Below are 69,908 nucleotides of genomic sequence, written 5' to 3' on the forward strand. Positions count from 1 at the left end.
GGACATCGTGCACGGGCAGCTCTATCCTGGGAAAGGAAGCTTCTCCTTGCCTGAGAGTCCAGACCTGCCCCACCAGCCATCTGGTCACCCCATGATCTCCCCCACACAGTGCCCAGGACATGAGACCCTTAGGGTGGGGGTGGGAGGCACTCTTGTGCCAGCACCTGGGGGCACCCCAAGCTAGTCACCAAGGGAAGTAAACACGTCTATGTCTCTCCAAGATGTTAAAAAAAGACCAAAATAAATATAGTTTACAATAGGTGGTAGGATTAAAAGTAATGTTAATTTTCTATATGTTGGTCTATATTTTCACAATTTTCTTTCTTTTTTTTAGGACAAGCAGCTATATATTTTCACAATTTTCTATATCAAGTATATATCCTATAATTGGAACAAATAATAAAGACTACTTTAAAAATAATATACATGCTTTCATCTCTTACCAAGAAAAATGTCTTCTGAGTTATTCCAAGTCGACTTTTCTGCTGGCAGCCCACAAGGCCTGAGGGTCCCAGCTTCCCGAGGCCTGTCCCCAAGGTCCCAGGCTGAGGCAGGCTCTGCATTCTGACAGCCTGACATCTCCAGAGAGAGGGCTGCCAGCTGGAGAGAGGCCAGGGTGTCCACGCTTGTTTTGTGACCTCCCCTGGGTGGGGACCAGATACCGACCACCACCCAGAGCTGGTCATTTCACGCCCCGGCACCTGGGCACCAAGCTCTCTCCTTACTGCACCCCTTTTGCCTAACCCTGTCCTGGGGGCCACAGAACAGACTGCTACCCTGCCCTACATGGATGGATTCATAGATTTGCAGCGTCTAAGCCCTCACTTCTCAGACAATCCATCCTGACTCACTTCAGCCATACCTGCTATATACGCTGTCATCTCAGCATACCGCAGGGTGTCAGTGTCTCTGAAACTGTGCCGCTGGGGGGCTCTGAAGTGGGCGACACCTCCACTCTGGACACTAAACAGTTATTGAACATTTCCCAGAGGCTCATCACACACTCCCTCCCATTGAGCTTTGTCCCCCTGCAGGGGGATGGGCACTGCCACAGGCTGCTGAGGGAGGACAGACCAGACCTGGCACCAGTTGACCCTGGAAACCGACTGAGGGGCAAGGTCTCCCAGGGCCAGCAGCTGGTGGCTGAGGCTGGACCTTCCCAGTGCTAGGGTGGGCTGTGTGTCTCCAGGGTTCTTGCAGATCTAAACATATCAAGTTCTGGGATTGGGAGCACCCCTGACCTTGAGATTCAGAGGGTGGAGAATTCTAAGTGGCTCAAATCTGAAGGTGCTGAGACATCTGTTCTCAGGAGCCGCGTCCCCTGGCTGTCCTCCTGGGAAAGTACACAGTCCCGTCAAGCTCCTCCCGTTGACATGGGGTGGCCACCCCCACCGCCCAGTGCAGAGCCAAGCAACACTGTCACCAGGGAACCAGGGCTGAGCTCTCCAAAGGGCCAGAGCTGGTTAGTCACCCCACACTAGACATGGGAACTCAGTAACCTCAGCACGTTTTGTCCGGGCCCTGCCCTCCCAGAACAGGACTGCCAGGACATTTGCTGCTCCCGGGCCCGGTCGCCAGGAAGGCTGCAAGCTGGAGACACTTCTGTGGGTCTTGGAGTTTTCTCTAAAGAACTTGGCTGGTCACATGGTGAGGACAGTTGGGAGGGTCACCAGGCGTGTCCTCAAGTCTCTGAAGCTGAGTTGGCTGCAAGCACAGCAGCCTCTGCAGGAGCTCGGGCTCCCAGGACGGGAAGGACCTTGGGAGGAGACCAAGCTGAACTTGCCCTGCGAGGCCTCCCTGGGAGGCTGTGGCCACCTAGAGGACAAGCACGCAGCCTGACTACAGCTCCTTGCCCTGCCTGCCCTCTTGGGCTCATCGGCCCGCCCGGCCGACGTGCAGCACGGCCCTTGGGCTCTCAGGTCACAGCTGTGTCCAGGTGCCAGGTGCCAGGTGCAGGTGACGTGCAGCATGGCCACATATCCCACAGGCCTGTCCCCGTCCCCACCCCTGCCTGGTACAGGGGCATGGAGGGGTGGGGAGCCAATGGCGGTGTTGCCTTAGCCAAGGGCAAGAATGGGCGTGAACTCCCTAAGCTCAGCATTCACGGCCCCGAGCCTAACTCCACTGCCTCCTCCAATCTGCTCTCCCACTGGCCTGAGCCCTCAGTGCATCCCACCCCAGCCCAGGTGCTTCCACTTAACCTCCACAGTTCTGCTCAGCACCGAGCCGGGGCTCAGGCAGACCCTTCCCCACCAGCACAGATGCCAGCTGTGGGGCAGGGGCCCTGGAGGCTCAAAATCCCACTGCAGGCGGGAGGAATGTCCGGGGTACTGGACTGGGCCTGAGAGCTGGGGGACTGGGAGCGGGTGGGGGGTTGGCTGCTTTCCTCAGAGCAGGAGCCCAGCGTGGAGAGGCAGGGCACGCTCACACATACCCAGTCACCACCCTCCTTGGACTTTGCCACCAAAACGTGTGTGTGTGTGTGTGTGTGTGTACACTATATATACACTCCCTCTACATCAACCCTCCCCTGCTGGGAGGCGTGTCGTTCTTGTGCCCTAGCATCAGGGAGCCAGTGTCTGGCAACCATGGCTGCAGCAGGCTGGCTGTCCCCAGAGGGGAAGCATGGGCTCGCCTGAGCCTCAAGGTGGCCAGCCATGTGGCCACCACATGAGGGACTGACCTGCTGTCACCTAGAGTCTGCCCGCCAGATCGCTCACCTACCCGGTCCACAGCTCCCCCAAGGCCGAGGATGGGAGCCCTGCCCGCCGTAGGACACACACTCCGCACAGCTGGGAGGACAAGTGAGGGGGCGGGGGAGGGTGGAGACGGAGATAACTGAGGCTCCCAGCAGGCCAATGGATCCCAGCCGCCCTCAGGTCACTGCTGTGTCCAGGCGCCTGGAAGAGAGTTAGCACCCATCAATATCTCGCGAGTGCATGGATGTATGCATGAGGCTAATGCATCAGAAACCATCCAGTCTCGGCCGTTCTCAGCCTGCCCCCCAGGCACACAGGTGGGCCGCGAGGCAGATGCCCTGTGGCCTCCGGCTCTGGCTTCCCTGTCCGAGTGGCTTGGACCACAGGCTCTGTGTTGTGCACGTGCTGTGGCCTAATCCTCATTTCCCTGTGTCTTCCTCCCTTCCGCCTCAGCTGTGGGCTCCCCTCTCCCCAGCTCTCCAGTATCTTGGGAGAGAGCAGTGGTGTGTGAGTAGCAGCTCTGTTTGCTCTTTGCTGAGGCTGGAGCCACCTCCTAGTGAAGGATGTTGACAGCCTCTTAGGGCTCTCTGTAGAAGGACAATGGGCTCGGGACACGGTGGAGAGCCTGTGGGGTGCTGCCTCGCCCCTCACCCTGGAGTGGCCCCTCAGCCGCTTTCCTTGGTGTCCTCATATCTTAGTCGCTGCTCTCTTGGCCTCATCAGCTCACTGCCCCAAACTCCACCCCTTCCTCAGTGCCCAGCCTGGCCCACCTGCCAGGTCCTGTCATACTGGGAGTTGGACACGTGCACTGGGTCCCGCTAGGTAACCGTGCTGATTCGTATTTCCACAGATCCAGACCCAACTCGGGCTTGAGTGCAGGGAGAACGTATTAGCCGCCTCCTGAGTGCAGGCATTGGGCTAAACACCCCACCACGCTGACTTTGGCAATCCCTGCTGGAGCCCTGTGAATTGCAGTTTGCTCTTTCCACTTTGCATTGGTGGAAACTGAGGCTCAGAGAGATGAAGCTACTGGACCAGGGACAAAGAGCATACCCTGGACTCTGCACCAACTTGCTTAGCTGTAAAGATTCCTATTATCAGATAAGGGGGGGGGGGCAGGAAACTCCTCTCCCTGCTCACTCGAGGACAGGAGCCGTAGGAGGAACGCCAGCCTCAGGCTGGGACACAGGGCAGGCTGGTCCCGCTGGGCGGCAGGAGCAGCCAGCCAGGCTCTGATAGTTCACAGCTGCTCATATGACACAGGAGGCAGAATCAAAGCCTGCCCTGGCCACTGAAGGGGGACGCCTCCATCTGTGCCCATGTCCCTGTGGTGCCACCAGCCCCTTCCTCTGTGGGAGCTGCCAAGGAAAGAGAACCCTTCTGTCATCTTCCCGGGCAAGATGGGCAACAGCCGTCCCCTGACACTCACTCCCCGTGCACTCCAAGACCTGTCTCTTGCTTCACAGAAACAGCATAAACTCCTGCTTGAAGCTGCGCTTCCCCAGACGACAAAAAGCCTCAAACAGGAGCGCGGCCACCAGCCCCGGAGAGCTCCGAGACTTGGAAGCCTCCCATGGCACTAAGGCGGGGCGCTTGCTGTCCAAGCTGCATGTGGTGCATGTGCCGGGGACGCCCTCTGCCCTGGGAGCCCTGAGGGATCCGAGACTTTCTGAGCAGCAAACACAGCCACTAGCTGTTTGGGGGAGGCTGTAAGATCTGACAGCAGCGAGTGGGTCCTGGGGGGACATTCCAACATCACGTCCCATAGATGGCCCAAGGACGGCACAGCCCTGGCACGGAGGCCAGAAAGCTCACCCTGGAGGAATCTGCTCTCTGTCCGCTGCTCCCAGGCTGGTGTGGACGTTTTCTGGTGGACCCCCTCCTTGGTCGCCGGCTCTCCAGGGCCCTCTCTAGTGCACAGTCCCTGCTCCCAGCCACCCAGAGCCCCAGAGCCCCCGCCCTCTCTCAGGGTCCCTCGGCCTGGGCTTCATGGGTTCCACTGCCGCATCATCTATCCACCTCCCGTGGTGCGGCTGGCCCAGTCCTGCTTCTGCTTTCACCAGCTGAGACTGAGCCCCCTCTGACCGGCTCCATTCCTCACTCCCAGGGTCACAGCTGCTCGCTGCTGGCATCCACAGTGACTGCCTGACTGCTCTGTCCTCGCCCCAGCTCAGACTCCCCCGACAGCCGCAGGAGGGATCCCCTTCCCTTAAACACGGGAGAGCACGTCCCTCGCGCAAGGCCCTCCAGGCACTCCCGTTGGTATCAGTTTCCCAGGCGGCCATGACAAGTGACCACAAACTGGTGGCTTCAACTGCAGAAATGTACTCTCTCTCCATCCCAGGGGCCAGGTTGTCGCAGGGCCGCCCTCCCTCGGGCTCTCGGGAGGATCCTTCTTGGCCTCTCCGGCTGCTGGCTCCTGGCATTCCTTGGCTGGAGGCACCACTCTAATCTCTGCCTCTGTCTTCACGTGGTCCATCCTCCTGCCTCTCCTCTGGGTGTCTCTTTCAAGGGACGCCTGTCACTGGATTTAGAGTACACCTGGATAATCCAGGATAATCTCAAATTAAGATCCTTAATTTAATTACATCTATAAAGACCCTGTTTTCCAAATAAGGCCACGTTCACAGGTTCCAAGGGTTAGGATATGGACACAGCTTTTTGAGGGGCACCATCTGCCCCCTGACACCATCTCCCCAAGGAAAGTCCCAAGTCTTTATTCTGAGCTGTGAGGCCCTTGGTGACTGTGCCCAACCCTGACCTCCACTGTCCACCCCCACCCTGACCTCCCACCTCCGCTGTCCACCCTGTCCCCTCTCCTCCAGCCCCAGCCCCCTGCTGTCCCCTAGGACACCAGGCTGCTCCTGCCCCAGGGCCTTGGCAGGTGCTGGCCTTTCCCCCAAGGTCCACATGGCCTTCTCCATCACCGTCTTCAGGCTTAGTCAATCGTCTTGCACCAGCGAGGCCCTCACCGGCCATCTCGATTAAACTGCAATCCTCCCAAACGCTCCCTCTCCTGCTTCGTCTCTTCCCCACCGCTCTTACCATTGGGCACGCGTGCCTTCTCCTCATTTATCTTGGTCATCATCTCCCTCCCACTAGATGGCAGGGTGTTTTGTCAGTTTTGCTCACTGCTGTCTCTCCATGGCTAGGACAATGCCTGACACACATTGGCCTTGGTTGAATGAATAAATGAATGAATGAACAAATGTTTGCCCAGGCTGAGTTCTGAGCTGCCTGAAGTCTTCATTAGACACCTCCACACTGTGCTGGCTGCACCTCTGAGCTCTGGTGCACCTACACTCTCACGAAGACCCCATGGCCCTCCGTCCAAGCACGTGGGTCTAGACAGGGGCCTTGTTGGTGCAGCAGACACTCGCTGAGCCTGCATCACGAGGCAGCCCTGGGCCCTGTTACATCCAGCTATGTGTGCTCAGGAGCCCCTGTAGGAAGGTCAGGCTTTCCCCGCTGTTCCCCAAACTGCCATGGGGTGCAGGTGGGGCATGTGGGTTATGCACTCAAGCCTGGGGTGAGGCCTACAGGGCAGGCACGGAAGCAACACACAGGGCTGCCCCAGCACCTGCAGCGCTGACAGTGGGGGGACCCCCAAAACACCCCTGTCTGCAACCACCAGAGTCTCCATTTCAGAAGAGGGACACTGGCTTCTTGTCACATCTCTGCCGATGTCTGGCTGTGTGACTCGAACAGGTTCCCTTATCTCCAAACCTGGGCATTGGATCACATCAGGGTGGCTACAATGGGTTGCATCTCACATGCTGACTCAGTAGCTCTGTCTGTGGCGCTGAGTTGAGAAGGATTCTGAGGTTCAATCCAGGCTTAACAGGAAAGATGTGCAGTGACCCATTGGCAATGTCTGCCATGGGTGTAGGGACGGAGTGAGGGCCTAGCTGTGCTAAGCTGGGTCAGGTGCTTTGAGAGGAGACTTCAGGCTATGGGTCTACCTGAGTCTGTGGATGCCTGGTGAAGGAGAGTAGGTCTTGGAGGATGGGCCCAAGGTGAGTGGCTGGTGCATCAGAAATCCTTGCTGAGTTTGGTTTGGTGACGGAGGCAGCTGGGTGGCTGCCAGCTGGGAAGGCTTTGATGACCCACTGGAGAGACTGTTCCTTCCCTAGGCTGGGGCTGAGGTCATGGGACGCACTCTGTGTTTTGTCTCCCATGTGGCCGTGGTGCATGGTGGTGGAGGCTGGCCTCTGGCCCGGGGCTTGGATCAGGCTGGCCAAGTGCCCTGTAAGGTTGGCTGGAAGGGAGTCCCCCATCTTAGTCCTCTCTGGCTGCTAGAACAAAATGCCACAGGGGTGATAAACAACAGAAATGTATGTTTCAGAGTTCTGGAGGCTGGAAGTCTACATCGGGGTGCCAGCAGGTCCTGTTTGATGTGCCCTGCTCCCCGGTTCCTAGCGGGTGCCTGGTTGCCGCACCTTCACGTGACGGGAGGGGCAGGGGGTTTCTCTCGGGCCTCTTTTATAAGGGCACCGATCCAAATCATGGGTGCTCTGCCCTTGTGACCTACTCCCTTCGGAAAGACCCCACCTTCTAAAACCTTTGCCCTGGGGGTGAGGATTTCAACGTAAGCACGTTGGGGGGACACAAACCCTCAGACAGTAGCACCTACTCAGGACAGACACAGAGCCCAGCATACACGTCCCTGACCAGGGAGGCATGCTTGTGTGCTCTGAGCGGGGAGTCAGCGCCTGGCGGCCTTGGGAGGAGGCGCCCCAATGTGACTAGAGCCTCAGTTTCGCATCTGGGAGTGGACGGCATAGCAGCCGTCCGCTTTCCAGCTGGGCAGGGGTGGCTATGCCCTGCAGAAAGGCGATGCTCTGGGGCACAGCTGTGTCTATCTGGAGGAAGGGGCACCTTTTTTAAATTTGCACAAAGGTGCCCTGGGGGCTAGTGGCAGCCCTGGGGGTCCAGGTCATGCTAGAAAATTCTTCCCCAGGCACTTCCCAGGAGAGAACCACTGTCATCACCCTCACACTTGCTCCTGCTCTAACAGAGGCAGGAAAGCACAGAAACAGGGGGGCTTCCTGGAGGAGGGAGGCAGTGAGCAGGATCTTGCAGGGACGGCAGCACCAGTGACTCTGGCCACAGCCCCTGCCTGCCTGCCTGCTGTCCCCAGAAGGGGCTGCCACCCACCCGCTCAGGGCTGCGGCCCTTCCTCGGCATGACTGTTTTCTCTTCTTTCAACGTCCACATTCGGTTCCTGCTGGCTATTCTGTGACATAAACGCAAATGAGACAACAGACAACCAACTTCAAAGCCAAGGAAGCCCTGGCTGGAGTTGTCCCTACAATCTCCGGCTGGAAAGGGAAGTGGCCAGAGGTGATGGTCATGTCCACCCATCACGGCCCTCCCTCCCTCTCAGGGCTCAGCCAGGTGCGGAGGCTGCCCAGGGCCCCTGACGCCTCTAAGTGGCCACAGCCAGGAGGCAGAGCCTTTGACTAATCAACAAGAGCTTCCAGAATGGTTTTCCCAGGTTGTTCCTTACTCACTGGGACCTTAGTCCAAAAGTTTTCCTATGTGGAGCCCAGAATATCCAGCAGAATGACCCAGAGCTCACCTCCCTGCCCACCCCTCCGGGGCCGCAGAAAATGCCACCAAATACAAAGGCTTCTTGCGGCACAAGTAGCTTGAGAACCACTGACCCACAGGGCGTGACCCAAACTTCTAAACCTCTTCACAGCCTCCCTCCACTCCCCCGACAGCTCTCCAGCCTGCCTCTGGCCATACCAGACTCTTCCTGCGCCTGCCTCGACCCTCAGGTATTTTGAGACCAGCTGCTTTGTCATCCTGGAATGCCTCCCTCCCATTCTGGAAAACTCATCATCCTTCACGACCCCAGCTAGAATACCACCTCCTCCGAGCAGCGTGCTGCTATGATCTGAATGTTTGTGTTCCCCCCAAATTTATATGCTGAAACCTCATCTCCAACGTGATGGTATTAGGAGGTGGGGCCTTTCGGAGCAGATTGGTCCTGAGTAGGGTTCGTGCCCCTATAAAAGAGGCCTCGGGAGCTGCCTTGCCACTCCCACCATGTGAGGATAGAGCAAGAAGATGCCATCTACGAACCAGAACGCAGGCCCCCACCACACACTGAATCCACCGGAGACTTAACCTTGGACTTCCAGCCTCCCGAACTGTGAGAAATAAATTTCTATTGTTGATGAGCCACATCTTAGCAACCTGCAAGAACTGAAACACCACCTGACTGCTTCCTTCCCTCCCCCACACGTGGGCAAGTCCTCCCTTCTTCCACACTGTGCTCCGTCCTCCCTCCCCCAATCCAGCCTTCCTCCCACTGTGTTTGAAGTGCTCATTTCCCTGTTTGTCCCCCACCCGGATCTAGGCTCCTTCAGGGCCTGGTGTTTTCACCCCTGTGTTCTTGGTCCCCTGTAGGTGTCACATCAAAACTGCCCATTGCAGACTCCAGGCAGCCACTAGGGGCCCTGGGGCCCTGGACTCCGTGGGTGGGATCTGGGCCACTTGATGTGTTTAGACCCAGCCACGGCTCCCCGTCGAGGCCACACGATGGGGCTGGGCCAGAGTCATCTCTGATCCCCCTTGAAAGGCAGGACCAGGGAAGACACGGGCCACGAGACCAGCCACCCTAAGGTGCCTCACCCCCACCCCAGGGCCCGGGCTTCCCCCGTGTTTACGACTCGGCCTCAGAACACGGGGTTTTCCGGCCACAGCCCCGGCCAATACCCCCAGCCCAGCGGGAAACAGGCATGTGTCCCAGGACTCGGGAGCAACGGTCGCTTCCTGGGCCGGGGTAACCACAGCAACACCATTCCCTGGCAGCCTTGGACTAGCAGAGTGTCCTCAGAAGCTCTGATTTTGTCGAAATTTATCCTTTCAGGCTAACCGAGGTCTTGTGCTGGCTTTAGAGGCCTCCAGGCGACCTGGACATCCCTGGTTCTGTCACCGCCTTGCCGGGGGCTTCAGCAACCCTTCACCTCTGGCCTTGGTTTTCTCAGCTGTAAAAGCAGGAAGTTAATTTCGACAAGAGGTGACCAAACTGTGCTGTAGGAAGGTTAGAGATTCCACAGAACATCAGTATGCTTCTGCCAAGCAAAATCCCTCACCTGGAGAAACCCTCTTATTGATTTTATATGTCATACGTGTTAAGGCTCTAGGTAAGATTTTTTGCTTGAGAAAAGAAGGATGTTCACTGATTAAAAAGAAAAACCTAAAAACTGCTGGTATGATTTCTATCTATACAGCATGCACTGAAATCATGGAAGGTTCTCATAGATTAGGACTAGGAGAATTCGAGGGAAGAAGACCTGCTGCCTGTTTCCCAGCCCATAAACCCTGTTGTTGTTTTCCTGACTCTTACTATCTTTCCTAGGCTGTGGTCAGAGGGCCTGGGAGGGGAGCAGGCTGCCTCCTTAGCAGAGACTCATGCCCTAATGCCTGGGGCCAGGCTTGGCCCTAGGTGGGGAGAAATGGCCCCAGCTGGGTGGGTCAGGCAGCCAAAATTTGGGGGTGAGGCCCCCCATTTGGTGTGCCAGGAAAGCCTCTTTCCTCCCTGTGACTTGGCTTGAATATCAGGATTTTTTCCTGTGAGCTTTCTTTCTTTGGATATATCATTGTGCTCTTTATACTCTTCTCGTAAACCACCCTCTTTCTTCTCCAGAGGGTACTGAGAGGGTGGCCTGAGCCTCTCCTTGGCAGGGGGCCCCGGGTGCCTGGAAGGGAAGGAACAGACGCTAGGGAAGTCAGGTGGGGGCAGGGGGAGTGGCAGAAATGGGGCGAGGGGGTGGAAACCAGGGACAGGCACAGGAGCCTGTGGCCTTAGCAGGACCCTAGGGGCCTGCAGCCTGCTGGAGAGATTGCTAAACCCTGGTACAAAAGTTTCTATTTTTCTGTTCAGATTCCCGGCACCCCGTCCAGGCCAGCAGCAGGGGCTGTTGGGATCTGGAACAGGAACTGGGGCAAGAAGATGGAGGAGCTGTCCTGGCCCCAGGGCAGAGTGAGGACAGAGCCTCGCCAGCACCTCCCATTCTTGCTTCCCTCCCCTGCTGCCCGGGGCCAGGGCAGCACCTCCTGTGTGGGCCATCCTGCCAGCCCCGGGCAGCCGAGGGGACACCCACAGCCCCAGTGAGCTGCCTGGGCTCCTGCCCAGCTGGGGACATGGACCTGCATCACCCCAATTGTCCAGGCCACCCAAGCCAAGCAAATAGGCTTTAGGTACTTTAAAATCAGATTTGGATACACACCAAACCAGGGTTCTGTCCCTGGGGAGGGTGCCGGGGTTGTGGACAGAAGCCAAAGGGGCTTTGAGCCGTATCTGCAACGTTCTATTTTCTTTTAGAGAAAAATGTGTTTATGGACTTCTTGTGTAATTAAAAAAAAAACAAACTTTATTTTTTTTAAAAGATCAGATTTAAAGAACTTACTGTAAAAATGCCAATTGTTTTACAAGAGACTCCAAACATGTTCCTCTTCAGAGGTGGGAGGCAGGGAGGATTGCCTGGTTCAGACTGTGCTTCTGGATTTACTGAATGGTCTAAAATCAACTCTGGTTCCTCAGGCCTCAGTTTCCCCATCTGTACCACAGGAGACAGGCTTAATAATCTCCAAGGTCCTTCCAGTGCTGCCATCAGACAGCAGGAAGCTTCACTCTGGCAAGTGACAGCCTGTCTGCCTGGGACCCTGGCAGGCCTTCCTGACAGCGTGAGAGCTGATTTCAGACGTGGGGTCCTCTGAGACGCCAGCCCTCAGAGGCTCGGGAGCCGTTCCAGGGCCGTGGGCGAAACCAGAGCACCCTTGGGGGCTCCTCGGCCAGGCCAGCTGAGCTTCCTTCCCTGGGAGACTTACGTCAGGCCCCAGGAAACATCCGGGTGCCCCAGGCCCAGCGCATCGGACCGGACGCTGGCCTCGAAGGCCGTGACTGACTTCTCTCCCCAAGTCGGGGACTGAACAGCCGTGATCTACGGGTGTCATTAAGACAGAGACAGTCTGGTTAGGGACACTGGCCCAGTGACCCTGCCCCCAGCACCGATCGCTATGACAACGGCTCAATGGGGTCCCAAGGGCCTAAGAATCCTGCTGCCACTGAGGGCGAGGTTGGCTGAGGTCAGACAAAGAGGGATTCATAGAGCCCTCTTCTCATTAAGCCACAAAGCGCCATTATTACGAGTCACAACGGCCCTACCAGGAGATGCATCATGCTTTCAAGTCACAGAGAACCCAGCAAACCGAAGAGAATGGTTCCACCATCAGCCGCAAAGTCCACTGGAGCCCAGAATCAGAGGAGGAGGTGAAAAACTAAGAAAACCCCACATGTCCAGCAAACAGTTACATATAGCATGATACGGCCATGTGATAGCACAGGGTGAGCTCATGCAGATGATGATGTTGATTATATATCACATTAAAATCCTCATAATACATGGAAACAAATTCACAAAAACCATACCAAGCATTTTTGAAAACACAATAAACATACACATAGACAGTAAAAATATACAAGAAAAGATTTCAAAATGTTAGGAGGAGTTATCTTTGAAAAGTGAGATTATGTGTAATTTTTTCTTTTGGTTTATTTGTATTTTCTATAGTGAACAAATATTTGTCTTGTGTTTTTAAAAACTTATTTCCTTAAAAATTGGTGCAGAGAATTAGAGGGTGGTTATTCTTTCCCTCTGGAGTCAAACTTTGGTTAATGATACTCAGGAGAGAGCACTGTTTTAAAGAGTCAAGCTTTCTTTATAACTAATATTTTATTAATTCAAGTCTTAATACTTAAAAACTGTTTTACATTAACCATTCTACAAGAAAAAACAGCACTGCATTTTTTTCCTACCTTCTTAAAATAGAGTACAGTAAAAATAGTGTATTACGAGATTTATTATCGTGAAGGGTCCAGATTCTATCCTATTATATACTATGCTGCTCTTCGGGGCCATCGGATGAGCAGAAGGGTTTGTACTGCATTAAGTGTTCTCAGATATCCCACTTCCTGAGTATCTAGCTTTGCTTTTTATAATTTTCAATTTCCTCTACTGCTGATAAACCATCAGTCTCTCAGTATTCTACCTGCAGTAATTCTTTTCTATTCTTTCTGATTTGGTGCTTCTAATCTTCTGTCATCCTGGAAAAACACATATACTTGTTGGAAATGTGAGTAAACTAAGCGAAACACAGATCTCAGCGAGGGCTTCAACAGGAAGGCACTAGCAAGCCGAGATCCAGGGTGAGGGGGTGTCCACGACGGGTGGCTCTCGTGGGCTGCAGTTAAATTGCAAAATATCATGAAGTCATGTTCAAGATTTTGGATTTTATCTTGAGGGCAGTTGGGAGTTATTGAAGAACTTCAAGAAGGGAAGTGAAGTGCTAATAATTGTGTTTTTTAAAAGATTACTATAACAAAGACAATTTTACGTGTGGCAAAACTGTTGGCAGGAAGACAGAGAGATGTGGGTTTGGAAACGCAAAGAGAAGGAGATTGGGCTGCGAGAAGATAGGTTATCAGGAGCATGTCATATGTGCTGTCTTCTTGCTGATAAATTCAAACGCATTCTCCGTTTAAGAGGAGTCACGGGAGAAATTTATTTCTGGTCTCCATGGCAGGAAAAGCAATGCCTCCCCTAAACTATAGGTATATTTTTATGTCATGGGTTTGAAAGTCCTATAAATAACTGCATTTTCCTCTTTGCTTTGGTCACTGGGAAGCTCTGTGTACGTAATTCTACATACTGACTTTACACTTGGCTTCATCTCAGATGCACACTTTCATTTTGCCCAGAATTCTTTATTTATGGTATCTTTTTGTCTTTGAATTTTCAAAAGTGCCATCAAATTACTCTTGGAATGGAGTATCATGAAATAATTTTTTAAATGTCTGAGCATGAAAAAACAAAAAATCAAAAGCTCTTGAACAGATTCTCAAGTCCTTACGATTTGCTCATTCAGTAAGATATTTTTTTTTAACCAAATGACTATTTTGGTATGAGCAAATTCCTCTATGTTAAACATTGATTTAAAAAACTGGGACGTCTGAATCCACTGGAAAAAAACTAGATAAATGGGACTTCATCAGAATTTAAAACTTTTATGCTTGAAAGGATACTATCAAGAATGTGAAAAGACAGTTCACAGAATGGTAGGTAGGAAATATTTGCAAAATCATATATTTGATAGGAGACTTATATCTAGAATATATAAGGAATCATTACAACTCAATAATAAAAAGACAATCCAATATAAAAATGGACAAAAGATCTAAATAGACATTTCTGCAAAGAAGATATGCAAATGGATAATATGCACATAATAGCTGCTCAACACTATTAGTCACCAGGGACATGCAAATCAAAACCACAATGAGACACATCTTCACGGTCAGTCGTGAGGATTGCTGTAGTCAAAAAGACAGACATTACCAAGCGTTTGTGAAGAGGTGGAGAAATAGGGAGCTTCATACACCAATGGTGGGAATGTAAAATGGTGCAGTTACTTTGGAAAACAGTCTGGAAGTTCCTCTGAAAGCTAAACATAGAATTACCATATAATCCAGGAATTCTACTCCTAGGCATATACCCAAGAGCAATAAAAACATAGGTCCACACAAAACCTTCTACATGAATGTTTATAGCAACATTATTCATAATAGCCAAAAAGTAGGAAAAAACCCAGATGCCCATCAACTCATGACTGGATAAACAAAATGTAGTAGATCCAAACAATAGAATATTCTTTGGCCATACGAAGGAATAAAGTACTGACACATGCTACAACATGGATGGACCTGGAAAACATTATGCCAGGTGAAAGTCAGGATTACCCCAAAGCTACGTATCATTTCATTTATATGAAATGCCCAGAATGGACAGAAATATAGAGACAGAAAGTAGATTAGTTATTGCTTAGGGATGGGGAGGTAGAGGGACAGGGTATGACAACAAAGTGTGGAGTTTCTCTTAGAGGTGACGAAAATCTTCCAACATTGATTATGGTGGTGCTTGTACAACTCTGTGAATATAATTAAGACCAATGAACTGAACACTTTAAGTGGGCGAATTGTGTGGTATGTGACTTATATCTCTATAAAGTTGTTTAAGAAAAACCCTGGAACATCTCCACGCTTGGCCCACTCAGCAGACTGTTACTGGGAACCGAGGTCTATGTGTCTGGCCACTTCCCAGCTGTGTCACCTCCTCAGACAAAGCACCTCATCTCCCTCAAGTGGAGGCAATGACAGCTGATGCACGGCGGGCTTGTGCTGGGTGCAGAGGGTGCCCTGCCCAGCAGGAGCCAAGAACGCTGCTTCTCAGAGGGGCCTCCAAGATCCGTGCCCTCAGAAGGGGTCAAACTTCCTACGTCAGTGTGGCCTGCAGAGTCCCCTTATGGGAATTAACTACCATCGGTCTTGTTAATGTTTAAATATTTAAATAGTAATTCATTAGACTTTATGGGTCTGGGAAACACAGGGAAGGTTCTGGAAGGCAGGAGCAGCAGCATAGCTGAAGGCACTTCCTTTGCCCCATTCCCCAGGGGGCCTCGGGGATGGTCTGAGAGGTGGCCGTCCACACTTCAGTGGTCATGTAACTGCCTGACACTCAGCTGCAGAATCAGTAGCACTCTGCTTCTCTCAGCCTCTGAATAAGCACCCTGCTTTTAAAGGCGGTCCAGGGACAGCCCTGGGGCTGGAGTTCTCAGTCATAAGATTGCAGAAAGTCAGCGCCAGGCCCCCCTGTGCTAGAGACAAGGAGATTTGAGGCACAGGGACCTGCAGGCCCAGCTATAGCAGCCTCTCCAGCCCGGTTCTCTAGAGGATTCCGGGAGCATTTCCAGAGCCCCTCCAGTGTGCTGGATCTGCTCCTGTTCCCTCACTTACTTCCAACAACACACGTGAGGTGGATATTGTTTTCCCTTTTTACAGGTGAGAACGTAGATTCGCCCAGGGTCGCTCAGAGCAGGCAAGCTGGGCTTCAGCCCGGCCCTCCTGACACGCGTTCCCCCAATTTCCCATGTCAGAAGCCAAGAGGGCACAGAGGAGGGGACACGCCCGCCCCGCTTCCCCCAAGAAGGACTCTGCTCTGGAGTCTGGACTCTCAGGATACTCTTGGGCCTTCCCTGGTGGGCCGCCTGCCCTCCCACGCCACCCGTCTCCCTCCCTAAACGCTGCATTCTCCGCAGCCGGCTCCTTGAGGCTGGAGCGTCCGTTTGCATCCCACGGGAGGAAAGGAGAAGGAATTGTGCTTGTTCCCAGTTCTAAGCCTTGAGTATCTCTCTCAGGATGCCTTTCGTTGCCAAGAACGATGAAACAGATGTCTTGGCAATAGCTTCAAATGCTTCCTGCCAAACCAGGGGAGAACTTGTCTTCGGCTTAGATGCAGCCAAGAAAGACAAGTCCCAGCTCATATTATTCACAGGAAATGCACAAACACGCATGCAGCTTCCTAAACCTGGGAGGCCTGCAGCTCCCAGCCCCTCTCTTCACTCAGATCTCAACATCAGCCCCAGAGACACGCTGCCCCTGCCCCGACTCGCTTCGCGACCTCCATCCCCCACGTGCCCCGGGTTTCCCACGTCACCCCCTGCTCCACATCAGCGAGGACTCTCAGGCCTCGGCCTGGCAGGCACGGCCACCTTCCTTCGTGGGCCTGTTTCATCATGCCCTACACATACTTTTTTTGGTTATGGTGGTAAAATACACATAACATGAAATTTATTGTTATAACCATTTTAAAGTGCACAATTCAGTGGTGTTAGTACATTCACCATGTTGTAAACCATCACCACTATCTACTTCCAGAACATTCTATCACCCCAAAAGAACTATACCCAACATGCAGTCACTTCCCAGTTCCCTCTCCCCCCAGTCCCTGGAAACCACTAATCTACTTTCCATCTCTTTGAATCTACCTGTTCTGGGTATTTCATATAAATATAATATGTGGCCTTTTGTGCTTTTGTGACCAGTTTCTTTCACTCAGCTTAATGGTTTAAAGGTTCACTCGTGTGTCATCCACTGACACATACATGTCATAGCATGTGTCAGTACTTCATGTACTAGTACTTTATGGCTGGGTAATATTATATTCGATTATATGGATAAACCACATTTTGTTTATTCACCAGTTGATGGATGTTTGGGTTATTTTCATCTTTTAGCTATTGTGAATAGTACCACTATGAACATTCTTGTATGAGTTTTGTCTGAAAACCTGTCTTCGATTCTTTTGGGTATATACGCAGCAGGGGAATTGCTGGGCCATATAGTAATTAGTTTAACTTTTTGAGGAACCACCAAACCATTGTGTGTAGTGACTACACCATATTACATTCCCACCAGTAGGGTGTGAGGGTTCCAATGTCTTTACATCCTCACCAATATTTGTTGTTTTTCTTTAAAAAAAATTCTAACCAGCTGGGCGCGGTGGCTCACACCTGTAATCCTAGCACTCTGGGAGGCCAAGGCAGGCGGATAGTTTGAACTCAGGAGTTAGAGACCAGCCTGAGCAAGAGCAAGACCCCATCTCTATTAAAAATAGAAAGAAATTAGCTGGACAACTAAAAATATACAGAGAAAATTAGCCGGGCATGGTGGCGCATGCCTGTAGTCCCAGCTACTCGGGAGGCTGAGGCAGGAGGATTACCTGAGCCCAGGAGTTTGAGGTTGCTGTGAGCTAGGCTGACGCCACGGCACTCTAGCCGGGGCAACAGAGCAAGACTGTCTCAAAAAAAAAAAAAAAAAAAAAAAAGTCTAACCACCCAAGTAGATAGAAGTGGGTATCTCATTGTGGTTTTGATTTGTATTTTTTTATTGAGAATATTTTCATGTATTTGTTGGCCCTTTGTATATCTTCTTTGGAGAAATGCCTATTTCAGTCCTCTGCCCATTTTTTTAATTGAGTTATTTGTAGTTGAGTTGTGAGAATTCTTTATCTATTCTGGATACTAGATCCTTACAAGATATATGGTTTACAATATTCTCTTCCCTTTTCTGGGTTGTTTTTCATTCTCTTGATGGTGTCTTTTGAAGCACAACAGTTTTTAATTTTTGGAAATGGATTTTTTCATGGATTCTTTAGGATTTGTCTACGTGTAAGATCATGTTATCTGCAAATAGAGATCGTTTCACTACTTCTTTTATGATCTAGATGCTTTCTATTTCTTTTTCTTGCCTAGTTGCTCTGGCTAGAACTTCCAGCACAATGTGGCACAGAAGTAGCAGAAGCAGGCACCCTGTCTTGTTCCTGATCCTACGGCAAAGCTGTCATGCTGTCACCAAGTGTTCTCCTGACTCTCAAGGGCTCATCTGCCCCTGTCTCCAGGGTGTCGGCTCCTGCCCTCGATCCCTCTGCTACCCCAAGAAACCACTTCTCCTCCAGCCTTTGCCACACCCACACCCTCTAGTCCCCACTTCTGCCCTCCACTCCTCAGTTAAGTTCCCTCTCTTTCGAACTGAGAGTGTTTTGAGGAGTTCCTATGCCTCACTCGCGTGGAACTAGTCGGGCAGCATCTTTCCCCCTGGCTGTCTCCCCCAGCCCTGAGCATGACAGGGCCAGGGGGGCACCTCATAAATGCTGAGGTCTTGAAAAGTACCTGGTTTTTTTGAAGCCTAGAGGTCAGGCTCGCTGAGAAGAGCTACATCTGTGTCTTCCTGGACACGGGGAAAACAAACCCCAGCCCTTGCTGACCTGATTGGCAGGAGCCTGGAGAGAACTGGTGGCCATCCAAGAAACACAGGTGTTCAGAGCCCCTGGCTGCTCCATGGCAGGTGGAGCCTGCTAGCAAGCCATGGCCACCCCTGCCTATGGGCAGGGCCTTCTGCTCCTTTCCCTCTCAGCTGGAGGGGAATCCTAGAAGCACCAGCCCTGCTGCCCATGCCCCTGAGGCCAGGAACCTCTGTGAAGGCAATGGCTTGAGCCACCAAAAGAAAGAAAAAGAAAAATGAGCCCAGTGTCGTGAACAGCACCTTCCTGCTACCTACTAAGCCAGCTCCTCCGGCTAACGTGGGGTCACATTGTCACAGGAGAACCTCAGCACCTCTCTGAGACCAGGCCAGAGACTGCCAGGACCCCAGCCAGGACTGGCACCAGACAATTCTTGGGAGAATTTGACAAAACCATCATCTGAGTGGGAAACTCTCAAAAATGACAAGTCAAGTGGATCGAGCAAGGAAGGGTACAGAATTCTGAGAAGCAGTAAGTTTGAAATTATATCCATATATTCTCCAAACAGAATATATATGTATTTGAAATATCCATTGAACATTTATAAAAATTTGTTATACACTAGATTGCAAAGAAGATTCTGAATTATAGAAAGGGGAAGAAAGTAGAAGTTGTACAGATTCCAGAATATAATTCAATAAAAGCAGAAATGAATTATAAATGGATAATAATAATAGAGACAAAACCTTGACAACAAAAGCACAAACATGCAAACACTACTAGTATTTAAAATAGTTTTTCAGTTTTAAACAGGAAATAAAAACTGCAAATTTAGACTTCTTAAAAAAATTAATAAAATTCACAATAGCGCATGATACTATACATGGGACATGGCTAAATCTGTGCTTAGAGAAAATTTTACAGCCTACAATGTTTTTTAAAATTAAACAACAAGAAAGTAAATAAAAATTTGACATTATACTTTTAAAAAGGACTAAAAAAATAGGTCAGGCTTGTGGCTCACCCCTGTAATTCAGCACTTTGGAAGGCTGAGGTAGGAGATTGCTTGAAGTCAGGAGTTCAGGAGCAGCCTGAGCAATAGTGAGATCCTGTCTCTAGTAAAAACAGAAAAACTAGCCGGTTGTAGTAGCACATGCCTGTAGTTCCAGCTAGTCAGGAGGCTGAGGCAGGAGGATCACTTGAGCCCAGGAGTGTGAGGTTGCAGTGAGCTTTGACCATGCCACTGCCCTCATGCCTGGGTGACAAAGCGAGACCCTGTCTCCAAAAACAAAACAAACAAACAAAAAACAGGACTAAAAATAAAACTAAAAGGAAAAATGAATAATAAAGGTAAACATAGAAATTGATGGATTAGATAGAAAAAAATAGTAAAATAGACCTTGAAAACCAAAGCTAGCTTTTTGAAAAGACCAATAGCATATATTTCTCTCAAATATAACCAACAGAAAAGAAATGAAAACTGGACTAACATCCTCAAGACAATTTTTAACATTAAAAGAGAATAGGATACATATTTGAAATCTAGATAGAGTGGATAATTTTCTAGAAAGATAGAGATGATCAAAAGGAATTTGAAAAGAATTAGAAGAACATGAGGTTAACACCCACAGGAGACATGGAGATAATGTCAATGCACCAAGTCCCTCCAAAGACCAGGCCTGGGAAGGTTTAGGGATGAGGGATGGGCGGGTGAGGATGAGGACGGCAGCAGAGCGAGGTGGAGCCGGGTCATTGCTGTGCGTTTTTTGCGAAGGTCGTTCTGCTGTCCTGATCTCCACAGGAGCCTGGGGACCCAGTTTTCAGATCGGGCTCCTGAGCTCCCTCCTCTGACCTCCTCTTCCCCCCTTAAACCCAGGACCCTTGAGCCTCAGGTCTCCTCTAGCTGAGCCCCAAAGCACCAAGGCCAAGAAAAACAGGACTGCAGAACAGGCAGGGGCAATGGCAGAGGCCCGCCTCTCACTCAGTAGCAATAATAATACCTTAGGATTAAATTAAAGGGACATGCAATGACGTATGTACAGTTCCTAGCTTGTAGCTGTGCGGCGTGTACAGCCCTTACATAACCATGGGACAAAACAAAGCAGAACAGACACCTTCCCCCTCTCGGCCCACGGCCAGCAGCAGGGAGCAGAGGCCAGCGGGCCCACAGCGGGGCCTCGCCCTCTGCCACGTGAGAACCACGCAGCAGCCGCTCCTCGATCCCAGCAAGCAGAGGACCACGGACTTCCCGAACCGAAGGGGGTCCGGTGGAGAACTTCAGTGCCACTGACACTTGGAAGCCACTCTGGGGCCCAGGAGGACAGCTGGGAGCTCCCTCAGGAAGGCCTGTTCTGGCGAGGCCCGTGTAGCTCGGTGTCCTGGAACCCGCTGAGGGGTGCAGCGAGCACACTGGGCGCGTTTCCTGACACGGGGCTCTTGGGGGGCTCATTCCAGAAAGAGGCGGGAAGGCTGGGCCGAGCCGCTCCGTGGGTTTGCGCAGCTGTCTCACCCACCTCTGCAAGGCCCTGGGCCACCTTGCAACAGATTCTACTTGTCTGTCCAGGACAACACGGGCCAGCCACAGGCAGAAAGAGAGAAGCGGGAAGTCACAGAGGAGAGAAAGGTTTCCCAGGAACCAAGGGCCATCGGTGCCCAGGGCTTCTAGGCCAACTGAAGGTTGGACCTCCTTTTCTCCAGAGGACCTGGCCTGTCCTTCCCTTCAGAGGGTGCTCCCAGCTCCTTCCCTCCGTTTTCCCATCCAGTGGCCCAGAAACCCCTACGACCAGCAGCCAAACATTCGCCCAGCCTCACTTGGGGCCCGGGCGCCCTGGAGGCCGTGGGGCTGTCAGCGGAGACAGGGCATGGTCTGGGAGGCAGACCATGCCCTGGCTGACACCCTGGAGCCACAGTGTCTTCTGGGTTAAGGAGCCCTTGCCCTGTGGTTCCCCCCTTTTTTTAAAATAGATTTTTTAGAGTAGTTTGAAGATTACAGTAAAACTGAATAGAAAGTATAGAGTCCCCATTCACAGCCTCTGCCACTACCAACATCCTGCACCAGAGTGGCACATCAGTCAGTGAACCTGCATTGACACCTCATTGTCACCCGGAGTCCATAGTTTACACTGGGGCTCACTCTGGGTGCTGTGCATCCTAAGGGTTTACGCATAACACCACACACCCACCATGACAGCATCACACAGGATGGTGTCACTGCCCTAGAAACCCTCCGTGTTCCACTTGTTCATCTGTCTAACCCCTGGCAACCCCTAATCTTTTTACTGTCTCCATAGTTTTGCCTTCTCAAGAATGTCACATAGTTGGAATCATATAGTATGGAGCCTTTTCAGAGGCTCTTTCAATTGGCTTCTTTCACTTGGAAATATACATTTAAGGTTCCTCCACGTCTTTTTTTTTTTTTTTTAAGACAGACTGTCTCTCTGTTACCCAGCCTAAAGTGCTGTGGCATCAGCCTAGCTCACAGCAACCTCAAACTTCTGGGCTCAAGCGATCCTCCTGCCTAAGCCTCCCAAGTAGCTGGGACTACAGGTGTCTGCCATAACACCCGGCTGATTTTTTCTATGTTTAGTAGAGATGGGTCTCACTCTTGCTCAGGGTGGTTTCGAACTCCTGAGCTCAAATGATCCTCCTGCCTTGGCCTCCCAGAGTGTTGGGATTACAGGCGTGAGCCACTGCACCCAGTCCCTCCATGTCTTTTCATGGCTTGATAGCTCATTTCTTATTAGCACTGAGTAATATTGCATCATCTGGATGTACCACAGTTTGTTTATCTACTCACCGACCAAAGGACATCTGGTTGCTTCCAAGGTTTCATAATTATGAATATAGCTGCTGTAAACATTTGTGTGCAGGTTTTTGTGTGGACGTGTTTCCAGTTCCTTGGGGTAAGTACCAAGGAGCACAATTTCTGGATCATATGCTAAGAGTATATTCAGTTTTGTAGAGTTGTTCCCTTTTTAACAGCTTTATTGAGGTATAATTTACATACAATGAATTCCCTATTTTAAGTGCAGAATTTGATGTGGTTTTTTCTTTCTTTCTTTCTTTTTTTTTTTTGAGTCAGAGTCTCACTCTGATGCCTGTGCCAGAGTGCTGTGGCATCAGCCTAGCTCACAGCAACCTCAAACTCCTGGGCTCAAGCAATCCTTCTGCCTCAGCCTTCAGAGTAGCTGGGACTACAGGCATGTGCCACCATGCCCTGCTAATTTTTTTCTATATATTTTTAGTTGGCCAATTAATTTCTTTCTATTTTTTAGTAAAGACAGGGTCTCAATCTTGCTCAGGTTGGTTTCGAACTCTTGACCTTGAGTGATCCACTTGCCTTTGCCTCCCAGAGTGCTAGGACTACAGGTGTGAGCCACCGCTCCCGGCCCAGAATTTGATGAATTTTGGTGAATTTGCGTAGTCACGCTCACGTTTTAGAAGATTTCCATTCCCCCAGAAGCTTCCTCATGGCCGCTTGCAGTCAACCGCCCTGCCCACCCCCAGCCCTTACAATGACGGTTCTGTTTTCTGTCACTATCGTTGTGCCTTTTCTATAATTTCATATACGTGGATTATGCACCATGACGTTGGGTCTGGCTTCTTTCACTGGCCATGTTTTCGAGACTCATCCGTGTTGCATCTATTAGGTGGCTCTCCCTCTCGCTGCTGGATGGAGTGTCTCGCTGCACGGATGCGCCACTTTGTTTACCCGTTGGCCAGCGACGCCTATCTGGCTTGTTTCCTTTGGGGGAGGAACCGTTAGGGACGCAGCTGCTACGCAAGCTCGCGTGTAAGGCTGCTTTTTGAAGGAAGGGGGAAGGCCGGCTCACCCCTGCCCAGAGTGGACCGGGAGTTAATGAGAAGCTGGGAGGCCGCAGGGGCAAAGAGGAAGGGGCTGGGCTCAGCCCAGCCACAGGGTTGCAGAACTCCAGAAACCGCTCTCGCTCTCCGCTTGACCTTCCCTTCCCCAGCCCCGCCCAGCCAGCTGCTCGGAACAAAAGGTCAGGGGCCAGGAGAGGGAAGCCCATGTGTTTATTTCCTCGTCTCCATGGTGCTGGGAAAGCTGTAGCTGGTCCGAGTGTGGGGTGACTTGGGATGAGCTCCCGGTTGCCACGGCCCTGCTGACGTCATTAGTAATCTTTGCCAGAACAGCTCGTTTCCAGCACGTTCCATCCACCCTTACTCTCGTGGCCCTCCGTGGCCCACCTGGATGTAGCCACATCCTGGAGCCCCCCAGACACCAGGGCCTATTTGTGGGTCTCAAATGACCCCCATCCCACAGTGCGGCAGCAGAAGTGGCCCTGTCACCCCACCCGGCAGTGAGCAGACTGGGGCTCAGAGAAGCTGAGACTGGCAGAGGACGATAGCCCCCGGCACCTACACCTATCTCTCATGGCGTGCAAGCCCCATGGGCTTCCTTCCCCACCCCATGCCTGGGCCTCCTTCGGGTGGAGAGAGGGAGTGCTTAATCCTGAGATTCCTTAGAGCACAATGGGCAATCGACAACTCAACAAAATTTTAATTATTCACATATAATGTACATTATGCACCAGGTACTGATCAAAGAACTTTACAAATATTAACTCATTTAACCTTATAACTACCCTGATAAGGCAGGCACAACTGTCATCCCCATTTTACAGGAGAGGAAACCCAGGCACAGAGAGGTTAAGCAACTGGACCAGGGTCACACAGCCAGGAAGCCAGGAGACAGGAGAGCCAGGAGCTGGCCCACATTTTTAGCCACTGTTCCCTGTTGACCAGGGATTTGTTTCTTTTTCCAGTCATTAAATGTTTCCAAAGTTTTGTCGAAGTATGTTTAATATACCATAAAAATCACCCATTAAGAATACAATTAAATGATTTTAGTAAAGTTACAGCCTTGTACAACCAGTGCAATCTAATTTTAGAGCATTTTTCTCACCCCAGAAAAGACATTTTGTGCCCATTTACAGTTACTGCTGGTTCCAATCCCTGCCTGAGGCAACTGCTAATCTACTTTCATCTCTGTAGATCTGCCCTGGAAATTTCATATAAATAGAAATATATGATCTTTTAAGTATATTTTTATTTTTTTTTTAATTTTTTTTTTGCAGAGACAGGGGTCTCACTATGTTGCCTAGGCTGGTCTTGAACTACAGGGCTCAAGTGATCCTCCAACCTCAGCCTTCCAAAATTCTGGGATTACAAGTGTGAGCCACCAAGCTTGGCCTTTTGAGTCTAGCTTCTTTCACTTAACAATGTTTTTTGAGCTTGATTCGTACTGTAGCACCTGTTACTCCTTCATTCCTTTATGTAGCTGAGTAATATTCCACTGTATGGACATACCACATTTATCCATGCATCGCCAGATGTACGTTTCATTGTTTCCACTTTGGGGCTATGCTGAGTAAAGCTGCTATGAACATCTGCATACAAGCTTTTGTGTGGATGTATATTAATATTTCTCTTTCTCCTTGGGTATATGCCTAGGAGTGAAATTGCTGAGTTGTGTGATAAATTTATGTCCAGTTTTTTTTAAAACTGCAAAATCCCAAAGTGCTATGCTACTTTCCATTCCTATGCCCGTGGATTTTATAGTCTGCAAGGCCCAGGTTCGAATCCTAGAGCTACCCGCACAGGCAGACAGAGCCCAATTAGAGTCCCAGGGCCAGCCTGGGTAGTAAACTGAGGCCCTCAAGGGCAGACAATGACTCAAGCTCAGCCTCTCTGCTGCTTCTGATGGTCTGAGAAACAGGTGACAAAACACTGGCTTTGCTTTTTCTAATCTTAAAAAAAAAAAATGCCCCTGGACCGAGAGCACTTGCCAGGGAAAATCAGTGGCTATTAAACCAAAAGGAAAAACAGAAACACACAAGTGGAGACAGCAAGCGATCTCTCCAAAGAAAACCAGCCTGAGAAGGCAGAGGAGGGGGAGTTTGCACGCAGCTCTCACGCCCTGGGGCCTGTCCTACTGCCAGCTTTCCCAGAGCCTTTCTGATCCTTGCAGGGTGATGAGGTGACAGCAGGAGGGGAGCCCCGGGTGGCAGCTGCCTGGGAAGCCACAAGGACAGGGCGCTGAGCAGAAGGTGCTGGCCCTCTCCAGAGCTGTGCTGCCCGTAGGAAGGGAGGAAGGGATGCTGCTGCCCAGTTGCCGGCCAGGACAGCTGAGTGGCACTGACTCTACAGTGTGTGCCACGTGGTGTATTTAATAAAGACCTGCAACTTGTCATCGAGGGGTTCTCACATTTCTGGCAGCAGCTGCCAATGAGAGGACCCTGTAATGGTGGCAGGTGGTAGGTGTCCAACAAATGCCACTCCCCACCCAGGTCCCTCCCCGACTTGTCCTTTCCTCAGACAGGTTGTGACAATGACATGTCACTGCTGAAGTACTCCCAGAGCTGCTGGGGACAGCACAGAGGCCATGCTTTGCAGGACAGAAGGGGACCCTGCCTGCCTCTGCTTACTCCTGAATGCAAAATGCTCGGGACAGGAGGTAAAGGTACCGGGTTGAGCAGTGTCCCCTCAAATTCATGTCTACCTGGAGCCTGTGAAGATGGTCTTATTTGGAAACAGGGTCTTCGCAGATGTAATTAAGGTAAAGTGAGTTCACACTCGATTATGGTGGGCACCAATGTTCTTTCTTGAAAGAGGGAAATTTGAACACAGACACAGAGAAGCCGAGGGGAGACCACCGCGTGACAGAGACACAGAGAGAAAAGGCCGCAGTAGACAGAGGCAGGGGTAAGCCAAGGAGCCCCAGGCAGTGCAGGGACCACCAGAAGCCAGGAAGAAGCAGACGACCTCCCCAGAGCCTCCGGAGACACGGCCCAGTCAACACCTGGATTTAGGGTTCTGACCCCCAGAACCGTGGGAGAATAAATGTCTGTTGTTTGAAGCCACTGAGTTTGTGCTGCTTTGTTATGGCCACCGTGGGAAACTGACGCAGTGAGTGACCAAAAGCTGACCAGGCTGTAGGCAACAAATGCTGGCAGGTGGCAGAGGGAAGGATGGCAGGCAGAGAGACCACATGGAGAAGGAGGTGTCTCTTTTAGCTGTTTCTGATGTTTGGACAGGAGGCCCAAAGAACAGAACCGGAACTAGGGGCTCCGCATGGCTCCTGGTAGAATCGGCTGCAATGGCTCAATTTCATCTGTGCTTCTTCCAACTTGCCCGGAACAGGTCCTGCACACAGTTGGTGCCCATTAAGTGCTTAGTGTTTCTGGATAAGCTCTGCATGGAGAGACAGACAGTGTGATTGGCCGGCCAGGCTAGAGAAAGCTAACCCAGCTTTATTTCAGAGCCATTCAGCAGCAGCTGCTGTTTGCTGAGTCGGCAGAGAAGCATCAGGCCCCTGAAAGTTGTCAATAGCGATCCTGCTTACCGAGGCCGTGTGCTGAGCCCATAATCCCGCTCCAGAAGCTGCGGCTTTATCCTAAGCATGGCCCGAGAAGTGAAATCCCTTGGCTTTCTCTGGTGGCCAGAGCCCTGGAACACAGGCGCTCGAGGCCAGGCACGGGGGCAGCACCGCACCTGGCGTGGCAGGCAATAGCCATGCCGGGGCTGGAGGCTCAGCTGAGCTGAAGTCCACAGGCCTTCTGACCGCTCACCCAGCAGCCTGCCACTTTCTATTAGCTAGTCCTGGGCAGGGGTCCTTTTGTGAGGAGCTAGTGTGACCAGTCCACTGCAACTCCTTCAAGCACAAATCGGACTTTACAGTCTACCTGGCCCCTCAACACGACCCTGGGCAAATCTCTTCTTTTGGCACTGCGGGATGAGGGCATGTCACCTAGCTGAGCTGGACAGAGCCCGGGCACTGCTTCACAGGCTGCTGTGGGCTACGTGAGACCCCAAGGGTCAGTCTCCACCTCTCCCCTCTGACCCCTCGGTCAGCTTCCCCAGCTACAAGACCTTGGAGCCCTGTGCAGGGAATGCTTTGAAGCCACCAGAGTTTGCAGGGCACAGAACCATCCTGAGTCTGACACCCAAAGCTCAGATCCTTGACAAGGCACTGGGAGTTGACTGTGCAGCCATTAAGCCACAGGAAGCTGCCAGCAGCGGGTGCCTGCCACCCAGCCAGGGCCACCAGCCAGGCTGCCCTCCTCTCTTCCCCAGGATTCGCCCAGCTGCACAGCTGGCGAGCTAGAGAACTGAGCACGACTCTCCACGTCAGCCTGACAGAATGTCCACACAACGCTCAGGTGGTCGCTGGGCAGTAAGGCCACGGGGACCCGGAGAGGGGCCAGGCTTTGCAGTCTTGCCCCTGTCTGGTGTGAGGGCCTGAGCCTCAGGGCAGCCCCCTGAGCGCGTAGGGCGAGCAGAGTTGCAGGCATGGTCACGGGATGTCAAAGCTCAACGGGTGGGTACTCTCCCGCGGAGCCCATGACACGGGCCTGGCCAGGACAGGCTCTAGTTCTGGGACTTTCCAGGAGAAACAGCTGGAGTTTATGGCTTCCTGAGAGGAACAATACCCAAAGGAAGGGAACAAGGGGACCCCAGCCACAGACGGCACATCCTGTCCTGGGCTCACAACAGGCTTGCAAATAAACAGAAGTCACTGTCCCAAATTAAACCTGCTTCCCCTCCACGGCAAACTCTCAGCTGCAGGCCCCTGGGCTGAGCAGACCTTCTCAGAATGGCCCAACTGCTTGCTCTCGGGAGCTAAGATGCCAATTCCACCTTGGCTACGAGATCCAAACCCTAGTCATGGGGGAGGAGGGGCTGCGAGGCTGCCCTGGCTCCCTGGGAGGCAGGTTCTAGTCCCCAAGTGGGTGTCAGTTTGCAGAACTGTCTGCATCGGAATCTCTGCGTCCCAGGGCTGAAGCAGCATCTGGGACCCTGACCCCTGGCAGGTGTGAAGGCAGGACAGGCTTGGTTGCAGATGGGCAGGGCCCTGATGTCAGAGCAGAAATGGCTTCGGGCCAGCCCAAGCCCGGATCAGTCCCCACTGTGGGGAGCCAGGAGGCGAGGCCTGGAGAGGGTTAGGGTCCTCCCTCCACCCAGATCTTGGCTGAGCAGTTACTGGCCCGCTGACCCCACTGAGCCTGGGTCTCCAGCCCCTCTGCCTCAGTTTACACAATGGGAAAGAACACCCACAGTCCTCCCTTTCCCCTTGCCCCACCCCACTCAGCAGCAGCCTGGGTGGCCCGGGCAGAGCCTCCACAGGCCTGGGTTGAATCCATCGTTTCAAAGGACAATCCCCTGCATCCCCTGTCTCCCGTCACCTCCCATCAGCCCAGGCCCAGAGAAGAACATCACTGACAAACGCTGGAATGAGGCAGGGACACAGGCTTTATTGGATGACGACTGTCATTGATTGGCCAGTAGATCACAGACCTGCAGTTCCAACAAGCCACGACTAGAGCATCAGTATCTGAAGAAACACAAACCTCCATCGAGTGTCTAGAGAATACCAGGCCACGGAAGAGGCCGGTCCCCAGGCACTGAGTCCCCACCAGTGTGGCAGGCCAGGACCCCAGCCAGAGGACCAGCCCCATGGCCACCCTGCCCTGTTGCACCCTCTGCCCTGTTATCCAAAGCTGGCAGATGTAGAGGAGACGGCAGGGAAAGACCCCAAAGGAGACTCGGCCCCTCACCTTGCCTCCTGAGGCCCCCTCTGCCGTCAGGATGGGGTGCAGGGCCCGGGCCTGGGTAGCAGGCAGCGGCTATGAAGCCTGGCTAGGGCAGAGGAGGAGGAACTCAGCTCTCTGCCCTAGAACCACCTGTTCCCTCTCACTCTGGCACAGACGGAGGGGAGGGCAGGGGCCCGTGCAGGACTAGGAGCTGGTAGGGGACATGGTAAGATGCAGGACAGAGCAGACAGGTCCTGGCACAGGGTAGGAGCTGGGGGGACTAGACGCTGACAGTTGCAAAAACCCAGTGTCAACCGGGGCCCCCAGGATTGGCTCTTGGTGCCCCCATTGGAAAAGGGTTTGAGGTCCCAGTCTCAGCCCCTCCAAGGCCTCTGCCAGGTAAGACGGGGCCAAAGAACAACAGTGGTTGCATTTCCTTTAAAACCAGCTCTAACATGAAGGATATCTCCAGACATCCTGACATTCTTTGCTCCATTAAACATCAGTCGTCTGCAGAGAATTCCCTGAGCACTTCATGGTGTCCAGACCTGCGTGCCAGGAGGGCTCTGGGAGTCGGGAGACGTCTAAGGCACTGGCCCTGCCTGGCACTCGCTCCTGCTCCCTGGGAAAGGTGACTCTGCCGCTGAAAGGCCACAGATCAGGTCCAGACCCTGAGGACAGTGAGGGCCTCTGAGCATAAACCCCAGAGCATCATGCCCCCGGGTGGGAGGCGGTGGCAGCTGGAAGCCCAGCCCACGCCCCAGGCCGAGCTGTGGGGCGCAATGACCCACTTGCTGAGAGCTGCCGTGGTGGATGCTCTGTGCCCTGAGGCCCGAGTAGGCAATGGCTGGCCCGGCCTTTCCTGGGAAAGGAAAAGGCAGGGCCTTCCATACCCCAGAGAGGCAGAGCTGGGCCTGACTTCTCCTCTCAGGGCTGGTAACCAGAGGAGGCTCAGGACAGGCTCGTGTCAGAGCACCCAAGACGGACGGGCCCTCCCTGCTCAATACCTGGCTTGGGGGAGACCCACCCAGCACCTGCAGAGACTCTGGGGAGGTCTGGCATGGGCACTCCTCAGCCCAGGCCAGCCAGGCCCCCTCCTGTGCTGGGGCTGGCAGAGTCAGAGGGCACAAAGATTCCTGGCCCATGTGACACCTCCCTGGGGCCCCCACCTATCCTTGGGGCTGGGCTCCTGGTTGGCAAGGCACCCCCACACTTGCTCTCCTCCATAGCCACAGGGACTGAGGTAACCGGGGCTCGAATTCCTAAGATGACCTCCACTCTTTGCAGCCTGCAGGGGGTTCCACAGCCCAGGAGAAAAGGGAAAAACGCAGTCGTGGGTCCTGTGACCCAGGGTTCCACCCTGCCTCCCTTGGCAGTGGAGGTCCTGGCCCCACAGGGCCCCATGTCCCTCCTGCCCACCCACCCATGCCTCCACAGGGGGCCTGCTGGGCCAGAGCCAGCACTCGGGGCGGGTCAGAAGAGGCTGGGGGCGGCCTGGGCAGGTGTGTCATGGTCCCGGATGTACTGCAAGATGTCCATCTCGTCCATGGCTTGGATCTGCTGCTGCGGTTTCTGCTGCCCAGCCCCCGCTTCAGATGGGCCCGCTTTGGGGGGAACAGCTGGTTTTCTGGGTAGCACTGGCTTAGCTGCCACTGGTGGCTTGGGCTTAGGCTGTGGCTTGGGTTTGGGCTCAGCCCCCAGGTTCAGAATCTGGTCCAAGTCCTCTTCAACTCTAGGGAACCAAAGAGAGGAGCCCTGAGCACAGCCCTTCCCCACAAAAGGAACAAGACCTCCCCCCCTCCAAGGCCTCTCTTACCCTGGCCTGTCCACCGTCCTGTCCCAGAGACCCCAAAGGCCAAGGCTCTCCTGTCCTCCAATGCCACAGCACAGTGGGGGCACAGCCCCTCGCAGCTCCTGAGAGCCACTCTCTAGGCGACCCCACTCTAAACACGCTGCCTTCTTCAGGGCTTTCCCTCCAACCCCTCTAGAAAGAACTGCCAGCCACTGTGTCCAGAGCCCCCCTCTGCCCGAGCACTTCAGACAGATTATCACTTTTCCTCCCGCCCTCCCTCTTAGACACGTTATCTTATTTCATCCTCAGAACACCCTCCGGGAGGCACAGCTGTTTCCCACCTAGCAGATGGGGAAGCTGGAGTCTCCGGACACCAAGTGGCCCTGAGAGGACAGTACGTGGCCGTGACTGAGTCAGAAGGAACCAGGATGTCGCCGTCAGAAGCTGAGCCCTCATCCGAACCAAGTTTGAGGGAAGAATAAACAGGATGGGCTCGGGGTGGCCCTCCCTGCTTCCTGGGTCTACCTGCAATACAGCACTGACCCCAAAGAGGGAGGGTTCAGAGTCTGCTGGGCACAAAAGTGAATGAAAGGTGTCCTTCCCTTCCAGACCCAGAGGGACCAGACCAAGCCAGGCCTTCCTGGAGACAGAGGCCACCTTGGGGTCAAGGCGATTTTGGGGGGCCTCACCCATGGACTGGCTGCTCCTGGTGACCTCAGCCCAGATGTGCCCTGGCTCCTTCCAGTGCTAGCCCTTCCTCGACTGCCCTGGGGCAGGTGCTGGCTCCCCCCGAGTCCTCCACTGGAGGCTGAGGGTGCCCGGGGAAAGCTCAAAGGGACTGAATTATCCTCAAATAGGGGCCCTTGGAAACATAAGCAGCAGCTAAAAGCTCATGTCAGATTTCGGGATTATCCTGCTTGGCAAAGCAGTGACTCTTTGGAACTAATCAGCAGCTGGGTTTGCTCCGAGGTGGGAGGTGCGTGTGGGTGGCCAGCCCCGGGGAAGGCAGTGCAGCAGCTCTCAGGGCGTAGGTAGCTGCACAGGCACCTCCTTTCCAAGCACCCTCTCTCCGTTTGGGCTCCCTGAGTCGAGGCTAGGAAGGGGTCTCACCAGCGCGGGGTCCAGCTCCCCTCTCGTCCAGCCCCAGCTGGTTGAGGGGAGCCAGCAGGGGCACAGGAGCCCCGCAGACCCCACCCTACTGCCCGGCCCCTCAGAGCACAGAACCCAGCTGAAGACCCAAACCGGAGGCCCGGCCATGGGGTGCGCACAGCCGGAGATGGAGACTTCCAGACTCCAAACCCTGCTTGGTGTACAGCCTCATGCTGCCTCGGACAGCTGAGGCCAGAGACGGGCTGAACGGAGGGTGGAAAGATGAATGAATGAATGAACGGCCTCCATTACTACAAGGAAGCCCGATGACTGCCTGGTCGCAGGGCAGACACAAAGCACAAAGTGTAGTTCCTGCCCTCAGGAAGCTAATCCTGTCCCTCAGACGTCTGCCGAAGGGAAGGCCTCCGCCCCCCACCTGTGAGGGGACGACGCAGCCCTCACACTCTAGGCAGCGACCCCCAGAGTGCTCTGTGCGATGCTGAGCGGCAGCACACAGGGAAGGGCCTGGGACCAGTAAGAACGAGAAGTGCTGCGTGGCGTCTGCCCGCACCGCAGGCCTGCCGACGCGGGATTTCCCTGGCTCCTCTGGCGCAGAGGCCCTTTGAAGGACGCCTGTAACCCGCCCTGTACCAGGTTCTGCGGAACGTGGGGTGGGAGGTAATGGATTTAGGACAAACTAGGCCAGAAAGGCCCCAGGAGAGGTGACCCCACGGGACACACGGGCTCCTACATGTGCTTGGTCTGGGCCTGCCACTCCCCGGGCTGACTCTAGTGCTCTGCAGCCCCGTGCCTTGGTTTCCCCACTAATGAAATAACAATAACCCTGGTTTCCTCTCAGCCTGCTGGGATGTCAGGAGAGAGGCCGCAGGACGCGAGTGAGCAGATGCCAGGGGCCTCGGGGAGATGTAAACACAAGAAGCCGTCACGGTGACTCAGGCTTGGCGGGCACCCGGAGGGCCGACAGCCCGAGGCCGCTAACGAGGGGTGCGGATGACAGCCTCCAGGGACCGCACGCATCAGTGCTGCACAAACGGTTCCTGGAAAGAGGCAGCTTGGTGTCCGTGAATCACAGAGCACAGCCCTGTGTGCCGGGGTGAGGAGGAGACGGGGAAAGGCACAACGCCAAGCTCGAGGGACCGTGGCTGGCGGAGCAGAGGCCCAGGGAGAGCCAGGGCCGGGGTGGGCAGGCAGATAGCACAGCCAAGTGCTCAGAGAGTCCCCGATGGAGTGGCGACCTCTCCCACGCTCCATTTTCTGTAAAATGGAGAAAATAGCACCTACCTTAGGGGGCTGCTGTGAGGATTAAATGAGACGGCGTGCAAGCGGGCTAGCTAAGTGGCACGCAGCAAGCGCTCGGAAATAGGAGCTGTCGCTTGTGCACGGTCCGTGTGACGGATGGGGCCTCGGGCCCCTCCCTTCCGTAAAGCCTGACGACTGGACCTGCTGGAGACTGGCCGGCGCCCAGGACACCTGCGCCTGCTCCCCGCAGGCTGCTCGCTACCAAGAGGCAGTTTCACTTGTTCCCAAACCCAACTGTGCCAGTCATACCTGCTCTGTTGATTATATAATTTAATCATTCCTTACATAAACTGCTCAAGTACAAGCATGAAAACGGCTGGTTGTGCACATAAGTGCTCTCTTTCTGGAACAGCTGAGCTGCCCTGGGCTGCCGGTCTCCCCCGAGCCCCTCACCACCCCCGGCCAGCTCGCACCCACAGGCCCTGCCTCTGACCCAGGGTGGGTTCCTCCCCTCCGAGGGAATCGCCGCCACACGGGGTGGGCCCCTGGCCCCGTCCAGGCCACTCTCAGGGCCAGGGAAGTGCTGCTGGGGACAGGCGGTACCTGAACAGCTCCTCGGAGGTGTCCCTGCGGCCCGAGCTGGAGGTGGGCCCTCCACTCTCACGGGGGGCTGGCAGCAGCAGCAAGGAGTCTCCCAGGGGGACGGCGCCACCAAGGTCAGGATCGTCAAACAGCTTCAGGGCTGCAGGAAAGGAGGCAGCAGGTGGTCAGAGGACTCCTGGCCTGCTCAGCTGCCTGGGGTGCGGGTGGGGAAGGCCTGGCCCAGCCTCCCGCACACCCAGACAAGCAGAGAACCAGAGCAGCGGGAGCAGGTAGGGGCAGGAGGAAGGCAAGAGGACAGGAGCTCACTGATGGCCTAGGTCAGGAGGGGTCTGTCGCAGCCTCACCCTCCCAGCACCTGGGCCAGTCAGCTGACGGCCTCCCTCAGTTTCACGTCCTCGTGGGCTTCCCACTGCCTTTAGGAGGTCTCAGCTGCTTGTGTTTGCTGCACCGGGCTCCTGAGGTCCCGGCCAGCTGGATCTCCTAGCTCGCTCCCCGTGGCTGCCCCATCCTTCAACAAGCACTTACTGAGCGCTGTCCACCGGACAGGGCCACACTGTGCTGGGACACAGTGGCGAGCAGACACTGCTCTGGCCACAGCCACCGCCCTCAGGGAGCCTGGGTCTCCTCCCCACAGGCTCTGCTGGCTGAACTGTGCAAGGCTGCCTTTGAGGACACAGATGGTGGCCTCTGTTTCTGAGATGGATACATTTCTGGAGCTGGCCTGGCAAACTCCAGCTGACCTTCCAGGATCCAAATCAAGTGCAGCCAACGACCCCACCCAGGGTCTTCCCACGAGTCCACAGGAGCCGCCGCTTCTGCTCAGCCCCGCCACAGACTTAGGCTACTCTGAGGCCCTGCAGACGGGGATTCCTCAGCACGTCCTTGGGCCTGGCCCTGGGAGTTGCTCAACAAGTGTTGGCTGAATTAGTGGGTAGCAGCAACTCCCCCCAGGGAGGACCTGGGCAGGCGTGAGGGAAGGTCGGACCCAGGCACGGAGGAGAAGTCCCAAGGCTCCCAAGTGTCCCGTTGCCGCCTCTGCACAGGGCCCTCCAGGGCGGTCTATGCAGACGACACAAACTCCCTTGCTAGCATCTAAGCTACAGAGACGCATGCAGCCCAAGGCAGGCCAGCACCCACTTCCCGCCCAACGGTGCCTGGAGGGCCCAGGACCCACATCTGGCCACAGATACAAGGAAGGCACTTCTCAAAACAAGGAACGCCATCCTCCTTTTCTGTGGGATGTTCAGAATAAACACACAGCCAGAGAATGTTCCAGACTGTGGGGACCAAGCATGGGGCTGGATTTCTCCTGCAGAAAACCTCTGTAACCTGAGTCTGTATCACGCTTAAGCAGGATAAGGGGAAGACGTGTGCCCTATTCACACACGGTGGGTCCAAAGCCCACTCGGTGACATAGGTTGGCCGCCAAGAGGACACCAGGAACAGGGGGCTCACACCCTGAGGCCCCACTTACGGTCTGTGGGAGGCGCATCCTGTGCAGGGCCCTGCGGGGAGAGCTTCCTGTCTGGGCCAAAGAGCCTCTCATCAGGGTCCACCTCCTCGTCGAAGATGGTGAGCCGCGGAGAGGGCCTGGGCTTCACGGCCACTTTAGGCTGTGGCTTGGGCTTCTTGGAGCTGAGGAATCACAGACAAAATACAAGGTGAAGACCCACACAGGGCTGGGCCCTGCCGGAAGCCTGCTGGAGCCAGAGAAGGGCCAGAGAAGACCAGGCCAGGAGGGGCCTCAGGAAGGCCTGAAGTGGCCCGCCATGGCAGTCCACGTGGGTGCACCACCCGAAGTTGTTCTAGAAACTCTAACAGCCTGACACCAGGTAAAGGGAAGAACAGGTCTCTCTCCCCCGGGGAAGAAACCAGGCCAGCGGAGGGAGCTGAGAGGAGGCAGCTTTCCCAGTGACCCCGCCATGGGGCAGTGAGACCCCCACCACTGCAGGTGGCCGTGCTCCGTGCCTGGGAAATGATGCCTGACAGGAGGAGCAGGTGGTCGCCTGGCCTAGTTGCTGGCTGCCAGACAACCCCAGCCCCTCAGGCCCACTCAGGCCTCGGGGCTGCTGTGTAGCACAGGCCCAAGACCGTGCTCAGGGTGGAGGCGGCCGCCTGGGCCGGCACTTGGGGGAAGGCCCAGAGAAGCGCGCTCCACAGCCACTCGGACACGAGGGACGCAGTCTGAGGCCACACGCCTCAGGGCTGGGGCCTTGGTGAGTGTCCTTTTGTTTGCCTTGAATGGCGTAACCAGCACAGTTCTAGCACATACTTCAGGGTCATGGAGCAGCTCCCTCCTGGGGGAAGCCCCTCGGGGACTCAGCCCCACTGGGCTCTGCCACCCCAGATCCAGCCACCCTGGCTTGCTGACTGGCAGAGGAGGTCCTGCTCGGGGCCAGACCCTGCTGTGGGGAACTGGGCGGGGGCACGAGGGAAGGTTCTGGGTCATGGGATACTTTATTTTTCAGTCCAGGAGGTGGCTACAAAGCGGGCGTGTAAATAGTCACGGAGCTGAATGCTCATGATCTGTGCACGTCACTGTAAGCAACGCCACCGACAAATAAATAAACTGGGTTTTATGTTAACAAGTTGACCCAATCCCTACTGCTGATGCCTACGTTAGCCATTTTAGAGTTCCTGCGAATTACAAGAATACGCTCTTTACGGGAAACCGGAATTCCATGAGCCAGTCTGCCTGGCGGGCAGTTCCACTGGACTGAGGTCACCATCTGAGTGCAAGACTACGTGGCAAAACTGCTCCAAGAGGCTGGCCAGGGCCTACGCAAGGCTACAGATTAACCAGTGGGGGATAAAAATAGCAGGGTGGCCTTGGTGCTGGAGGTGCAGGGCCCTCCACGGTCACCATGGAGGAGCTGCGATGGGGAGGAGAGGAGCTATGACAGCCGCTGGGAAGGCACCCTGCTGGGAGGCCGCAGGTCGGAGCACCCCTCCGAGCTCAGAGCCCAGTCCTGGTGGGAGATCTCCGCATGGCCCATTCGCAGGATGAGGAAACAGTGGTTCAGGAAAGCTGAGTGTCTGCCCAAGGCCACTCAGGGAGGGCAGGCAGGCTGGGACTGGAACGAGGGTGGTCACACTTATGATCCTATCCTCTTGCCCCCTACAAGTGTCCCACAAGCCAGGTGATATGGGATGTCGCAGGGACACCAGGATCGATCCTGTTGTTCTCTGGGAGCAGGAATGTGGCCTGTGCCAAAGGTGTGATGGTTGGCAGAGACACAGCTGCAGGGACGATGCCAGGAAGGCCCATCTGCTCGGCCCCTGTACCCTCCCCACCCTAGCATAGGCCGCCAGGGACATGCCTCTGTTCTGTACGACCTGCAGGCCCTGCCTGGGGCGCTGGGGTGAGGCAGAGGGAGCCCAGGCTCCCCATCCTGACAGCAAGTGCTTTCCAGAACCTTAGCCTCTGCTCCCTCAGCCTCCCCTCACACCTGGAGGAGTCAGGGCTCTACTGCTTTTCCTCGGACGTCTTCCCCTCACTCTCACTGAACAAGCAGAGCCTGCCTGGCTCTCACAACCCCTTAAAGTGGGCACCGGGCAGGCCATGGCCCTTGGGGCAGGCTCACAAACCCGAGGAAGCTGTGTTTGCTCCCCTGTGGAAGTCAGGATCAGTCAGGGGTGGGAGCCACTGTTTTGCCCCGGTGCCTCCTTTCCCTTGGCCCTTGCTCCCAGATCCAGCAGGGACCGCAGTAGGGAAGGGCACAGAACTGCCCCCTACCCAGCTACAGTGCCCAGGGAGGGCAGGCTGAGGCCGCTCTGCAGCCCCTGCCAGCAGCATCACACCACATCGCCACTGCCCTGTGCAGGAACAAGCTCCTGGGACCAAACTCGCGTCCCACTCAGCCTACAGGCCCCATGGGATGGAGCTGGGGGCGAGAGGCTTCCCACTGACCAGAAACCACAGGAAGCACAGAAAGAGACTTGTCTGCAGAACAAAGGAAGAGAGCACAAACATGGTGAAGTCTCTGGAGTAGCCACCCAGGATTCCAACGATGCCCATCTTCCACCCACATCTGGTCCTGACAGCACAGATTAGCCCTGGCTTCCCTTCCATGTGGGTTTTCCTCCCCAGTTGGGGAGGAAATCAGTATCTGGAGGCCACTCAGTGAGGCAGGGTCTGCACTCTGTCCCACCCTGCTGGGCCATCCTCTCTGTCTCCCCAGCTCTCCAGACCCATCTCGAGGGGAGACAAGGAACAAGGAGAAACATGGAGCTTTGGCATCTAAAAGCCCCAGAGTCCTGTCCTGGTTGGCTCTAAAAGTTTAGGCTCTGGGGATTTAGCAGTGTGCCTGATCCTGAGCAGACGCTCGATAAATACTGGATGAAAGGACAGATGGACGGGTGGGTGGGTGGAGGAGGGCGTGAAGGATGGACAGATGGACAAACAGGTAGACAGGCAGGCAGGGTGACAGCACATGTCTAATTCAGACTTATGTTTACCTATCCCCCAGGGAGGGGGGAAAGGCAGTGAAGACAGATAGGTTCCAGCCCCGATCTCAGACAGGGCCCTGCACTTGGAAAGCGCCTCCAGGTCACCACTCCTCCTCCAGAGATCTCCAGCTGACTGCACTGGTCTGTCTGCCAGCGTCTCAGCCTTCCGTGAGCAACGCACCCGCCCATTCCCTCGTGAGCCCCTTCTATGACCAGTGCGCGCTGGGCACCTCCCACCTGCAAGAGCCTGCGCTGAGGACGAGGGCACCGAGATGAGTGAGACCCGACACTGTCCTCAGAAGCTCATGGACAAGCCAGGTAAAGACACGGAAACAGATCACTGCCACCAACGGGCACCAACTGCCCAGGACCCGAGCGCACGTACGTTCCACTCGGTCATAGTGGAGCACAGATTTAGGAGCCATCCCAGCCCCTGGGCTCCAGGAGGGCTTCCTGGAGGTGTTGTGAAGGTGGGCAGTGACCTCGCTGGACTCAGGGCAGAAGGGCGTTACAGGCAGAGGACCTGCCAGTCACTCTGTGAGTCTCAGGGCGGGGGCATGGGGTGGTGACTCAGGCATAGCTGGAACCCGTAAGCCTCTGAGGGACCCATCCGGATTTCGGCATGGGCAGCACCCTGAGGGGACGGGGTGAGAGCCAGGTGCTCTGTGGAAGCTCTGCTCAGGGGCCACAGGAGAAAGACCCCTGGACCAGGGAGCAGTGGCGGCATGAGGGGGAAGAAGGGCCAGGGATGGCTGCAGACACAAACGTGCTTATGAAAAGGGATCAGCTTGCAGAAGGGAACTGTCTAGGATGGCCAGACCTCTGACCTCAGCGACAGGGTCAGCAGTTCCATGTCAGGTGAGTCACTCAGTCACTTCCAGGGCCAACCCCTCAGGGCTACCTGCCAACCCCTCAGCCCTCCCTCCTCCTCCACTCCTTCTACATTCCGGCAACAGTGCCCACCTGTCCGCACCCACCTGGCTGTCTGGGGTCCTGGCCGGCTCTGCGGTACCTGCCCACCAGCCCACCCTTTGCACTGACAGGAGCCCCTCACCGGCGTGATGCCGAATGCCCTCTTCTCCCTTCATCGAAAGCAAGGCCAGTAACAATTAGACTCTTGTCACCAGAGATGGAGCAACAGGGGTATCAAACAGAGAGGTTGGGAGGGCAGTGAGAGGGACGGCGACTCCCAGCTTCCCACTGAGCAGGGGCTCGTCTGAACCTGTGCGGGTCCTGAGTCCCAGCACAGGTTGCATGGGGCGGGTGGGGGGTTCCAGGATGGGTGCAGGCACGTGTGTGTCGTGTGCACATGTGTGCACGAGCAGACACCAGCTTTCCTGCTGTGTGCGCCTGACAGAAGACAGACGCGCAGACCAGGCCACGCTCTGCAGGCGGCGGCGGCGCATGGGGTGAGAGGCGGCAGCTGCCACGGCTGACAGCTCCGAGCTCTGACAGGCTGAGACGCGGCCCTGCTCCCGTGGCTCAGGCGGTTCTGGTGACAGTGATCGACACATGAGAGCACCCGCCCTTCTGGCCACCCAGGGGGCCTGTGGCACCACTCCCAGATGTGCCCACCCATGTAGCAGACCACCATGGGCACCAACCGCCCGGGGCCCGAGGGCGCGTGCGTTGCGGAGGCTTCTCCCAGACACGGCCGCTCCGCTAGGTCTGAACAGGAGCCAGCAGATCCTTCCACAGCGAGACACAGGACAACAAGACTGTCACCATCAAAGCCAGGGTGACGCTTAACCAGATGTGGAAATCAACCTCCTTCCCGACGATGCGATTTTCCTGCTTTAAAATAAAGCACTTTTCATATTTTAATTTTAAATCCAACTATTTGGGTTTTTTAAAGAGAAAATTCTCAGAGTGCCAATAAGTGAACCTCTGAGACGTGTTCCAGGCGGGTGTTACCTGCAGCGGGCTTCCCAGGAGAAGCGATCGCAGGAGCGAACCGCCAGAGGACAGGCAGTCACCTGGTCCAGGCCAGCCTCGCGGGGCGGGTGGGGGCTTCCCGGAATTGCTGGACGGAAGGACGAGCAGGGTCTCCACAGCCGAGCCCCGAGGCGGAGATGAGAGCCCTGGGAGGTGCCCGCGTGGGCGGAGCTTGGCGCACGGAGAGTGTCCGACTGCAGGGCACCGGGCACATGGCCCTGGGGGAGTCGGGCCCCTCCCGCAGGGCCTGGGGAGGTTCTGTCCTTTGCTGAGGGAGGCGCCACAGAGGGATGCGGGACTTGACTAGAATCTGGGCCATTCCTTTAACTTCTCGGGTGTGTTTCCTTCTCTGGTAGACGGGAAGGAGGCAAGAGCATGGAAGTGCACTGGAAGCTGCACGGTGGAGCCCGTATGCAGGTGGGTGCGGGACGGTGACAGGGGCCTAGGGTCCCGGGAACCGCTTGATGGTGTCCAGGCTCATCTGTGTTTCCACCCCGCAGACTTTGCTGTTTGCCTTAAAAAGTAAGCGGGGCCAGTCTTGGTGGGAGCTGCTATGGAGACCATTTGCTGTGGCCCCCATGGCCATGGTCCAAGGGTCTCTCAGGCCACTGAGCCCTACCCTGAAGGACCAGGACCTCAGTGACAACCCCCACGTTGGCTCCTGGGTGATGCTGTTTCTCCTCCATGCAGGGGCCAGAGGCCGCACCTCACCCCTCACGGCACCGGCGCCAGCACGGAACCGGGGCGCGGGGCTCCTCAGCCCCACAGCAGGCACCAGCCCCGCTGGCCCGCTCACCCTGAGAGCCTGAAGGGACAGTGGTCAGACCACGCATAAAAGTAGAACTCTGACCCACAACCTGCGGCCACGGGCCCAGGAGGCCAAACCACAACTCCTGCAGCGTCGGCCCAGGGCAGTCGGCTTGACCAATAACCGCCGGCTGTTCTACCTTTACTCCCGTCTGCAAGTTAGTAAGACCAGCCAGAGAAAGCCACACACGCTCCCCTACCCCACCACAGGACACAGGACACCCCACCTCTCGCTGGGCACCTCTGGATCCCCCAGGCCAACAACCGCCAACTGGCACACACCTGAACCCTCCCTCTCGTCCTCTACAAAGCGCCCCACTCCCCGCGCTGTGGCGTCTCTGCCAAGCGCAGGCGCTGGGGGCTGACCCTCCCTGGCTGCAGCAGGCGCTGAGCACCCAGCCCCGGCCTGCTCTCCCGTGGGTGCTCTTGGCTGCCGCCCACACCCAACAGCACCCCAAAGGCTGACATGCCCAGCGGGAGGCCGGCCCTGCCGAGGAGCATGCCTGTCACCCACATCACCAAACCAGAGAGCGAATGGATGAAGCTGAGAAGGCCATCCCCCCATCCCCGGGCACAGGTCGGGCACAGTCTGGGGCTAAAAGGAAAGTCCTGAGGCAGCAGGAGACCCAGGTCCCGTTCCCATGCAGCTCCCACGTGGCCCTGGGCGGCTCCTCAACTGTAACAACAGAGAGAGACTGGGTTTAATCTCGAGTCCTCACAGTTTAAAGCTCTGCCGTGCCAAGAGTATTCTGGCCTGCCAGAACTTGCCGCAAAGGGTCCTGGCACAGCCCGAGGCAGGACGATGGCAAATACGACCTCCCAAGAGTCTGCCTCTCAAGGAGTCGAGCAACCCTCAAGGACTCAGGCAAGTCACTTCCTCCCGGGGACAGAGGCTGCCCGGCCCAGGAGGGCTGTGCAGGAGAGCCTGGAAGGTGTGCCGGTCCCCTGGCGGGAGGTGAAGCCACCATGCGCACGTCGGGTGGTGCTGCCGTCTACGTAACCACCACCGGAAGTCGACAAGCTGCCTTTCACATTTCAGCTGCTGTTCAAAACACACAAAGACCTCTTCAGAGCAAAGGGAATCCAAAACAGTGACAGCATTTATAAAGGAACTTTTTTGTCGCACTTCTGGTTTTATCCTTTTAACCACCAGGCCTAGACTTGATTCCTACTCTACAAAGGAGGAAACTGAGGCCCTGAGAAGTTGAGCAGCCCACCCAGTGCCCACGGCTGGCAAGGGGCAGAGTGGGGATGTGAACCTGGGACTGCCCACCTCTAACCCCACTCTAGGGGTGTCCTGGGGTGTCCAGCCTTCCCACTCGCTGTGAAGCCATGCTCTTAGGGGCCCCGACCTTCTGCAAAGCTGCTCAGGAGGTAGGGCTGAGGCTGGGGACAAAGATCCAGTCCTCACTCCTGTCCCAGCTGGGCCGATTCTGCCTCGTTCTGTTTTACGTACAGGGGTTCTGTTCTCTGGAGCCAAAGATGTGGCCAGTGAACTTAAAAAAAGCAGAAACTGCTGTTCCGTCTGCTGTCCCTAATAGTCTGTCCTTTCAGGCTGGGTTCTGTGCAGTGATCTGGATGGGGAACGCAGCTGGTCTCACACGCTGTGCTGCTGGGATCACTGGAACAGCAGCTAGGGGAGTGTCGCCTGTGTGATGTTGCAGGGTGGCAGTGTTGCCCACCTCCTGCCTTCCTCATGGCTTTGGGTCGCTGGCCAGGCCAGGGCTAAGTGCCACAAAGGTGCAAAAGAGGTAAGGTCCAGCCACCCTAGCTCACGGCCCCCACACAGCAAACAACTGCCTGCAGGACGGCACACCAGGCAGCTCCCCTTGCAGGCAGCTGGCGGAAGAGGGAAACCCAGGCCTGTGCAGGAGGAAGTGGGGAGCAGAGAGAAAGGAGAGGCCTTCCTGCCCATGTCCTCTGCCTGGCCCGGGTGGGCGGCAGACTGTGATGACCGCTGACCTGCTACGCTGGGGGCCTGGTTCACTTCTGGCATCTCCAGGGCTTTAACGGAGTTTGGTTTCTGGGGCTTCTCAAACGGGAGCTTGTTAAAACAGATTCTGGGGGTCCCACCCAGGTCAGAGGGGGTCTGGAATCCACATCTCTCCCAAGCTCCTGGCAGTGCAGAATCCCCAGCCGGTCTCTGCAGAGCTGGTGGCCTCAAGGGGAGGCCTGGGTGCCCAGGCGTGGCTATAAGGAATAACTCGGCACAAGCCCAGGGGCAACATGCCATACTCAGCAGGAGGCACCCCGAGGGTAGCAGCCCTGGGCCTCACCGGCTCCCATTCACGGCTCACCTGGGACTATCCCACTTCTACACCTTGGGTTAGCAAACCTGGGGGGACCTGGAGGTGTACCAGGGGCATTCCAAACCATGGAATCACCCCAGAACAGAGATTTCATCTAAATATAGAGAGTAAGATATTATTTTTATACTAAAATATGCGTGGTGATTTTATGCAAGATGATGCAAAATGCATACAAAACCACTACAATACAACACAGCATTCCAAAGAAACATCCCGCTTCGCCACCTGAGGCTGTGGCACGGGGCCCTGGGCTTCGAATCCAGCCCTGCAGGCAGGTGTGCTCACACAGGAACCTGCCCGCCCGGAGAGTCCTAGGGGACCTGGGGCATTGGGGGGGGGGGGCGCCCTGTGCACGGGGAAAGAGGGCAAGGGAAGAGGTGGGAGGGGGCAGGCACTGCAGGGGGGGGCAGGATTTGGGAAAGTGGGGGGTCCTCCCGACAGGGGTTTCAGCCCTTAAAGAACCCTTTACTGGGCTAGTACACCGAAGTCCCCAGGGGTAGCTGTGGGCGCCTTGCAAGCATCTGGGGGAAATGCAAAGCAGAATTAGAGCTCTCTGTGTGTAAACGTTCCTCAAGTTACCACCTGTATAGCCAAAGCCTACGGAAAACACAGTGTCCACAAGCAGGGGCCTGGCAACGCCACTTACAGCACGTAGACCTAGGGGACTAGCAGAGTACGGAGAGAAAAGGATATTTACTGATCTGGAAAGACCTATTAAACAGCGTATGCAAGCCGAAAAAAAGCAATTTACTGAATGGCACATATAACACCATCCCATTTTGGTGATAGGATGTGAATATTCAAAAGTGAATTTAAACATTCATGGAGAAAGGACTTTTACCCGTGTTTTCAATTTTTCTATACTAATTGTGTATCATTTGAGTCACAATGAAAAATGTTTCCAGTAGAGTATTTCCAGCAGAAGGCAGAACCATTGGGGCAGAACTTCAATTTTCTCTAAAACAGAAAGTTAAACACGAAAACGGTGTACGACACGGAATGGTGATCCTGACAGAACACGCGTGGAAAACGCAGAGTACGAGGCGGTGCCGCGCTGTGCCTGCCGTCAGGGTGGCAGCTGGGACGGTGGGCAACCCCAGCAGGTGCGGTGTGGGGCGGGGCGGGGCCGGGCGAGGGCTCTTCTACCTTTAGGCGCTCACTAATGGAATAAAAGCCAGTCTCCACCCTAATCAAAACCAGCTTTAAAAGACAAAGAAGAGCCAGGCTAGCCTGGGCTGGGCTTTGTGCGGGCGACTCCCACCGCCCAGGCCGCCCTGCGGTGGAGCAACAGCGCCCCGCCGCGGCCACGGAAGGGAAGGACCCAGGCCTGTCGTACAGGAACGGCATGGGCTCCAGGGAAGCCCAGAGCCAGGCCCAGACAGAGCTTGGGGGGGGGGACCAAGCAGAGGCCAAGGCTGCCATGTCTGCAGAGGAACGGAAAGCAGGGGATGGGGAGGGAGAGAGATGCACGCAGGACATGAGTCGCCTGCGAAGAACAGACCACCCCCCACCAAAGGGTGGGTGGTAGCTCCGTACAAAATTGTCCACAGGCCCACTTGGGTGTCCGTGCAAGGCTGAGGTGGAAACCCGGCTTCAAGGCCAGGGCTCTGCCACACACCAGGCTCTGGCCAAGTTCCCCTTCAGCTGCCCTTGATTTTGCCATCTGTGAAAGGGGATGATCCTAAGGCCCTGCCCACCTGCCAGACCGCCCAGAGCCTGCACTGAAGACGGCGGCAAGCCCGGGCTCTGCCATCTGCAGGCTGCACGAACGTGGACGAGCTACTGCACCCCAAGCTGCAGGGTCCTAACACACAAATGGGGCTGCTGCCCGCACAGACCCCCTAGAACTCCATTTCCTGAACTGTGCCCATGACGGATCCTGCAAGCAGTTTGGTGAGTCATGGCCTTTTCCAAAATATGAAACAGAAGAGAAAATGTCAGAGTACAATACACTTAGTAAGATTTTGTATGCGTTCTTGGAACTTTTGCTTCAGTTTTACATGACATATATACATGTGTACCCTGAGTCACGACATACAATATCATTTTTACTGTGGGTCATAGCAAATTGTTTCAGAAATGCTGTCTTAAAGATAAAAGAAGATAATGCAAGCAAATGCTAACTTCGTTCCTGGCATTTAATGAGCTCTCAAAAAACGTTAATTATGCCTGCTGGAGGTGATTAATACCGACTGTTGTAACATGGGTCCTTAAAAGAAAACCCAAGAGGTCTTAAGCCTCTGGGATTTCTCTTAGGTGCTAAGCTTTCCTAGGACTCAGGGCCAGGCCCCTCGGAGGACAGAGCCAGGGGGCGGAGCGGGGGGCAGGTGGTCCCAGGCTAGCTGACGCATCATTCCTGACAATCTGCTAATGAAGTAGGAAATTCAAGGTAGCATTTGCCAAACCCAAAGAGCATTTTCCTACCCAAAAAAGGAGCCACTTTGCTAAGCATGTCCTCCAGGCAAAGGCTGGCGAGAGCCACCAAAGTCCATCTCAGTTTGGCACTACGTGTGGTTTCTTAGAACAACAGAGAGCCCAAGTTCAAACAAAGCCTTGTCCTTACCAAAATAAAGCCGAAGAAGGGCCTTTGGGCTTGGACAAGGCTGATAAGGAGTGGCTATTCCAGGCTTCTCCTGACATCACCGCCACCCTTGCTGCCTCTCCCTCAGGGCCACTGACCCCACTGTTCCAGGACAAGGCCGGCCATGGGCCATGGAGGAACAGGGGGGCCTGGCTGGGGGGCACTCGATGCACCAAGGTGCTGCAGGTCCCCGGCCCCCAGCCCTGTTTCTGCTGTGGCCCCCGAGCATGGCACCTTTCCCCAGTGTGAACCCTCACCCTCCATGCTGGTCTCACGGCCGCCCTAAGAGGAAGGTCTGCAAAGGGTGGGCTGTGCTTTTAGTGCCACATTCTGCATGCCATTTCAGCTGAACTTGCCTCTGCCTGATGTCTTTTTTTTTTTTTTTTTTTTGAGACAGAGTCTCATTTTGTCACCCGGGCTAGAGTGTAGTGGTGTCGTCATAGCTCACTGTAACCTCAAATTCCTGGGCTCACGTGATTCTCCTACCTCGGCCTCCCAGAGTGCTAGGATTATAGGGGTGAGCCAACGAGCCCGGCCTCTGCCTGATTTCTAGTTCCTTCTGGAGCAGCACCTGCAGGACGGGCTCCGTCGCCTGTTCCCTGAGGACTTCAGCGAACCTCTCACATCCCGGACTGTGGCTGTCAGAGGGGCCTTGGAAGCGATGTCTGCTTCCCCAGCCGCCTCATCTGACCTGCCCCTACCCCAGAGTAGGGTCCATGCAGTGGGGGCTCAGGAGCAGCTCACTGATTGGCTGAAGGCAATCAGAGGGCCAGGAAAAGAGGAGGGACATGAAGGCCAGAGAAGCGGGACACCATCCAGGAGGGAGCCCTGAGACCACAACTGGCCTCTCTCTTCTGTTCCTGTCAGGGTAGGGCTTGTGTGTGCACACACATGCACATGCATGTGAAGGGGACATGGTCTACTGGCCAGGCACCCCAGGGCTCACTCCTCCTCCCTGCATCACATGCAGTTGGCACTTGTGGGTCACAAGTCCCTTTCACCCTTGTGACTCATGAGGACGCTACAGCCACTCTGTGGGGAGGCAGGGCCAAGTTGAGTATTCCTGCTCTGCCTGCAGGCCCAGAGAGCTGCAGTCACAACTGGAAGTCACACGACTGGCAGAACCCAGATCTCCTGGTGCCAGCAGGGGTGTTTGGCAGCCTGGGCTACTGAGGTGTCATGAGGGCCTCTGCCCAGCCTCAGTGCAGAGCTAGTGGCAAGGGACACCTTATGACCAGGCAGGCGCAGGTGATACCTGAGCCCAGGCCACAAGACATGGGGGATGCCGAGGGCATGCAGAGAGCCAGTCCCCAAGCATGGCAGGCCAAGGACCCGTGGCCTGGACCCCTGCAAGAGGGAGGAAGGGGTCATCTCCAGATGGCTGGGACAGGCAGAAGGGGCCCTGTCGGCAGTGGGAGACCTACCGCATGATGCCAAGAGGATCCAGCACCTCCTCCTCCTCCTCCTCCTCCAAGGACTTCTCTGCATCTTCGTCCTTCAGGCCCAGGCTGGGCGGACCCTCACCCGCCACTCGGTCTTGCTGCTCAAAGAAGTCAAAAGCCTCCTCATCGTCCCCTGCCTGGCTGTGTGTGTCACCCAGGACGGAGGAATCTCTGCTGGTGAGACCCGCAGCCCCTGGGGTTCTGGTGCCTGTGGAGGAAGACAGGAAAGAAGGGACTTCACACCCAGCCCAGAGGCAGAGGCGGCCTCGCCACACCGCACCCAGGATTTGAGGCCAAGGGCTTCCTGCAGTTTCATGGGACCAAACTCTGCCCTGAGCCAGGATGGTGTGTCTACGTGGATGGGAAGCGACCACCATCGCCGGGGGCAGCCAAGTGCCTGCTGCAGCCCTCCAAGGGCTGATGGAGTGGTCACAGGACTGAGCTTCAGGGCAGGACAGAGGCAGGGGTTCCTGAACCTCCGCAGCCCAGAGCCCGTCTGCACTGCAGGACAGCTGAGCCCGCCTCCACCAGCCTAGCGGTGGGGCAGCCAGCCAGCGCACAGGGAGATTCAAAAAGAACCAGCACCTCCAGGACCACTTCACAGCCGTGAGGCACGGCAAGGAGCTCTGCCAGTCCAACCGCGGACAGAGACCGTGAACTCAATGTGTGCACACAGTGAGCATGGAAGATTCCAGAATAAACTGTGATCAGTCCATTACAAACTGGCTTAGACCTGTGCTTCTCAAAGTGTGGTCGCAGGCAGGTATCCATGAGTTAAGTACAGATAGGAATCCAGAAAATTCCATAGCTGCTTGGCATCACCGTCACATCCCAGGATGCAATTCTGTATTCGTGACAGCATCCGTCTGTGACAGGCTGGGAATGAGAACGCCAGTCCTCCCCCATGGGTAGCTTGAGAAGCGTGGGCTGATTACTTGTTCATCTCTATCCAAACTGTTACTGGGTAGTCTATTTGAAAGCATCAACTTTTTTAAAAAATTGCATTGTAGGTAAAGAGCTTAGCGTGTCCGGCATACAGGATGTGCTGCGTGATGATGACTACGTTGTGTATTATGTGTTACAACATTTGGACAAAATGTGAAATACCAGTCATAATCTCAAGAACCTTCAATTTCATGTAATAAGCCTCATGGAATATGCATTTTACATTTAATATCACAAAGCCCTATGAATGAGACCCTAACTGTCCCTCCATTTTAGAGATGAGAAAACTGAGGCCCAGTGTGGCTGGGGAGGTTGGCCCTGCTGCGCTTCCTCTCCATGACAGAGGTGCCAAGACATCTACACCTCAGGGACCCTAGACCCCTGGGGGGACATAAGAGTCCCAGGCCTTCTGCACGTTCCCTGGCTTTGCTCTTGAACCCCCACCTTCACTTTTTTTTTTCAGTTAGTTTACTTGCCATCGACTTTGTTTTGCAAAATTCCCTTTTGTTTTGTGGATCTAGGAGATTCACAGCAGTCAGGAAAAGAGTTAAAGCCAAGGAGACTGACCTACTGATCCAAGGAGGGGAGGGGTCAGGGCGAGGGTCCAGCACCGCCAGTGGGGCCTCTCTCCACCCCGAGGACACAGGAGAACCCGGCCTGCCCGGGCCTGCCCGGGCAGCCTCTGGGCCAGGCTGAGATCTGCCCCAGGGATCTGGGTGTGCCGAGGGGTGGGCTCCATTCTAAGCGTTTCACAGGTATGAGCTCACTTAATCTCACCACCACCCGTCAGCCAGGCTATCCCCATCCTATAGGTCAGAAAACTGAGAAAAGAGGGGGTGGGACACCGATGGGAAGGGCCTGGCCCCGTCACTGAGGTGCTGGATCTGTGGGCTGTGCCCTCAGCCTGGAGGTGTGCCCTCTACTCTCCCCAGGGCCGGGTGGCAGGAGGTGACCCTGTGATTATGGGTCAGGGAAGCTCTGGGGATGGGGCTGACTGGGAAGGCCAGGGGTGGGTCCCACTGTGGAGATGCCCCTTGTGAGCCCCATCTCACCCTGGACTCAGTCCCTCGAGGGTTAGTGCCCTGCCCACCACCTGGCCCAGGGATGTGGGTAAGGCCCATCTGCCTCAACGGCCTGGCTGAAACTGCCCGGCCTCAGAGGGCAGCTGTGGACCCGCCCCCGCCGGGCCAGGGCAGCGAGGCCCAGTTCTGGGCTGGGGAGACCTCGGGGACTCGGGACAGAGCCTGGGGTACCTAAGAATTCTAGCAGCTCTGGGCTGCCTGCCAGCTCGGCATCCTTGGAGACACAGCGCAGAATGTCATTGAACACGGCTCTCCTTTCCCGGATGTCAGACTCCCCAACAAACAGGACCTTCCTGGGGAGCGGGGGGAGGCTGGCTGTTGCATAACGACTGCTCAGTTTCTGGTAAAACTCCTCAATCTCGCTGTACTTTTTGGAGACCTGGAATGAGAGGAGCATGCGGTTTTCTCAGTGAAGAGCGGGAGGGGGCGATCCTCTCCCCCCAGCCAGAGGTCAGAGGTGGCGCCCGGCCACGGGAAGTGTGCTGTCTCCCTGCCTCGGGCTCTCATGCTTAACCCTCCTAGTCCACGGCAGGCTCGCTGACAGATGCCTTAATGGCCCGAAGATGCAATGCTGCTGCTGCTCCGGGCACTGTCACATCCCAAGTAGACACTTTGGACACAGGGACCCCGGCCTGGCCTGTGGGTGACCACAGCTGCCACCTCCATATCGGGCTTCCAGCGCATGAGCAGGGTGATCTCACCATCTGGCAGGCGGCCAGGTCATCTTCCTGCAACACTGTGAGTCACCTTTTCTCAGCACAGAACTCTTGATGGCTCTCCCGTGAGCCGGCGGCAGCCTTGGGCAGGGCTGATCCGTGCAAGCAGTGGAGGCAGAATTTGCCGATGCTGGCTGCCTGCCCTGCCGTCAGCCGGGACCCCTCGGTGTGCCAGAGCCTGGGCGAAGCCGGCTGGGGCCCCGTTGCGGCCAGGAGGAGGTGACCACGCCTGCTGCTCGATCTCTCCCCACAACTCCTAGGCAGCTAAGTCTCCGCCCTCCCACTCATCAAGCTCCCGCTGAGTGTCACGCAGTACGGGGACATCTCAACAGGCTCTGGGTCTCGCGAGACAGCACGGCAGGTCCAGTGCCGTTGCCACGGTCTGTGACCACGTGTGGGTGCTCAGAGGAGAGTCCCCTGTGCTGTGCACACACCACCAGCCTGGCGTCCACCCTCAGCGCTGGGCTCCTCTGTGCTTCCCCCAGAGCTGTGCCGTCTCCCCGACTCTGTGGGAGTGTCTAGGGTGAAGTCGGGCCACTCCCAGGCCCAGGCCGCACCACGCACACCACCGGAGTGCCATGTGCGGCTCACTGGCAACACCACCCAGAACCCTCCCTAAAGGTTCTAGACACTAGAAGGTGACTGAGGGACTCCAGAACCCACTCAGTGGGGAGTCGTCTGAGATGGGGCAGGGGTTGCTGCCTGCAGCTGTCAGCACAGAGCCTGGCTCTGGAGCTTTCCAGAGAACAGCTTTCAGGAGAGGCAGGAAGATCCTTTCACAAAGTGGCTGGGAACACAGGCTCCAACCAGGCTGTCCCAAGGAGCTGGTGACTGCAGCCAGACAGGCAGGGCAGGCCACTGTGGTGGCCGAGCGCCCCCTGCTGGCCCGACTGCTTCCACGCAGTCTGGGTCCATAGCCCCGCCAGTCCCACCGTGATCCCCAGAGCTTGGGCAGCTGTGAGGCTGGGCTCTCAGCCCACACACAGCCCACGTCCATCAGTGTTGCAGCCAGGCCTTCTCAGGTAGCTACCTGCACCAGCAATCAGAGGCCAAGTGAGAGGCACTGAGGGCAGAAGGAGCTGAGGGTGGGAACTCACACTCATCTGGGGCCCCGTGTGCCGGGCACGGGGCAGACAGCCCCTAACATAAGCGTGTGCGTGCCTGCAAAACCTCGGCTACAGCGCCCCTGCCTGGGGGCGGCTTTTACTCCATGGTTAGCAATTAAATACATATGTATATTAAAACATGCATGCCCCTTTAAGGAGTAGATGCAAAATGCTCACTAATTCTTTTCAGCTAAATCATGAGACTTCAAAGAGATTTCAGGCTTAGGGCACACAACCTCGGGCTACTCTATCAGATCCCACAGAGAATAAAGCAGTTCTCCTTTGCTCTCTCCAGTACTTCAAAATGAGAAGCCCCTGCAAACGCACGCACAGACTTCACAGGGCGTGGGTGCCACGGACTAGAAAAAAGTGGCACTGGTATGACACATGGAGGTGATATGACAGCCTCATGAACACCTGCATGTAAGACCAGCCCTTTGCTCAGGACGGAGCAAAACAGCAGGTGAGGGGCTCAGGCACCTGTGAAGAGCTGGCCCCACTGATCATTCATTAAGGTAATTCCTTGCTGACCCCCCCCATAATCATGGATGTGCAAATTATACCTATCTTAAGCACCTAAAACTAAAGTCTGCTCCACTAATAACACTAACAATGAATTAAAGTTTGTCTTTACAGGTAACAAAACCGAAGACACAGAATCAAACATTCTTCCACCTAGCCAGGAACATCTACACAACTGATGTTTCCTTCCCTCCCTTTTCCCCTGTAACATCCCCCTTATTTTATGTAAAATGTAGATTTCCTGGGCCTGTCAAGAATGTAACCACTTTGCCTTATCACCTCCCACCCCCCACTGTCTTTTTCCTTCTCTATAGGCTTTAAAATACTGAAGTTCTGGCCAGGGCGGTGGCTCACACCTCTAATCCTAGCACTCTGGGAGGCCGAGGAGGGTGGATCCTTTGAGCTCAGGAGTTCGACACCAGCCTGACCAAGAACGAGACCTCATCTCTACCAAAAATAGAAAAGAAGTTAATTGGACAAGTAAAAATATATAAAAAACATTAGCCGGGCATGGTGGCACATGCCTGTAGTCCCAGCTATTCAGGAGGCTGAGGCAGAAGGACTGCTTGAGCCCAGGAGTTTCAGGTTGATGTGAGCGAGGCTGACATCGTGGCACTCTAGCCTGGGCAACAAAGTGAGACTCTGTCTCAAAAAATAATAATAACATAAAATAAAATAACTGAAGTTCCACCTTCCCCTTCTGAAAAAACAGCCACGGCTAGTCTGCAGTTCATGTATTTTTCAGGTGAGCCCTCAAATTTGGCTTAATAAACCTCCAGTGGTTGAGATTTTTGCTTCTGTCATTTACTTGAGTTGACAGGAGCAAGGCAGACCAAGAACCACACCCTAACAATGAAATGAGAAACAGCACTGCTAGTTAAGACACTTCCCATGATGTTGCCAGAAGTCCCTTAAAGATCTGTGCCATAAATTTTTCTTAAAATTTAGTGCCTCTTTCAACAGGTCACCAGAATGATGCAATTCATTGTTCCCCTTTTCGTCCTGGCTGCCAGGAGATTCAGAGCTAGCCTGTGTGCAAACCTGCAGCAGGTCGCTCCCCTTTGTACCATGAGACCCTAGTTCATTTCACCTTGTCTAGTAATCCTGTAGCCTGTCTCTCCTGGGCCCCACACCAGGGCCTTTTTATAAAAGGCAAACAGTGAATAATAAGGCACGATCTCGGCCCTTCTTGACACTCTCTCCTCCTTCAGCTCCTGTGACTCCACAGTGGCCCAGTCCTCCCCCCTCTGCCTCACCTGTACACTCCCCCTTCTTGACGAGACAGCTGATGTCCTAAGGATTCCCTCCTCAGCCCTTCTCCCCACCCTCCACATCTGTTCTCTGGGCAACTGCATCCACTCCCAGGCTTAGGAATGGCTTTTAGCATCACCTCCAAGCTGACGTCTCCCAAATGTGCATCTTAGGCCTGACCCCGTCCAGAGCTCCAGCCTTGTGTATCGGTCCATTGGGTGGACACGTCACAGTCAACACGCCCCCTCAGATCTGCCCCTGCACAGGTACTCTTTACCTCAGTGGGTGTAAATATTTCTAACTCCCCCTTCCTTCCACACCGACTACCACTGGCCTGCTCCAAGCCCTCACCTGGGGACCGTGCCTTCCAACCCAGCTCCATGCTCCCAACAGACTGGTTGGTTAAAGGCACACAGGACCACGTGACCATGTCACTCCCCTGCTTGAAACTCCTCCTCGGCTGCAGGACAGGTCCGGGCCCTGAGAGCTCCCTAACCCAGCTCCTGCCTGTCACCCCCCTCCTCTCCCACTCCATGCCAGGACCACGCTGGACTGCTCAGAGTTCCCCACACAACACCCGTCTCCAGCCGCTGTGCCTTTGCTTAGGCTGTGCCCTCCGCCTGGGACACCCTTCTCCCCTCTTCTGCGCTGAGCTCCACCTGCTCTTGAAAACACAGCTCAGCCCTCACCTCATCTGGGAAGTTTCTGGAATGTGTTACCCAGGGTGGGTTAGATGTCCCTTCTCTACACGCCCGGACCCCCTTTGTATTTCTGTCACCGTCTGTATCCATGTCTTTACAAGCCTGCTACTCGTGGACTAACAGTGTCTGATTCACTCTTAGGTCCCTATCACCCAACATGGTCTGGCACTCCGGGCCCTGAGTGACCGAGCAGTGGATAGAGAAGTGCCCACCCCGACGCCACTCACACCTGGTGGGCAGGTGTGGATGCCCCCCAGACCCCAGGCACCCTCAGAGCAACCTGGCCAGAGCCCCCAGCTCACCAAGAACTGGACGACATCCTCGGGCTTGTGCTTGGCCGACTTGAACACGGCCAGCCGGGTCACCACCAGGATCTGGTACTCCACGTGGCCGGACATCATCTTGCCCCGCACCTCCTGGTGCTGGGGCACCGTCAGGTCGAGGCCCGTGTGGACATTCTGAACTCGCCTGCCAGAGGAAAAGAGGGCAAATGAAGCTGAGGTTCAGGTCGGCAGAATTCTCAAGGGAAACTCAGGCAGGATCTCGGAGTAGCCTGGCAGGCCTGGGTGCCAGGCTGCTCTGCTGGTGGTCCTCAGGGTCCTCGGTGGTCACTGCTCCAGGCCACCTGTCCCGCCACACAACAGCCCCTCATGAAGCCTGGCCTTGGTCCTGCCTTTGGGCTGCTCAGAGGCAAATGGTCTGTTCCCAGGAGCAAAACAGGGAAGGATGGGGCTTGCTGACAATCACGAACGGCTGAGTGTTTCACACCAACTCAGACGTGAGCCTTGCAGAACTGGCAGAGGTGGCAGCCCCGGTGATCTACGCAGACCAAGGGAAGTACCTGGGTCCGTGTGGACAACACAGGAAGGAAACTCCACCGGGCACATGGAGGGAGGTGGGGAGCCGCTGCAGGGTGCTCCCACCGGGAACCTGGCTGGGTGCCAGCGTGGGGCCCTCCTCAGCCTCTTCCGGGCAGTCGATACCTCCCTCTGCAGTGCTGGGAGGATGTGTCGGGTGAATACCAGGGCTCTTGGGAAATTTTGAAATTCAATTCAAACATACTGAACTGTACGGAGAACAAAGAACTGATGGGGCATTTTCCTTTTTTTTTTGAGACAGAGTCTCGCTGTTGCCCAGGCTAGAGTGCTGTGGCGTCAGCCTAGCTAACAGAATCCTCAAACTCCTGGGCTCAAGCGATCTTCCTGCCTCAGCCTCCCGAGTAGCTGGGACTACAGGCATGCACCACCATGCCCGATCAATTTTTCTATATATTATTAGTTGGCCAATTAATTTTTTTCTATTTACAGTAGAGATGGGGTCTCACTCTTGCTCAGGCTGGTTTCGAACTCTTGACCTTGAGTGATCCTCCCACCTCGACCTCCCAGAGTGTTAGGATTACAGGCATGAGCCACCGCGCCGGGCCAGGACATTTTCTTTTAAGTGAGAAAAGCTATCCAATGTGTCCCTCATCATACGTAAGGGTGTGACACAGACCTGCGTGGACCTACGTCCCTCACACCAACACCTCAGGCAGGACGTGCCGAGCACGCTCTGATCATCGAGGTGGGACCAGCTGTGTGCTGGGCAGAGCTCTGGGAACACCAGGGCTGGGGCCCCGAGCAGGGAGGAGCTTCTGGAGCTTAATCTTGTGCCCGGGGCAAGGCCCTTCCCTCTCCAGAATTACCAGAGCTCTCTCTCAGCACCCCTTCTGCACAGACTCCTCATGTCCCCTGCTAGGCATGTGACACTGTCACCAACATGCTGCTGTCACCGACTGGGAAGGCCAACACAGCATGCCTCCTCGTGCCACCTGTGTGCATGCCCAGGGACTGGGCACACCGTCCTCCCGAGGAACATTCTCCCATGGCACAGTGCGGGCTGTGATGAGCACAATCATTTATGCAGACCCAGGCTGGCCTGCACCAGGCGCAGAAGGGCCAGATGTGAGCTGTGAGGTGAAAGGCACCTAGGCCAGTCAGGGCTCCCTGTCAGCAGCCAGATGACGCTGCGCTCAGACGGTGTGTGCTTGTGGCTTGGTGCTGCACACGGTGTAGCCATCACGGGTGTGGAAGAAAAGGGCCAGGCTGAATGCTGAGGACAGAACCGCAGCAGACACAGCCTGAGCACCTCACCTGTGCCTGGGCGGCTGCTGCCCAGCAGCCCTGCAAAGGAGCTCTGCTACCCAGACCCACTCACAAGACAGGGGAACCGGCCCAAAAGGGAGTTGCTCACATAAGGTCTCAGCGGGTATGCAGCAGAAACAGGGTGCGATCCCTGGCACTCCTCCAGAGCCCCTCCAGAGCCCGGAGGCCTCTCACAGAGCATGAGAAAGCACCAGGCATCGTTTCTTTAGGATCATCATGGAAGCGAAGCACAGGTGGGAGAAGTGACGAGGAGGAGGGCACCTGAGCTGGAGGGGATGGCCACTTGGAGTGAAAAGGGGACCCAGGCCTCCCATGGCCAGCACCTCCCAATGTCCAGCTCCCTGGCAGGGCCTATGTCTGATGGTTCTCTAACTGCACCAGAACCCCCAATCCACCACCCCTCCCCGTCCCAGAGTCCCATTTGCCTGCTGGAACCCTCGGTAGTGAGAGGAACAGCTGGCCTGGCCTGGGAAAAGCTGGCTTCTCCAGTCCTCTGCCCTGTGCCAGGCAGCTCGTGGCTGGGGACAGACGTGGCACAAGCATGCCGCCTGCTCCCCGCAGAAATTCAAGGCCGCAGACTTCAAGGCTATCACCACACCAGGCCTGGCCACCCTAGTTGCCCGAGACGTGGGGTTCTCTAAGTGTGGCCCCTGGATCAGCATCGCTTTGCCTGGGAACTTGAGGAAGGCGCACGAGGGACACTGCATCGAAAGGCCGGGGTGGCCGCATCCTTGCTTTAGCAAAGACTCGCCCTCCGGCGACTCTGGTGCACCTGGGCCTGGCCCAGTCACTCTCCCACTTCCCTAAGCCCCTAAGGAAACTTTCGGTACAGGGCTGGAGAGTAAATATTTAGGCTTTGTAGGCTATGTGGTCTCAGGTGCAGCTGCTACGGACAATACATAAACAAATCGGGTGTGTTGGGCAGGATCTGACCCACGCCTGTGCCCCAGACCAAGCTTCTCAAATTGTGCCCTGTGTTCAAGCCCCCGGGTTCAGAGTGTGGTCCCCCAGGTGGGCGCGAGAGTCTGCATTTCTAATAAGCTCCCAGGTGATGCGGACGCGTCCCTGTGCTGCTCCAGGCACCATGAGAAAACACCCTGGGCTTCACCGTCACATTCGCCGCTCAGTCTGCACCTGTCTCATACTCGCTGTCCCCTCCCGGGACTGCGGACAGACTGGCTGCTCCTAAGGCCACCCGTCCCTAGCCCCTCCCGGCTACTCAGGGATGTGGCTTCTGAGGGCTCCCCACTCTTCCTCGCCATCAATTTCCCTGCCTTACTGGATCGCTGTCATCAGCACGCAGTCACACTGCGACCTGCCTGGGACAGGAGCCATGCTCTGACCCACCCCCCCCTTGCTCAGTTTCCCTCCGCCCCTTTCTGGCAGAACCCCTCAAACGAGTGGCCCATATTCACCAGCTTCGGTTCCTCTCCTCCAAGCAGACTTTTGTTCTCGTCGTGCACCTAGGTTACCTGTGACCTCTGTGTTGTCAAATCCAGAGGTGAGTTCTCACTTCCCCTCTTGCCTGACTTGTCAGCGGCACCTGGCGCAGTGGGCCGCTCCCTGCCTGAAGGCTCTGGCCTTCACGGGCTGCCGGGACACCCCACTCCTTGTGGCTCTTCCTCTTCCTCCTGGCCACTGCTGCTCAGCTTCTCAGGATGGTTCCCTGATGGCACCCAGCACCCCCTCTCGCAGCGCTCCTCCCCAGGTGAGCTCATCCAGGTTCAAGGCGTTAAATGCCATTTATGGGCCAATCAATGGCTCCCAAATTCCTCTCTCCAGGCCAGATTCTCCTCTCCCCAAAGCTGGCCGCCTCCAGGCTGCCTGCCTGACGTCTCCAATGGGTTGTCAACAAGCTTCTTAAACCCACATGTCTAGACAGACACCGATGCCCACCTTCCCCCATATCTGCTCCGTTCGGTCTCCCCATTCCGGGAAACCGCAACTTTGATCTTTCAGCATCTTGGGACAGGGGCCTTGCGGTTACTCCTGACTCCTCCTCCTCCTCCTCACATCCCACACCCAAGCAGCAGCAAACCTGGAAGCTCAATCCTCGAAATACATCCAGAACACTGACGCTTCTGACCTCCGTGGCCGCCGTCACCCTGGGCCAACCCACCAGGGGCTCTGTGGGGATTCCTGCAAGGAGTGAACCACCGAGGGCACAGCGAGACTCCCCTGTGCCCACCAAGGGCGCAGTGAGACCCCTGGCCACCCCTGCCTGCGGCCACCCCAGACCAGCCCAGCCACAGCCCACGCTCAACACGGCAGCCAAGGGATCTCTGTAAAACAGAAGTCAGGTCCCATCATGCTCAGAATGAAATCTGATGGCCTACAAGGCCTTTCCTGATTGTCCCCTGCTCCCACTGTGTCACCTAGCACCCCCAACCCCACTCACTCCACTGCAGCCACACCAGCCCCAGGACCTCCGCTCCTGCTGTCCTCACAGCTGGACACACATTTTTCAGGCTTTCTTTTTCCTGGCTCTCTCCTTCGGGAAACTTGTCAGGGATCTTCCCAGGGGCCACACTACGAGAAAGATGTCCCCACCACACCACGTAAGACACACATGCTCCTCCTAGCACTCTACAGCCCCTGCCGTTTCATTTTCCTCCACAGCATTTATCATCCCTGGCATGTTCTATGTTGCCTGTTGTCCGTCTGACCCCACTGGAGTTCCAGGTTTGGCTCGCTGCCGTCTCCTAGAACCTGGACCAGCACCTGGCACAGAGAAGGCCCTCAATAAACACCTGCTGGCTGAAGGCACGAGTGGGTCACGTGGCGACATCACGTGGGAGGAGGTTGGGTGGAAACAGGAGCTGGAGCCCCAAGGAAGAGCACCTGGCCGTGGTATTTGCACTCACCCTGCAGGCAAGCCTCTGGCCTCCACCACCCGCACCCGAGGTCGGGCACCGAGGGAAGCCACTCCTCCCCCCAAGCACCCAGCACCAATGTCACACTCCGTCCACCTCCACGTGGCAGAGGGGCATCTGCTACTGCTGGTGTCTGCCAGTCTCATCCCTCCAATGTGCAGAAAAGTAAACCAAAGCTCCGTGAGAGCAGGCGACTTGCGCGCAGCAGGGAAACCTCTTCTGCCCATGAAGGTGCAACCTGTAACCGAGGTCAATCACCCAGAGACCAAGCAGGTTCTGACAACAAGGTTTACGAAAAGATTGTTTTTCTAGATCTGAATTCCAGATAACAACTGGAAGATTCATAGTTGGGCTGGGTGACATTCGCTGATGTAATAAACTGGCCCCTTAGCCCAAGATTTTGTGTAGGGGGACAAGGGTGGAGTATATGAAAATAGTTGAAGTGAGTCACTTCACAGCTTTTTAAAACAGAGTGAAAGAGTAAAACTATGACCCTCCCAGCCTTCCCAGGATCCAACCAGTGCCATGTCCTCCAGGCCTGGATCAGCGCGCTCCAGGGCCTGTGCTGTAACGTGCAGGTCTCCTGAGCTGCTCCTTGAGCAGCTGCCACCTCCCCTCCACCTGGTCACCGTCCACTCATCCTGCAGGACCAGGCCTCATTCCCCTCCTCCCACAAGCCGGGGTCCTGCCCTGCTCTGTGTTCCCATGGCAACCTGAACTCACGACCCCCTCCTAGCATCTACCCCTATTCCCTGCCGCAGGGTTTCCCGCAGGGCCGGGCTCACCTGATTCACCCGGGGCCCAGTGTGAGCACCGGTGGCACACCTGAGCGCTGAGAGGATGCAGAAGTAAACTTTCGGGCCCAAAGAGAAGAGCCCAAGTGGACAGGGAAGGGGAACAGTCTCCTCTCTGCCCGCCTGCACGGAACCGGCCAGCCCCAGGCACCCCATGGGGTCTCGGGTGAGCTCTTTACCCTCCAGGGGGCCTCAGTTTCCCCATCTGGAACACCGGGACACCCGAGGTGGGCCGCGCCACCTGTCCTGCAGGGGCCCAGAACCGACGAACTACTGAGATCGTTGGGGAGACCCGCGCCGGCCACAGACCCCCGGGGGGCGGCCGTCCCCGCCGTCCCCGCCGCCCGGGACCCCGAGCTGCCCGAGGCCGGCGCCGGACGCGGGGTCTGGCTCACCTGGAAGTGACGAGCACCGCCGGGGACTGCATAGCGGCGGCCGCGGCCGGGGCTGGGCGCGCAGTCACGGGACCAGGCAGCGCCGGCGTCGCCGCGGCCCCGCCCCCCGCTCCGGGCGGCCGAGCCCCTCCCGCCGCCCCGGCGCGCCCCCTGGCGGCCGCGACCGCGCAGTGCGGCTCCTTGGGTGGCCCGGGCGGGCGGCGCTGGGGCCGGCCCTGCAGGGTGGCGGTCTCAGCGCTCGCGGCGCCCCTGAGCTCCGTCCCGGAGCTGAGCCGCGCCCCCTGCAACCTGTAGAGCGCCTAGCCTGGGAACTGGCACGCGGGGCGTGCAGTCAGTGTGTTCGTGGTGCCGGATGTTTACCTGCTGACCAGAGGGGACCCGGCTCTGTTTCTGCAGCTAGTCCCAGTACAGAGCTACTCGGCCCTTCCCTCATGGCCTTTTCATTCATCCAGCCGATCAACAGATATCTACTAAGCCGGGACTCTGTCCAGGGCCGGTGGAGATTTGGAGCTACACAGGGAACACCGCGGCACAGGGAACACGCCCCAGCCTGTGCTCTCAGGGTGCGCCCACGGACTCGCTGCCTGCAGCTCCCTCCCCTGCCCTCTCTCCCTGCTACGGTCTGTGCACCTGTACCTGGCAGGCACTGCCCCACAGAGGATCTTCGGAGAGCCACTCCCTGGTCGTGGTCAGAGCTCTGGGTGGAGGCCTCCTGGCCCCCGGTGGGCCCCCAGCTGGGCCAGGGCAACGGGGCCCTGGGGCTAGTTCCCCTCCAAAGGGGGCTTAGGTATAGAGGTGTGCACATGTAATAGACCCTCTCATAGTAGATTCACCGCTCCATGGAGTGAAGAACAGAGAGGTAGTAGCCCAGGAAAAGAAACGCTGAGTCTGGAAGCAGGGCCCGGAGAAAGCGCTGCTCCTGTTCTGCTGCTCTCTCCGTGGAGGGGCCCAGGGACCAAGAGCTGCAGAAGCTGGGCTTAGCCACGCCAGAAATCACGACAGGGTGATGTTGGCCACGTTTCCTAAGCTTCCCAACCACCACCATCATCATCGCCACTGACACCATTGCCTGCCTTTGATTTTAGTGAAAATTTGAAACGTGACTTTCCTCAATGTATCTCTTGAACAAATGCATTCATATGCCTTTCTGGGTTTGCTTCAAATTTGTTTACAGACAAGATGAGCAATAATGAGTGGAAGGATGGCTGAATGAATGAAAGCTCTGAGGGAGGACAGTGGAGGCTTCAGGGAAGAGCTCGGATGTGTGGCCAGAGCTGCTGCCTGCCCTGTCTGCTTGCCGGCTTGTCTGGGGTCAGGGCTGGTGGGTCCATATAGTCCTCCATGGCGTGTTGAAACTGACATGCCCCACTTTAGAGGAAGGGATTTCAGTGTCTGGGCAGAAGATACTATGGGCTTCAGCATTCCAGGGGTCTGGGTGTAGTGCCAGCTGGTTGAGCCGTCGCTATTGCACAAACATTTATCTAGCAGACACAAAGTGCTGGCTGCTAAGAATACACAGTAAATAAGGCACTTTTGCTGCTTTCAATGAGCTTCGCTGCCCTTACACTCGGGGAGTGGGTAGGGGTCAGATAAGGCTTCCTAAAGGTGCCAGAGACCAAGGTAAAACCTGAAGAAATGATGGGTAGAGTAGAGGGAATATTGTACATGAAGACCTAGAGACAAGAAAAGGACATCGGGGAGTATGGGGAAGTGGCAAGCAGGAGCCAGGGCATGGAGAGCCTTGGGCACCAAGCCTAAGGCTTTGCCAACGTGAGGCCATTGGAGGGTTGTGGACATAGGGGTGGGCTGAGCAGCTGAGCTGTGGACAGGGGTTTGGAGCACGTGGTGCTGAGGGCAAGAAGATGAGCAGAACACTCTAGACTAGAGATGATGGCGGCACGGACTAGGGGTGATGGCTGCCCAAGTGGAGAGGAGGGGACAGGTGGAAGAGAGTCACAGGAGGTAGAATTGGTCAAGACTCAGAAATCGAATGAGTATTAGTAAAAGGAGTTAAGCACTATGGTTTGGCTCCTGGGAGTGGCTGGACAGTGGGACCATTCTCAGTGGCAGGGCAGCTGGAGAAGCAGCACATTTTTGGTGGGATGATGAGTTCTGTTTTTGACAGGTGGTATTTGAGGGCCTGGGGACATTGAGTGGATCTATGGCCCTGGTCCTTGGAAGATGAACCTGGGCTGGAGACTGATGTGCAAGTTATGGGTAGAAAGGAAGCTGTTGAATCTGACTTGGGGTGAGCCCGCCTAGGAAGGTCTAGGAAAGTACTTACATTCCAGGGGTAAGCAGAGGTGGGGGGCTCTAAAAAACGGGGCTCCCCATCATTGAGAGAGCTGGTAGCATGCCTGTCACCAATGCCTTGTAAGCTCCTGAGATGGGCTCACTCAGCCCTGGGCCCAGGATTGCCAAGGGTGCATGTCAAAGGGACTCAGCCTACCTGTCAAGAATATAGCTGGTTTCCCGTGAAAGAGTGACCCCATCCTAGATAGCAATCCCATTTTCTGCCGCTGTGGGTCCCACGTGTCCCATGTGGCTCCAGCACGTAATTGTATACAATGCATGGAATGTGGGATCTAAATCTGATATTTTCTGCTTCCTGCTTGACTGGAGGAGCCCCTTCCATGGCTGGAGCTGCGCTAACACAAACCACATTGCAGAGGATTTTTCTATTCCTCGCTTCCCCAGGGCCCTGGGAGGAACACTGCAGGGCCCAGTCTCCACCCAGGGAAGCCGCTGGGCCTCAGGGGCGGTGCAGTCAGTTAGAGACACCTGCAGCCTGCAGGAGGTGCTCCGAGCTCTGGCTGCACCTGCACCCACATTTTCCTTGTTTCTGGTGTGGTGGGCCTCCTGGGGACCTGCTGATTTGCTTGTGTCCCCTAATGTGATGCTATAGAGCTCCAGGAGTTGGCCATCTCCACGTGGAGCAGGGCCACCGCCTGGCTTGTCATTTAGCAAATGCTCTTGGGCATAGCTCTGGGCCTGTTACCTCACCAGGGCTGGGAGCCACAGAAGAAGACACAGGCTTGTCCAGTGGGGCTCATAGCCCACTCCAGGGGTTCACGGGCCACTCTGGAACAGCTGGAGGTTTCGACAAGGATGCAGGCCCAGGGTGTCACGGGTGCACAGTGGTGGACACATAACTAACTCAGCCTGAGGTTGGCATATTCAAAGAATTCTTCCAGGAGGAGGTGGCACCAGACCCAGGTCATGAAAAAGTGAGTATTACTTCTTTGAGCCTTGGTTTTTCTCACTGGTGAAATGGGCATAACAGAAACCTTTCATTCTTAACACTGCTATGAATTAGATGAGATAAAATGTGGCTGAACCGAGATGAAATGCATGGCAGACATTGTAGGATTAGCTAACCCAAAGCCATTCACAACTCCCTTCTTCCTGCTTTTTATTACCATGGAGGCTGGAAAGGTAAAACACTCATGCCTCCTTTTGTTAGAAGGGGCCATGTGACACAATTCCAGCCCTGTGAAGTCCCTATGAAGGGTTTACTTTGCTGGGAGAAAAGTCTTTGCCCCTTTCTTGTTTTCTATCTGAAAAGAGGAGAGAATGCTGGAGACACAGCAGCCATATTGTGAGCATGAGGCACAAACATTAGTTTGGGGTCTAAACTTGGGGGCCTGATGGAATATGAACTTCTATACCAGCCCTGGACACTTTCTCTGAACTTCTCCTTTCATGAATGCCAAAGTCACTCTAAGTGGCGTTTTCTGCAATGGATCCCTTGTTGGTACAGTTGTGAAGTCCTTACATAATGCTTGATGTACAAGCTGCTTCGTATAGAACAGGGATGATGGAGGAGGAGGAAGAGAAGACATAAAGGGTTTCCTAGGCAGCGGTGCAAAGCCAGGTGTCCTGAGAGAATAAGAGTATGCTTGGGAGCTGGATGAAGGGTGTGGAGAGGGATCTCTGGGAGATGAAGTGGCAGGGACCAGCAGGGGCTAGCAGGGGCCTGGTATGCCATGCAGAAGAGTTTACACTTTATCCTAAATAAGAAGGAGGGAGTGGACTCACCGAACGAACAAAGGGAAAAGAGAATTTCAGGAAGGGGATGGGGGTGTGATCAGCAATGCCAAATGCTGCTAAAGGGTCGAGGAAGATAAGGAGACATCAAGGAAAAACTAGAGTTGGACAGTAGTTAAAGAAGTGAGAGCAGATTTTACTGAGATGGTTGCAATAGGGGGTTAGAGACTTCGGTACAGAGCTGGGCTCAAATCCGAGTGCAGTGTGGGCGAGCGAGTGAGTGGAATCGCCAGCGAGGAGCAGGGTGGGGGCCAGAGCATCACCGCGAGGAAACATCAGGCCCGAGTCCTGTTCTGCCCCGTCATGCTCCTCCACGGTGCTGCACCACAACCCCTGTGGCCTGCCATGCACACTGCTCTTGGGGAGATGGCCTTTGAAATACAAGTGGTGGCACCCAGGACCCAGAGCCCCACGTCCAGGTGGTGACAAGACAGCAGGAGTCAGCACGGGGCGGGGACGGACCCTGGAAGCACTGCCGCGGCACCACGAATCCAGCCACTCTGGACACTGTCGGAGGTGGCAGAAGTCGAGAGCACAGGGCCGCGACACATTTAACGTGTTTGATGTCCGTGTCCTACTAAACCCAGCTCAGGAAAGCTGCGTGGAGCACACCTTTCCCAAACCTCACCAGCCCCATTCGATTTCTTAAATCCTCTCAAATGTGATAAACGAAAAATGCTATTTCTTGTCTCAGAAGTACATTTGTATGATTACAAGTAAGGTTGAATATATTTTTACCTGTCTGTTGGTCTTATAATGTTTCTTTGTGTTTGTTTATTTCTCTGGCACACTTTTTAAAAATTGCCCCATTTGTCTTGTTGGTCTGTAAGAATGCTTTGTATATTAAAGTTACTGACTCTTTATGCTAAATACTGTCCAATTGGTCTTTTCATTATTCCCCCCCTAAGTTTTATTTTGAAAAAATTTCAAATGCACAGAAAAGTTGAAGGTTACTAGGCACATCCGTGAACGCGCCGTCGATTCCCACAGGTGGGGGCGCTGCTCCGTGGAGGCTGGCAGGAACTTGATTAGGAGGCCGGGCTAGCAGAGCTCACTACCTGGGATGCAATCTGCAATCACAGCAGAGGCCCCAGTGGGGGGCGCTCCCCAGCTCAGGGTGGCCTTTCCAGGTCGTCCTGAATCAGGACAAAGGGGTGGGCCTTTACACTCCCTCTCGACCAGTCACTGGATGTGCCCTGAGCTTGGGCGCTGCAGCTCCCTGCAGCTCACCTCTTTCCGGGGAGGGCTGAGCAGAGGTGTGGGCTGCCAGCACCCCCAGCAGCCACCGAGCAGTCACTTAGGTCCTGGAGCACCTCTGTCCCCGACAGTGGGTCTGGTTCTGTGCACCACACATGCCCTGCCCAGCTGTCAACACTCTGCCACATCTGCTCCATCCTCTCTCTGTCTCCCTGTGGTTCTTTGTGGGTTTTTTCCTGAAACATTTAAGAGTGAGTTGTAGACATCATAACACCTCATTCTGAGCACTTCAGCATGTACCTCTTTAGAACAAAAGCATTCTCCTACATCACATGACACTATGATCACACTCAGGAAATCTGACATTGATACAACACTATTATCTAATATCCAATCCATGTACCAATTTCCTCGGTTGTCCCAACCATGTCTTTTATTTCCACGGGGTTTCCTCCCTGCCCACCCTCAGTCAAGAAGCCTTTGCCACGTGGGCCAGAAGACCTGAGGCAGCCCACCCAACCCGAAGGACACCAGGATCCCCATCAGCCCTAGGATGTTCCCAATCAACACTCCATTGCCACTGTCCTCATCCTCAGGGGTGGGTGCAAGGTCTCACATCCAGCCGGGGGACACGTCTTCTGGTTCCTCCAACCCTGAGTCTGCTCCTGTCAGCACCTACCTTCCCAGGCTGAAGACATTTGGTCCCCTAATAACTGTGTGTTTAGAACAGAAACCCTGGGCTCCATCTGAGCAGCATCAGGACTGGGCATTCCCAATTATTGCACCAAGTGTCAGCAGCTGTTATTTCAAAAGTTGTTGTTTGAAATCTTTTGTGTCCACAGAGGTCTCCAAGAAAATGTGATGGAGACACAACTCCAGAACATTCAGAATACTGAAATTCATGACGGGCAAGCCCACAGAGGGGCAACGCCTCAAAGACAGTGGCCACACCGAGGAGAAGCCAGGACTTCCCCAGATAACAGTAAACGCTACCCTTTACTGAGGCCCTGTGGTAAGGGCATTCCCTGCTTGATTTCATTTACTCTCTGGCACATCCTGATAGGGATCCCTGTCCCCCTTTAAAGCCAAGGAGGCAGAGGATGACAGAGGTTAATTAACCTGACAAAGGTCACAAAGCTAGTGCATGGCAAAAGTGCTTTGGAAGCCAGGTCTTTACCACGACCCCGTACTGTAGTCTTTTTCCTGACCTCAATGGGGGCATGTGGTCCTCACACCCCGGTCTCCCAGGACACCTTACAGCCCCAGGTGAGCTTGTTGGCTCACAGAGGCATGGAGCACTAATGAATGGGGTCTTGGTCATTCCAGCAGGCAGGGACTTCAGCCACACAGTAATGCTGTTACAACCAGTGACCAGAAGATGGCAGTGTCTGCCAGCCCGCCCCGTTTTGTCCCCAACGCAAGGGCTCTGAGATGTCCCCTTCTGAAGGCTTCTGGGAAAGAAGCTATCCTTCTCCCTTCTTGTCTGTTCTTCCCCTCCCCTGCCTGGTGGCCTGGGGCACAGGGGCCAGCCACGCCCAGTGGCCTGGGGCCGGAGCTGCGCTGACCCGGCTGTGGATGCCAGAGCTGTTGCTCGGGGTAACCTGGGCTGGGCAGCCCTGAGTTGAGTGCGGGAAATACCTCAAGCTCAAGGAAGCCCAGCCCTGGGCATCATAGGAGGGCTGAGCCAGAGCCCGCTGGAATCTCCCCACCCCCACTGCGCCAGGTCTGTCTTCCGGAGACATTTGCAGCAGTCTCTGTACTGAGAGGAGACCAGCATCACCAGAGGGGGAGATGGCGGTAGGCACTTTGCAGGCTGTTGTCACTGCCTTCCTTCTCCCTCCCTCCCAGGGAGACCTAACACAGGGCCCTGGCTCCTGTCCGCTTACCCTCTCTCCAGCTCTGAGTTGGGAAGCCAGAGGCTATGGTGGGTCCAGACAGAGAACAGCTCCTGGCTGGTTCCCGGGAAGTGGAGCAACTCTTATGCTCTCCCCACCTTTCACTGGCAGACCCAGATCAAATGGCGCTGGACATGGGACTGTCAGCCTCACTGCACATTTGGGGGTCTAAAGCCAGGAAGGGTAAGAGACTTGTGGCCCAAGGTGGGAGGCACAATTTGATTTCAGGTCTCTTGACTCTCAGGGGCATCAGTTTTATGTTGCAAATTAGCCCATGGCTACAGGGACCCAGCGCCCCCAACAGTGGGCAGGCAGAGGCTGGCCTGCCTCCTGCCTCACCCACAGGGTGCCCCGGGCAGAGCTGAGGTGAGCCCCTGTCGGCTGTGATAGACAGCAGAGGCCCAGGATCACAGCGGGGACCCAGGATCACAGGTGGCTGTGACGCCAAATGACAGCCTGCTGGTCACTCCCCCTTGCTGGGGACTTGGCCTCCTCAAGTGAGCAATGTGGGCTGCAGAGCAGCTCCCCTTGAAGATCCTCCTGGTTCTCTCATCATCAGATGTGGGGGCCAGGTGTCTGGGTGTGGTGGCAGGAGACCCTCAGCAAGGCTGAGCGGGCTGAGGCTGGGCTTGTTAAAGGTCCTGTGTGAAGGTCACCTCAACGCGGCTCCAGCTGGTGGGATCGAAGACTAACTTCCTAAGTGGCCTCAATCCAGTGTCCCAGGTTCCCAGATGACATGTGAACTCCCCACAGCAAGGGTGCCTCTGAGCCACGTGGCTCTCACGGGGCTGTATAAAGAACTTCCTCACATTCAGAGCTATCAGAGGCTGCCTGGGATAGGGAGCTCCCCGTCTCTGCAGGTATGCAAGCACAGCCCGAGGAGCAATTTGTTGTGATTCAGGCATGGCATGGAAAGTTGGTCTAAATAACCCCAAAGGTCCTTTCAGATCCTGGGATTCTATGCCTGAATCAGGGGCTTGGTGTTCAGAGAAAGCAAATAGCTTCTTCAAGGGATGGGTGAGCAACAAAGTGCTCCTCAAGGGAAGGATCTGGGGGTGAGAATGTGGGACCCTCCCTCCTCGCCCCATTAAGACACACCACCCTCCCCCCAGCCAACTGCTCTCTCCTTTCCCTGCCTTCCTCTGCTGGAACCAACCTCACCTCCTCTGAGGAGGAGACAGCTGGAGTCTGGAGGTCCAGGGGTTGGCAGGCAGCCATCAGACGGGGTGAATAACTAAAGTTAGAACTTCCAGAACCCAGGTTCCTCCTACTTTCTCTGAACCCTGCTCCTGCTGTCTGTCTCTGGGCCTTTCCAGATATGCCTGGGGCAACATGGAGGATGGAGGAACTTCTGTTGACACGCAGGGCATAGAGCACAGCTTCCAGGGTTCCAGACTGTGGGCGGCAGCTCTCTCCTGCCAGCCCACCAACCAAAGGCCTCCTGCAATCCCCAAGAGGAAGCCCCCAGGGGGCTGGGCCAGGTGGGGATTGTGGGCCCAAGAAGGGCTACGTGCTCACCCAGAGTGCTCAAGCTTCACGGAGTCAGGGACGATGGAGAGCTCTCGTCTCACGTTTCTTTTTCTCCAGCAAGGACGCTATCTTCACTGTGGGTGGGTGCTCAGTTGTGGGGCTCGGAAAGCCCTGGGCAGAGCTTCTGGAGACCTGGGTCACGGGAGGCCCCGCAGCTGGTATGACAGACTGCATTTTAAAAGGTGTGAGCTCCCGGTTGACTGCAGTGGCAGGAAGGCGGCTCGGGGGCGGCACCTTCATAGTCTTTGCCTGGACCTGAGAAGTTCTTTCTCTGCTAAGAATTTCCCAGAGAGCCAGAGAGGATAGGCTGTCCTCTGGGGTTCAGGGAGGGGTTTAGCCAACCAAAGCCCCTCACACCCTCATCCCCCACAGGCAGTTTGAAGACTATAGGTGACTCCACTCTGTCACCAACTCTGCCACTCACCAGGTGACTCTGAACAAGGTGTTGAATTTCTTTGACTCAACTTTCCTCATCTATAAAATGGGAATAGTACCTAGCTGCCAAGATAGAATAGTCATGAGAATGCAATGACACGAGGTGTGTAAAGGAGCAGGCATGATGCTGGAATTCAGGAGGCAACAAAGTGGGCACCATCGTTGTTTATGGGCCCAAACATCCTCTATGTCTCCCTCCTTTCTGGGCTCGGCTCCAATGTGACCTCTGCTGATTATGAAGCCTCCCCCCCCCCAGCCCTGGTTTCCCATCGCTTTGCTCTGAATCTCCTGACAGTGTACCGTACATTTGTGTGCTTTACTCTTTGTTGCCACTTGTGCCCATCCTAAAGCTCCACGTGTTCGTCCTGTGCGTTGCTGAATCCACAGTACACGGAAGAATAACTGGCAACGAGTATTTACTTGAAAGAAGGAACAAACGGTGGAGGATGATAAATAATTGAATGAATGAATAAGTGTCCCCACTGTACAGACCAGACGAGGGGTGAAGTTGAGTTGAAGTCAGATGGCAGGCAGTGGCCCTGGCAGCACCAGCTTACCCCGAATGCTTCCTGCGAAGCCTTCCAGTGTGGAAAAGCTGCTTCTCCCTCTGCCGTTATCATCCCTGGCACTCAGAATACATTGGGGGTTGGGGACAAGGTTACTGAGCCTCCTCTGTGCCAGCCTGTTATGGCAGCCACACACAAACTTCCTGAGCTGAGAATTCTCCCATTTTACAGATGAGAAAATTCAGTCTCAAAGAAGGGAAGTGGCTGCTCCTACAGGGGATGGCAAGGGTGCGGAGATTCCAACTCATCCCTCATTAAGCCCCAAGGTGGCCTAAGGGCAAAGCTGTCATGTAATCAGCAAATATTTCTTTGTCACCGGCTGTGCCAAGATTGTGCCAGGACCCCTCTATTCTCTCCTTTAAAAAGTTGAGGAAACTGAAGCCACGACAAGGCAAGGGAGACTTGCTGTTAGTGATCAAAGCCAGATCTAGGACTAGCAGCTATTGACCCCAGCACAGGGTTCCCAGAGTGTTGGCACAAATCATAGATGAGCTGATTTGTAAAACACCAAAAGGCCGCGTGCTCCCGGCTGCAGGGGGA

At 55.2% G+C, this 69,908-nt stretch overlaps 1 protein-coding gene across 3 annotated transcripts; it reads right to left on the reverse strand.

Moving 5' to 3' along the window:
- Positions 1-28,603: 28,603 nt before the first annotated feature.
- HS1BP3 (HCLS1 binding protein 3) lies at positions 28,604-59,780 on the reverse strand. 3 transcript variants are annotated; one of them, XM_012787712.3, is made up of 7 exons: positions 59,699-59,780; positions 53,795-53,960; positions 49,368-49,575; positions 47,152-47,377; positions 35,121-35,281; positions 33,647-33,785; positions 28,604-30,634 (listed from the first exon to the last, which is right to left on the reverse strand). In XM_012787712.3, exons 1-7 carry the CDS (start codon positions 59,728-59,730, stop codon positions 30,376-30,378), a joined length of 1,191 nt encoding a protein of 396 aa, XP_012643166.2. In that variant the 5' UTR covers positions 59,731-59,780; the 3' UTR covers positions 28,604-30,375. The 3 variants fall into 3 exon arrangements, with proteins under 3 accessions (XP_012643166.2, XP_012643167.2, XP_075856690.1); XM_012787713.3 differs by lacking the exon at positions 59,699-59,780 and adding an exon at positions 59,295-59,419; XM_076000575.1 differs by lacking the exons at positions 49,368-49,575; positions 59,699-59,780 and adding an exon at positions 59,295-59,670.
- Positions 59,781-69,908: the final 10,128 nt, after the last annotated feature.

This window comes from Microcebus murinus, chromosome 3 (assembly GCF_040939455.1).
Source record: "Microcebus murinus isolate Inina chromosome 3, M.murinus_Inina_mat1.0, whole genome shotgun sequence".
In the NCBI taxonomy this organism is placed as follows: Eukaryota; Metazoa; Chordata; class Mammalia; order Primates; family Cheirogaleidae; genus Microcebus; species Microcebus murinus.

Bases quoted from the DNA above. Each gene is read 5' to 3' on its own strand.
- HS1BP3 (XM_012787712.3), bottom strand. From the start codon at position 59,730: ATGCAGTCCCCGGCGGTGCTCGTCACTTCCAG. The intron at 49,576-53,794 runs GTGAGCTGGGGG...CTCTCATTCCAG, and splicing joins AGGATGTCGTCCAGTTCTTG to GTCTCCAAAAAGTACAGCGA. The intron at 35,282-47,151 runs GTAGGTCTCCCA...GTGATTCCTCAG, and splicing joins GATCCTCTTGGCATCATGCG to CTCCAAGAAGCCCAAGCCAC.